The sequence below is a fragment of the Sus scrofa genome, chromosome 16 (assembly GCF_054392235.1).
Source record: "Sus scrofa isolate SSC_HxYL_T2T_F1_AM1 chromosome 16, Sscrofa_HxYL_maternal_Yorkshire_Landrace_v2.0, whole genome shotgun sequence".
Taxonomy (NCBI): domain Eukaryota; kingdom Metazoa; phylum Chordata; class Mammalia; order Artiodactyla; family Suidae; genus Sus; species Sus scrofa.
Window position 1 is genome coordinate 77,725,700 of NC_139398.1, and position 54,255 is coordinate 77,779,954.

Sequence of the window (54,255 nt, forward strand, 5' to 3'; positions counted from 1 at the left end):
AGCTGTGTCTTACCCACCCTCAGCCATAGTTCCAACATCTCTGTGCCTAGGAAATGCAGACTTAGTGCTGTGATCCACAGTCTTTGAGAACATTGGGTGAGACAGCACCACACGCTTGGCCTCCGCTCTTTGTCCACACCGTTTGCTTTGAAGACCTTAACACGGTGCTGAGAAATCAATAAGCAGGGATGCTGCCGACCCTGCGTGTGTCTCCTGATCCTCCTCTGGGAGGCTCGGCTCACTTCGGCGCACTGATAAGTTGTGAAAAGCCTAGCACCGTCTGCAAATTAAGGCCCTTGTAAGTAATCAAGGAATCCCAAGCTTAGCGTGCTGTGGCTTTTCCATCATGAGTGTCATTAGATGAAACGAAAGTACATATTACAGGTTTGCGTAATGAACAAGCCTCAAGTCAGGTTTGCCGTGATAGGGTTATCAGTCATTGCACAAATTAATTATTTAGGAAAGCACTTTTTACAGTGTGTTTTCATTTAAGTTTTGCCCCTTGATGTATGTGTGTAAAAATGACTAATCCATTGGACACTGCTATTGTACTTGTGCATCTATCACTATCGGGCCTTTTTTTTGTAATTGGTTTATTAATTATAGCATCTTAATGATCTGTTTAAAATAAATAAACCATTTGCACCATTTCAAAGGTATTTTGTGAGGCTCAGCTGATATTAAAATAGCACCAGCCTTATGTGCTTTTTCAGCAAGTGACCTAATTAGTTAATAAAGTAATTGAATATTAAAAAGGATGTTGCAAGTGATTAAAATTTAAGAGCCTTCAGAATGTTATTAAAGCTATAAATCATACATCACTGTTTTAATTTGCATAGCTACAGAATTACTAATGGTCCCACGTGCACGCAGGGCTTGGCAATTAGTCCTTTAACAAAATGTTGGTGATGTTGAGATACCAAATTCTTTCAGCCTCTTTTGATAGCTACATAGAAACCTGTTTTTGCCAGATTAAATATCTAACTGTTGAAAATGCTGCTTGCTACCTTTGGCAGTTATAGACATTCACTCACTCAACAAATAGTTATGAATAGTCTGTGTCCAAGAATTGTTAGGTGTTGAACGTAATGGTGAACAAAGCAGACATGGTCCATGGCATTTACGCTGCGGAGCTGGTTGGGCAGAGATACTAGTCACAGTCTTCCCTAAAATCATGTGTAATTACAAAGACGATAAGGAGCTATTAAGGAAAATTATAGGATATTCCAAGGGCATTTTGCTGGTGAAATGTGACCTCATCAGCTACATTATGGACCAGACATTTAATTCCAGGTGAAGGGGCTGGGACTTTACCCATCAGGCTGCGAGTTCTTGTTCAAGCAGGAAATTCCTGATGAACCTGCCAGTGGTGTGCAGGAAGGACTGGCTGAAATTGCTGGTTATTTACCCAACAGCCATTATTCTTCCTGGCTATTGGGATACCAGTTCTGTTTGGGTATAGGACTAGTGCTATACACAGGGAATATAGGCCGAGGCCCTGAGATATATGATGAGAAGTCTAAACCAATTATTATGATTGTATATGATTGTTTTAAGGTAGCTGTGTTCTGAGGAACTCTGAGAGGCTTTCTGGAAGAATTTTCCACTGTGGGAAAAGAGATACACAAGGTGAACTCTCCTTTCCTCCATGCTTTTGGATGTCATCATGAGTGGTGGTGCTACTTGGAGCCATAGCAGCCATATTGAGACAATGAGGGAGAAGACAAAACAAACAAAGCCCCTTCGCATACCTCCCCCCAAACACACACATTCCCTAAACCTGAGGCCTAATATTGTCTAGTTGCTGAACCAATGCTGGAAACGTTGGATGTCTGAATATATGAAAGAATACATTTAAGGTGAATATGCTGTTACTTGCTGCCTAAAGTGTCTTAACTGAACCACATGGGTCAACAATGAAGACACTGGAAGTTGAAAGACAAATTAAGAGGCTAATATAACTTTCAGATGAGCAGTGATAAAATGCTAAACATGCTGGGGTTGAACAACAGGAATGGAAAGTAAAGAACAGAGCTCAGGCATTTTGGACATAGAATCAACAGAATTTGTCAACTTACTAGTTATCCAAGGTGTCAAATAACAGTAACTGGCATTCACTGAATATTTCCTATGTTCCAGGTATTGTTCTGAGCATTTTTCATGCAATATCGCATGTGATCATTCCAACAGCTCTATAAAGGACTGTTAATGGCCACCATGGTTGAATCCTGTTTCAGTCATGCCTTGATTTTTCAAGTCAAATCCCAACAACTGCTGCTACCACCAGTGGGCAAAAGCAGATGACTTGCTTCAGACTCCCTGGCAGAGCTGCTAGCTAGACTGCTACTTCCAACATTTCTCACTTCACTCATAGAAAATTACAATATTTTAAAGTACATACTGGGGTAAATGTGAGGGGACTTGGGCATCTATAGTGGGCACAGCAAAAGCCTTCATTATTCTTTTTATTATATAAGAAAACAGACATCAAAATTTAGGTAATATATTACATGTGGAATTTGCATAAAATTTGTATAGAAGATTAACATAATCTTTAATTTTTTTTTTTTTTTTTTTTTTTTTTTTTTTTTTTTTTTTTGTCTTTTTGCTATTTCTTTGGGCCGCTCCCGCGGCATATGGAGGTTCCCAGGCTAGGGGTCGAATCAGAGCTGTAGCCACTGGCCTACGCCAGAGCCACAGCAACGCTGGATCCGAGCCGTGTCTGCAACCTACACCACAGCTCACGGCAACGCCGGATCGTTAACCCACTGAGCAAGGGCAGGGACCGAACCCGCAACCTCATGGTTCCTAGTCGGATTCGTTAACCACTGCGCCACGACGGGAACTCCCATAATCTTTAATTTTAAGAGCAATTTGTATTTGCTTTTTTGAATACAGTTTTTGATATCAGATTTTATGCTTGAAATAGCAACTCCTGATGAAGACTTTAATCCTATCAAGACTTTTAAATCAAATTCTTGATAGTCATCACTAACAATGACCTTTGTTCACACAAGTGATAAAAATGAAAGCAAAAAAATTTTTGAAACCATTCCAAATTTTGCAATATTTCAGTCATATATAAAGAAACTAATAGCTCTTCCTTTCCTACACTGTCAATTGCACTGGTGAAATTCCTTGAGATTATGTGAATGGATTTAAAATGTCAGAACTTTCTTAAAATGTTTCAAAAAAATGATAATTCTTTAATTTGTAGACCAGTCATGCATATTTAGAACAGTTACAACGCCCAGCCAGCTTTGGATACCACTGAAAGGGCATGTCAGTGTCCAACAGAAGGAAGAATCCAACATGCGTGAGGACAGATTCAGAACTGTTCCTGCCAAGAACCCCCAGCCCTCTTCCTGCCCCTGTTCCATGCAACTGGCTCCACTTTGGCCTGGTGCTGTGCTTCCTCCAGGGCCTGCTTCATGTGCAACCTGTGCCTCACATTTAGACGGACCCCGTGTGTGGCCGAATGCCGTCATCACCATCTTGAAATGAATTTTGAATAAGGGGCTCCACACTTTCATTTTTCACTGAGCCCTGAAAATTATGTAGCCAGTGCTGGCATCTGAAATACAAACTTTCGGTAGCTACCCTATGCCTTTGTCCACGATGGGTGGCAGTGAATGTTACCACTGGCTTTTGAGATGTGAAGCCATTTCTTAGGGGCTGAACTCAGCTCCCTGACACGGAGCATAACAATCAGGGTGTCATCAGGCTTGTCGGGTTTGATGTTCACTTATGTATGGTTCACACCTTTGAACCTTGTTCCACTCAGCCACCCTGATGAAGCCACTGATGCTTGTGTCTAAAGTGATGGGTTCACAGGTTCCAGGAACCGAGGATGCACCAATTATATAACTCAAGACACCACAGCTTATCATTTGGACAGTCTTGTGCAGAATATGTCTCCAGATATGTTACTTCTGTAAGCTCTCCAGGACCTGAGGCAGGTCTTGCTAATATTCTTTCAAAATATAGAGTATTGAATTTTGAATACTCACTCAGTGCCAGAAGAGCCTAGACATGAAGTATGGTCACTGAGGGTTATAATCCTCAAAGGACTGAAATGGAAGGTAGAGCTGGAAGGACATATTCAGAATCCTTCTGGGTACTTCCTGTGGCATGAGAGGATTTAAAACTGTTTCTCCCAAGCGTTTCGGAGTTGGAATTTCTATATGACTCTTGTTTTAATGCCATAATGTTGGTCTATTAAAATGACACGTATATTAATATATAAGGGTATGTAAATGTGACCATATACATTAATATTTCCCTCTGTGTACACACACACACACACACACACACACACACACACACACACACACACACACGCAAGCACACAATTCTGAGCCAGATGACTCCTAGCCTGAGGGAAGACAGCTTCTGCCAAAACTCGTTTCATGGAGCAACAGATATGCTCAGGGAAGAAAGGGATCAAGGAGAAATGAAGGACACACTGAGGCATGACAAGACCCCTCAAGGGTAGAGAAGAGGCCGTACATGGGCCTCAGATTCTTTGCACAGAATACCAAATGAATCATCTTCTGCCCTCAGAAGCAATGAGCACAAAGTATGCATCAGTCTTAGATCAAGGCTCTATCCACCGAATCCTAAGCAACCACTCTTAAGTAAATAGTACTTTTACACTATTATATAAGTACATATACAGCACTCTTGAATTACACAATCTTACGGATACAGCAAAAATCACGCAATGAGAACGTTATAGCTGTGAACGGCACAGAGTCCTATCCCTGCTCTTTCACGCACGTACACACACACAGGCACAAAGTAGTTCTCATGGTTAGTCATCACATTCATATGCAATGGAAAAAAAAGCTGCCAGAGCTGCGTTCCCACTTCTTAATATTTTGATTTTCTGATCTAAGTAAGTTTTCTAACACTTATAAAATGGTCTGCCCTTATTGTTACCAATTAATGGCTTTCCAGGGATGATGAGAAAGCTCTAAGAGTGGGATAACCCAAACAGCACTGAAATAACAGAAGTGGTTGCAGCAAGAATCCACAAGGTAAGGAAGACATGAGAAGCAAAGGAAAAGCTATTCACCCTCTGAGTGACCCATCTATGTCACAACTTCATGTCTCCACATTGCTAAAATATTATGCTCTGCCTTATGGTATGTTTGAACCCAGATCCCTATATAGACCAACTTTCCTTGCAGGACTCATCTCTAGACCTGGGGGCACGGAGAGGGGACCCTTTGGACTTCACATCACAAAGACTTTGCCTATAGACTGTGGCTCTACTTCCAAATGAGGCTATGCACCTACTCACAGGAACACAGAAAGGATTGGAAGCTGTCCATCATTCAACCTGAATTTTAATTTTAATTTTTTTTTGGTTTTTATGGCCACACTCACAGGATATGGAAGTTCCTGGGCTACGAGTCCAATCGGAGCTGTAGCTGCAGGCCTACAGCACAGCCACAGCAATGCCAGATCCGAGCCGCATCTGCAACCTATACTGTAGCTCACAGCAATGCCGGATCCTTGACCCACTGAGCACGCCAGGGATGGAATCTGCATCCAGGGATGGAATCAGGATACTAGTCAGGTTCATAACCCGGTGAGCCATGACAGGAGCTCCTCAACCAGAATTTTTAAAATATACCACATTTAAAACACATTTCTTCACTTTTTAAATGTATTGGGAGCCTCAAATAATGGAAGTGGCCAGGCTCTCTCTCGACCCTGAAGAGGCCCATGTATGCGTCTGTGTGTCTTTTTCTGTGTATTTGCTCACCAGTGCACATTTTCATAACTGGGTTGGATGTAACATGCTCAATTAATTAAGGAATACATTTTTATTACCAACACTACTATTGGTGATAGCTCAATCTCCAAAAGGAACTGGCCAACTGGGGAGATTAGTGTGTACTGGCTCATGACTGGAAGGGAACAAAGATGTTGTATCGTTGACACATCTGCTTGGCCTGTTTGTGCTTTGTTTACGATAAAATGGGTGATAATGATGTGTAAGAAGCACAGTGTTAATGATAGTGACAGTGTAGAGTGTGAACAAGAGCCATGACTTTTGAGCAAGAGCTGGATGTAAATTAAACCCCAGATTTGCTCAGACTTTAGGTTTTGTAGCTACACGTTTATGGCTATTAGAAAGAACTTTGGTGCTGAAATCCTTGCAAGAATAACTTCATCACTCCGAGTGTGAAACTCCCTAGTCACTGACTCCAATTTTTCCCACTGAAGCAAGTGCTTTATAATATTGTCTTTGCTGATGGGACCACTTTATTACAGAACAGTGTGTGTGTTACATAACACATGCGGCTCACATCCATGCATTTATTATTAACACACAAGAGCACACTGATCACTTGTGGCTCAGGAGGTGTTTGCATACAGCCTCAAGATAAACGTTTTAATTTCAATAGTTGCATATTTATTCGTATACGTACTTTCAATTTAAGGCAAATGTCCCTGTCGTGATTGATGGTAGTGATGCACGGCTTCCTTTTAAGTGTTAGCTAAAAAGCGAGTGAATGTAGAGAAAAATATCAAGTAAAAATGCAGTGGTCTGCTTTGGATAAGGCAAAAATCAGAGAGATGTTCTGCAAATGACCCAAGTCTTGGAGACCATGGGCTATGTGATAATAAGAAAGAAGATGTAGGCTTTGGGTTGAGTTTCTGATAGTGATGACGGCCACACGGTGTTTCTAGTGACCAGTGCCACACACATGTAAAGCTGCTGCCTGATGCCCCAGGAGCATGCTTTTCCACGACACTAATTGGCCCACACAGGAGGGAAACCATGACCCTTCCCTCATTAGCCACATGCTCAGACCAGCTGAGCTAGCTCGCTCTGGGTCACTGGGGTCCCGTGTAGGAAATTACCATTTCAGTGCCCTGTGGTCCTCCTGTAACCCCAACTAATGAACGTCCCATGGAGCCTAATGTCGTTCCTGGGGGAGCACACAGCTCTCCCAGCAGTGAAGAAGTTGATGCTATGCTGAAGTTTTAACCTACGGACAACCAAGTGAGGAGGCACAGAAAACCCAGGAAGCCTGGGAACCATTTCCCAGACATCTGTGTTCTAGAAAGAAAGGCTGACAACCACACTCGGCTTTGTGCGTTTGTTTGCCAGGCCTGGGCTCGGGACGTGAAATGCAAGCACTGGGAAGTGAAGAAAGCTGCTGAGCATCACGCAGCCAGCTCATCGTAGCATAAATGACAGTAAGTGCTTGCTGTTTGGGCTGAGCACTTTGTCACCACCCCTACGAAGTAGGTAGTGTCACTCCTATATGAGAGACTAGGAAACTGAGGCTCAAAAGTAACAAGTAAACTTCTAAGTTAGGAGCTCCTCTGAAGATGGCCGTATTGTGGAGATTATGCATCAGCAAGTTGAAGGAAAATTTTACAAGAGAGACAGCTTGTAAAAAACAGAGGTTTTTTTGTTTTGTTTTGTTTAAATAAGATGGATCTAAAGTCAAGGCCAAGAGAAAACACTCTCCCCAGGTGTTGGAGAACACTGGAAAGGAAGGGATAGCAGACTTGCCACATACATTCTGAAGGCCAGGGAAAGACCATTAGCAACTCCACCTGCTTTTTACCAACATTACTGGATCTATACCCCTTTGAGGGCCACACTAACTGGTGGGTGAAATACCAGGGGGCCACGGTCCTTCCTGGAAGCCGTGAAGTGCATGTCCACTTCCAGCCAGAGAACAGTGCAAACCAGAAGGGATCAGACTCTTGGCACAAACCAAGCCCTAGTTTAACTCGGCCCTCTGATTTCTGACTAGCCTAAGGGAATCACTCAGCTTGTCCTCAAAGCTTCGTACCTACTGCCTGAGAGATTTGATTTTTTTTCAAGGTGCAACTGGCTAACAATAAAATTAAGAGACAGAATCCCAAATTTGCTAGTTATTAGCAGAGAGACGTTGGCCAATTACTTAACCTCTGTTTCAGTTCCCTCACATACATATTGGGGATTAAAATCTTCCCTTCATTGTGGTTATATCTGAACAAGGTGTTACAATGTATCTGAACAAGGTATTACAATGTGTGTAATAGGCTTGGCCCAGGGCTATAAAGCTCACAAAAGACAGTACTGCTTACTGCAGGCTCTGTCCTCTGCCCCCTCACATAGTGTGATGGAGTGAAATGTGGTGCAAGTTGTCACGGTCCAAAAAGGAATGAAATAAAGCTCTTTATTATCATCTCATCTGAGGACTGGTGTCTAAGTATTTTACATACTGTATTCCTCACCTCGGGTGGCTGGGAAATGATTTCTTGATGCAGGGAGGGGAAGGCCTTTTGAAGGCGGTGATGTGAGGTGCTAGGAGATTACCAGCACTGCCCACCTACCCTCTCTGTCCCCAGTGCCCAGACTAAAACAACATATGTTTCTGTATCTATTAGAAATTGTTCTCTGATTCAGGAGTTCCCGTCGTGGTGCAGTGGTTAACAAATTCGACTAGGAACCATGAGGTTGCGGGTTCGATCCCTGCCCTTGCTCAGTGGGTTAACGATCCGGCATTGCCGTGAGCTGTGGTGTAGTTCACAGACGTACACCAGATCCTGCGTTGCTGTGGCTCTGGCACAGGCCAGTGGCTACAGCTCTGATTCCACCCCTAGCCTGGGAATCTCCATATGCCGTGGGAGCGGCCCAAGAAATGGCAAAAAGACAAAAAAAAAGAAATTGTTCTCTGATTCAAAAGCATGTTTGCTTGCAGCCTTGGGGGGGGGGCACAATTTGGGTTGTGGAATTGTTAGAGAACTGCAACCTCTCTCTTAAGTGGGCTCTCAGGCATCAGCGCTAGAGGAAAATGAATTGTTTCCAAAAGCAAGCAGTGGCTGAGAAATAAGAGCTTCCACACTCTTCCTGGGGTATCACGTCAGCAGCAGATGGGAAGAGGCCTGGTGGAGTTGACAGCATTCTAAGAAATGAGGGACCCCATGATGTGAGAATTGCAACAGACTCTCTAAAATAGTGGACACTGGGCCATCTTCCTCTTCATCACTCTTCCCCAGGCACATTCACTGGCTGACTGCCATCGGCCAGCCTTCTCTAAGCTTCACATCACATAAACGAAGTATTGCTAAGAAATGTTTATATTGCCACTTGGGCTGATTATAGTTTGCTTTTCCTTGATTATCTCAGTCCAGACTGGTGAGCATCTAACAATCAACTGTAGCAATGACTAGAGAACTGGAGACCTTTGGAGACTCCAGTTAAACCGTTCTCTTGAAGCTACTGCCACCTAGTGGTAACTGAGCAGACTGAACTACACTTCACTCAGATCCAAGAAGAGAATGGGGTTGGAGAAGGAACTTGTTTTTTTCCTTGCCATTCCTATCCAGGAAACACAGGGGAAGAGTGACAGAAGATTTCTCTCATTCCACTCCCTGCCAATATTTAACCATCCCTGTACATTTAAAATGTCAAACTGGAACACTCTTCTGGTCTTATTTTGATTAATGAGGACGTTTTCATTTAATCACAAACCTTTTGAGATATAAAAACAAAAAAAGCAAGGGCCAGAACTGGAACACGTGGGTCTTGCCTCCCTTTCTTCCACTGCAGTGGTTAGAAATTTTCCGTACGTCAGCTGAGCTCAACCTCATGTATTCCTTGACAGAGGGGGATTGAGTCTTGACAGTTAACTTGAAGTATCTCTAAGAACCAATGTCCTTTTTTGTTTGTCCACCTTACTCAGGTGACTCAGTGCTGGAAGCACACAGAGGAGACCAAGTAATCAACGTGGCAAATCTCCGGACAGATCAGCTTCCTGTACGTACACAGACGAAAGCTGCGGGCAAACTCAGCGTCCTGGAAGCATGTGACCATCAATTAGTCAGGTGTGGTAAAATCCTCCGAGGGGAGGAGAGTCAATGGTGATCTCAGCAGGTCGTGAAGAGAGCAGATTAATGCCCGTGAGCTATCAGGTGGGATCATTTCACAGGGCCATTACCACTGCTTGTGGCTTAAAAGGGGTAAGTCAGAACGTGGGTGGAGTTCCTTTTCTGAGGACGAACTTCAAAGCTGGAAGAACAAAGCAACCTCAAGGATAGTGATCTAGATGCGTGCACAAGGCTGCAACCATAAGAATGTAGAAGGTTCGAGGTGTTTTAACTTTCTAGATCAGTGTCTCCACTGGGTGGCAGACACCCCTGTGTCCTCCCCATCCTCCCCCCTCCCCAATCAGCAGAGACAAAGGAGACAGGTACAGTCATACAATCATATTTATTACAGTTTCCAGACTCCCATAGGACACATATCTAAAGCAGAACATTGAAAACTGATGTTACTAGCAGCAACCCTCCCTGAAGAGGAAGGGTTTGGATGAATTTAACAATCAGGAGTCATTTCAAGACAAGATTAAAGTCATGGTTTTTCTTTTAGCAGCTGGTATGTGAAGAGTGAAACTACAAATACATAGAGTCATCCTGGTTTAGCCTTGTCTAAAAAAACATTAATAAGTCACGGTGCAGAGGGGTATCCCCAGGGTTGTCAAACAGAAGGCTAATGCCTTTAGATGTCAGTATGGAATAAGCAAATCACTTGTCAAGACACTGCTTACTATCTGCTTTACTGTCAGGAAAACAGACCGAGAACTGGACAGCTGCCCTAAAACTTTGCTCGCACATAATTCAGCCAGAAAATCACTGTTTCAATAACACCCCTTAATTTTTTTAAACATTTTCTTCCCCACAGCTCTAAAAACATAACATCAGACATAACATCAGACATAACATCAGACGTTTGCTCCAAAGGACTAAAAATCAAAAGCAATTGCAATGTATTGGGAATAGCTTTTATAGGTTTCCTGAGGGAGAGTTCCTATCTCTTCAGAGAATGTTTTTAAAAAAGCACTAACTCTGGTAGCTTATCAAACTACTTTTTATTTGAAATAAATAAAAGACCAACTGAAGGTCTCAGGTATACTTATTTTTTTCTCCTAGATCTCCAAACCAATCAAAGACTTTTTTTTTTTTTTGGCAGAGAGCTTTCATTTTTATTAGAGGAGTGAAAGAGAACTTACAAACATTAGAAAAATACTCAAAACCCTGAGAGTAAAGGAGGCCCAACCCTTTCTCAGAGCCCAGGAAACTGTGACAGGAACCCCAAAGGCTTATCTTAAATCCATCAACTCAATTTGCTAGAAAGTAAAGACAGACCACCCAGCTTTGCAGCACAGGCCTAGATGCGATTTTCTTTCTTTACAATCACTAAGAAAAGCCTTTTGGGAGTTACTGCCTGGAAAAACACAGGCTAATGAACAGAAGCTACTGAAAAGGGGGTTGACTGCATTGTATAACTGGCACAGGCAAAGAAAAATTAAAACAGTTGCAAACCATTAAATTTATACCATGATACTCTTGGATGAATCTTGACCTTCCCATAGCAACCATTTAATTCATAAAAATTCCTAGAGGATTGGAAAGCTTTGGGGCAGCACCAGTGACAGCAAACTGTCTTTGAACAATTTTAATTTTTTCCTAAAGGCAAAATTAAGAGAAAATTTAAAGAAATAATTTATGGAACAGATTCTATTTCATGATTTTGCCCATGTCAGCTCTATGGAAATAGTACCGATGCATCAAGTTAGGTTTCTGTTTTTTAGCTCAAAGGGTAGAAGCAGTGTGCCTAGGTTTCTGTAAGCCTTCTGAGGACTAAGGGAAGCTCACAGCGCACAGTCTGACAATCTCTAAAGGTACTCCTGGACTATTTCACCATGACGATAGGTAAAACCTTTCTTGATTCATTAATGGCTCTAGCAAGGATTCCTCTGCACCTAGACTTTAATGCTGATGGTTTCTAGGCTTTCTGACTCGGCATGCACCATGCACAGACAGCAAGGAACCAACTGATCCAAGGCCACGTAACTTAGACACTGCTAATTCTAGCCAACCATCTCACAAACTGCCTACCTCCGTCACAAAGGGTCTCTGAAAGGAAGCAGAAAGAGGTCCCAAGACTAGCACAATCCGCTGGTGAGCAGTAGAACCACCTCTGTGTACAAAGAATGGTCCATGAAGACATTCTGGGGGTGAATCCACACCTGCCATGCCTTGATCCCTGTTACTACCTAACAAAGCTGACACTCCTGATAAGACCTCAACAAGTGTGCAGGTCTGCCTTGTGAACTGTTCCAAAAACACGCTCCCATGTCTCGTGGTTGATTACTTTGAAGAGCCCAAGTTCAATGTTCAAGATAAGTACTATTCCTACCTAATGTCTCAAGTCCCAGTCTCTGGGGAATATTAGAAACCCGTTTTGCTCTATTTCGTCTGCTTAGAGCCCCCTCACTGAGTTTTTTTGGAGGGCCTCCAGGAATCTACCACTTTGGCTATTACTTTCTCCTATTCTTTTCTTGCCTTCTTCTTAGGAAAACTTCAGTTATTTCTGTAACAACATATTAAATGTCCTAGACAACCAAATTTTTGAGCAGCATATACATTTGAGGACAAAATTTTCTTTCCTTGTGAAAAATTTCTCCAATAATAAAGAAAAGGCAATAATAAAAAAAAATACTTCTCTAAAAAAATGATGATCATACTTTGTATGAAAGAGCACATTTACTAGGTGGTAGTCATTCAGTGTCACTGCCCAAACCATCTAAATAAATGGGGGCATATGGACACGTAAGAATGATCACACACAGTTTTAAAATAATTTTCAAAGCCAGAAGTGTTAAAGGTGGGCAGAAAAGTAGTAAGTCAGTCCTTATATGGACATATGAAAATGATATGCAAAGAAGAAAACCAGATGTGTTTAAAAGAATCAGGCTAGATTTAATCAGGCAATACAATAAATGGAAATTGACTATATTCCTTTGGACTCCAAATTTCTACTTTATTAGGAAAATGCAGTAACCATTACGGCTTCTAGCTGAGGGACAAGAGGACAGACTGACAGGGACAATCACACTGGAAAGACTGGTAAAGAGGTAGAGGTGCTGATGATTAAATAAGAGAACCATTTACTGGGGAACTGAGATGTTAGACATACTATATAGAAGAGATTTAGACCGGCAGATTCCAAAGATAATTGTTCACTTGCATTTGTTATCTAGAATCTCTATAAATGTTTAGTGTGTCTAATCTGGCTCTAAAGAGTATAATTAAAATGCATTCTGAAACAAACACAAACAAACAAACAACTCCTACAGATTCCCCTTTGGGGAGGTGTGGTTTTTCCAACAGCATTCTTCCTTTGGTGCTATCACACAAACCCTTCAAAAAGTGCAGGGGAATTCCCCCTCATGATGACCAGAAAAGGGTGCTGGGATGTGGGGGGAGCAGCAAACAAACATTGCTCTTCTTTTACTGAAGACATCCTTCTGAGAATTTCCACTGTTGCTTAGGAGAAAGGGATGGAATATGAAAAATAGTTCCTGAAGATATCACTGCCTTCTGAAGACAAGATCCTAACTGTGGCACCTACAGAGATTACTTTCTTTTTATTACGTAGCACCTGCCTTGCTCATGAGACACAGAACTTTCACCAAGCTATGAAACAGAGTGAGTAAAAATTACTCATGGCACTTAAACATGTTTAAAGACTTTAAAATGCCTTCCCCAAATTCTTTTGCTCAGTGCCCCTGTGAGGTAGGTGTCTGATGGGGGAAAACTGAGGCACAGAGGGGTGGTCTGCTCTCTTCTCACTGTATGATGAGCCAGTGGCCCAGCTGGCAGAGGACCAGGAGTCCCAGCTCCCTCAGCTTTATTCATCTGCTTCTCAGAAGGCTTATTTCAGTTACACAACAAGTGCAGCAGAGGAAGGAAGTTTTTCTTTTCCAATGTTTTTAACAAGTTAGATATTTCTTATTCTCACTCTGAAAATAAATTATCTAAAATAAAACCAAATACAAAACTAACAAAACAAAAGGTCAATACTGCCTAACAGTCCATGTGACGATACAGCCTATTTTGCACTGGCGATTGAAAAAGCCTATGATTCAAGTAGCAGTAGTAGCAGGTGGTCTGGTGTTCCTGTTACTCAAGCCAGGCTGAGTAAAGTGCCCCTTGGAGACACCACCATTGTACTTTGTGGGAATTTCTTTGGCCTGACACAAGGGAATAAAATTCTACACCCCTGTTGCATGGAAAACCAGCCGAAAAGATACTCTAGACAGGGCCCGCCCTGCCTGGAAAGGATACTCTCAGCCACATTATGCACATGTATCATTCAGTTCATGCAGAACGCTCCGAAGCCAGGCAAGAAGGTCAAAGCTCACAGGACAGGTCTTACTATGTACAGAGAGGGAATACACAGGGTACATGCGCTAGCACCATGCCACAGAAGTGAAAGAGAAGGATAAGAGCATCTCACAGTCCCATCTGGTACACCATCTGCAGAAGCCACCTCTGGCAAGGGGAAGGCCAGTGAGGTTCTGTACCCCTTTCCACAATGAGGAGAGATAAAAACACAGCATTCACTGCTGGCTACTTTAAGCATACCACCCACCCAAATTTCACTTGTTATATATTGTTATCTTTTAATATGTATAAGGTCTACAAAAGCTAACAAATTACACTTCTTGATGAAGAGTGAATGGTGTAGGGCAAAATTCAAAGGTCAGTTACGAGATGTGCATGGAGGGCTCAGGGCAATTTATACTACTACTCTTAGAAACAAATTCATGAGTACTCAGGACCCTAGCTTTTAGAAATGAGATCATTCTTTTTGAGGTGTTTTTTTCCTTCACCATGCTACAGTCCTGTGGAGTGACTTCAATTCATACCACGTTCCCTAATTCAACTTCTTATACTTGAGTGTCTGAAGCAGACCATGATACAAAATCAGATGAACATACCTCTGAACAGCTTTTGCCTCGATATTAATGCAAATACGCACTCACCCGCCTGTCTTTCCTTCAGGAAGCTCACCTCCCAGAGGGCCTGAGCCTGGCTCTATGCTCTGCACATGCAGGACCAGAGGGAATCATTCCAACTCAGAGTTGCACTGGGATACCAGGATACAGCATAGCAGCGATTCATGCATTTATTTCTAAAAACCAAAGCTCAAGCGAGGCTGAACTGGTCACTGTGCAAGATGAACCAGCAGGACATTCTCCCCCCGAATGAAAATCTGATTTATGTGTCGAGTGAATACCTGCTGATAATCCACTTTTGGCTTTCGCTTTTTCTTACGGGGCTGGCCCCTAGAAAGGGTGGTGGCCCTGGAAAAGGTACCTCCTGCACTTGACCCTTCTGTCCGTGTAGTCCTCCCTGACAGCTCTGACCTGGACTCCTCCCTTGCAGATGCCTGCAGGGAAGAAGGGACGGAGCGGGAACGCTTGCGGGAGCCCCGGTCAGTGTCTTCTCTTCCCCACACGGAAGCCACCTTCCAAGTGGATGTCTGGGAGTATCTGGACAGAGTGGAGTCTTCAACTGCAGACCTGGAATCTGCTTCCTTCTTGGAGGAATCCTGTAGTTTTAGTCGATCAAATAGCTAAAGGGAAAGTAATGAAAAATATTAGCCTTCTCTTTAGCTTTCAGCAGTCCTCTTTCAACATATGAAAAAAAAAAAAAAAAAGATTCCTTAATCGTGCTCTGTGAACTCCTTGCTTTGCAATTTTTAACAAGTTAGTGACAAATTTTCAGTTTTTAGCTATAACTCAGATAAATCAGTAAGTATGTCAAAAGTAAAGGTACTTGCTTTTTCCATGGTATAAAACTGAAAGACTTCTAAGTCTTCTAAGAAGTAACGTGTTGCTCAAACTACATGCAGGTAAGAACCATGGACTCATTTTAGATTTGCTGGATGCAGGAGAAGAGAGACTAATGAAGACTTGGTCCAGGCACACCTGGTTGACAGCAGTAGGGCTTTCCTGCTCGAAATCTTTCCCTGGGCTCAGTGATCTTACTTAAGCTTCAAGGCATGCTGGGTTCTCAGAAAGTCAGGGGAAACTGCTTACCCTAGTGAGAGTCAATGAAGAATCCCGTTCATACGCTTTGCCTAGAACAGGTTTTCGGTAGGTCTCATCCACATCAGTAAGTGCCTACAGAAGAACAGCCCAAAGTGGGGGTGGGGGTGGGGAAGGCAGAATTTAAAATATCGTTCTTACAGCCTTTGTGAAAAAATTTAAAAGGCAGAAAAACATCTAATTGTAGCAGAATTAAACTTAACAGGTGACTCAGCTCTTGGGCAGAAAAAGATGGTAATACCTGTACCTCTGAGAAGAAATTTCAAGTGGCTATGACCAAATAAGGTGAGTTTCTCCTATGGGAAGGGGATTGACAAAGGCAGGGGAGGGGTTCTTAAGTTTCAGGGAGCATGACTATCTAGGTAGATTATTAAAATACGAATCCAAGTCTATTCTCCTGGAGATTCTGATTTAATAGGTCTGGTTAAAACTTTCTGTTTTAACCAGAAAACCTATGATTCTCATCAAGGACAGCCTCAGGCCACACTTCAAAAAATACTACTCTGATGCTTCTTTTCCTTTCTCACTCTCTACATCTCACAACAGTGACTGATAGAGATTAACTTGGTTAAAACACAAAAACGCTGGAGAATTCTTGTTACTCAGATATCAACCTCACAGGACAGGGGTTAGGATCAAATGAGAGATACTACCCTGAAAAGTGACAATCACCCTACAAATATAAGCTGAAAGTATTATTATTACTGTCATCAAATACATTCTCTTAAAACTTCAAAGGTGATGTTTTTTCCCCTACATTTTAGAGACAAAATAGGCTCAAGGAAATTACCATGGTTAGAATTACACAGCTATCAAGTGGTAAAACCAGGATTCAAAGCCAGGTTTTGAATTTGATTCAAATTTCTGTTGATTCCGTAACAGTTGAAAACATGGTCTTAGAAGGCAGAAGACCTGGAATAAAGTCAGGGTCATTCCATTTACTAACAGTATGATCTGGGGCCAATCTTCCAAAACTGCTTGCCTCAAGCCCTTCATTTGGGAAACGGAGCAGTGATAGAACTATAACTCATTTGCTGGAGTTCCCATCATGGCACAGTGGAAAGGAATCTGACTAGGAACCATGAGGTTGCAGGTTCCATCCCTGGCCTCACTCAGTGGGTTGAGGATTTGCTGTTGCCGTGAGCTGCAGTGTAGGTTGCAGACGTGGCTCAGATCCTGCGTTGCTGTGGCTATGATGTAGGCCAGCAGCTGAAGCTCTGATCTGACCCTAGCCTGGGAACCTCCATGTGCCACGGGTGCAGCCCTGAAAAAAAGCACAAAAAAACCCTGTAACATTTGTTGAGATATTATATGTAAAGCGCTTAGTATGGTATCTGGCACATAGCAAGTGCTTAGTAAGTATTAGCAACTGTTCCGCAACTGTTTTCATTATAAAGGTGAGTCACAGACGGAGATAAAGCTCAAGGAAAAGAAAAACTGGTGATGGAAGATCATATGAAAAAAATACCAGAAAGCCCTGGTGGCTCATATTTTAACTGCCTCACATTATGGCTGTACTATAATATATCCTTTCTCTTCTATAAATACTTTGTAAATATGCAGTAAAGCCTCTAGAAGGCTGGGGGCGCGTGGTACCCCTGTAAGTCCTTCATAAGGAAACACTGAGCAAACTGTCTTGCTCATTACTATGTCCGCTTCTCCTCTATCCTCACCCATCTTTCCAAAAACTGTAGAGTGAAAGTTACTTTCCGAAATTTCTGTCCCTAGCACTGTACCCTGCCGAAGTGGGAAGTCAAAAATATTTTTAAGTGAATGAAGAATAGCTGGCAGGAAATCAACACAAAATTACTGAAAGATGAAATAAGTCATCATTCCTTAAGCCTGGATTCCTCAACTCTGGCACTAATAACATTTTGGACTAGATCATTCCTTCTTGTTGGAAGACTGGTCTGTGTACTGTAGGACATGCAGCGGCAGCCTCCGCCTCCACCCACGAGATGCCAGTTGTACCCCATCCCACAGTCGTGACAATCAAAAAAATGTCCCCCTCAAAAATGTCCCTGGGAAGGAGGAATGGGAAAAATCCCCCCAGTTGAAAGCCACTGCCTTTAGGAAAAGCAATACAAACAACTTTCTTGTTGTTGCCCAGAAGTGCAAAGATTCCAGTTCGTCTGGGAAGTTATTCTGCAGGTTTTGCTGAATAAGGTCCTTTAGATACACACAAAGATTTAATCCATAGGAGGTTCTCCAACCCCTTGAGAAAGGCGTAATTACCATATTCCAGAACTTGTCAAATGCAACGAGGAAGCCTGTACAGACACCCCGAAGTCCCTTGAAAGTGCGGATGTGAACATTCACCTTCACCCCCTCCCGGATACAACGATGGAGTTCACCCAGAGGGCTGCCTTCGTGCACTGAAACAAGAACAGTCAGCACAGCATGAGCATCTGCTCTCATCCCCAGAGTTAACCACCAAGACCACCCAACCATCTCCCGCAACACAAGGCAACCTGGTGTTGTGGCAATCACACCACAGGAGCAGGAAGGCTCGGTGGGCAACATGTTCAGTGCAGGCAATGAACACTGCAACAAGACAAGAGCCCTGGAACATGCATAAACCAGCTGTATGGCTATCGTCCAAATGTTTCACTACGTCTATCTCCTATTTCTGTGGTGTCACTGATTCCAAGAGGCACCATCATTTAAAAACTTTTTTGGGCAAAAAAGGAAATATTACACATCAGCAGCTAGATCCTCTTCACTTCTAAACTTTGGTAAGACGACTTTTTTTAGGGTAAATCTCATGAACTGCCCATCCACCTCTGACATATAAGGGTGTATGTATGTACATATATCTGGGTATGTATTGTGGACAGTGTCAAATCAAGCACTGTCAACAACTCTTAGGTCATTATAACTAGTTGTGTGACCCTGGTGATCAACTTTTTCTCTACAAGTCCAAGTTTCCTCATTCATAAAATGAGGTTAGACTAGCTAATTCGAGATTCATGTAAGGAATAAGTCTCTATAATTCAATTTCTTAGAAACTCATCACAACGCCCGGATTACTCCCTTGGCCTATACACATTCACTGCCCCAAACACGAGCATGTTCAACAGAGTGGGAAGACCACTCTTTTTCTAACTTGGGAGAAAAACGGGGGTACTACTTCTCCCCACACCCCCCAAATCAGAGAGAAAGGACAAACATGGATCTTAACAACAGTCTCTGATTCTAATTAAACAAACGACAAACTCAGGTTTTCAACCCTCACATCTATACTTTTCTTTTGATTTTTTTTTTCTTCCAAAGATTTAATAAGGTATAATTCCAGGGAGTGTTTCCCTCCTTATGTGACCAAAAACACCACACTACTACCACCTATCAGAGAAAAATGCCGAGGCAAAAAAAGAAAAATGAGCTCCACATTGTGAGTGAGAAGGCACACTCTGAATCTCTTTCTGGCAGGGTCTGTGATAAGCTCCAAATGGATAGAAGCCAGGTCTCTGAAACTTAATGGGGACATACATCTTATCTTGAAGAAGTTATTCCTCCAAGTCCCTCTTCATTGCCATTACTCTTGGGCCACACCCTTCTAACTCCAGGTCATTTTAAAGTCATTTAAACCCACTGTTATTCTTCCCTGTTTGTAGCCGATACTAAGTTCAGACAACAGATTCTCAATAATGAAAACCTGCCCTTTTTTTTTCTTTTTACAGCCGCACCTGTGGGATATGGATGTTCCTGGGGTAGGGGTCGAATCAGAGCTGGAGCTGCAGCTGCAGGCCATAGCCATGGCAACACTGGGTCCAAGCCATAGGTTACAGCCACACCGATCCTTAACTCACTGAGAGAGGCCAGGGACTGAACCTGCAGCCTCACGGAGATGAAGTTGGGGTCCTTAACCCACTGAGCCGCAATGGGAACTCCCAATGTGCCCTTTTGTTTCTCTTTCCACAACCAGTAATACACTCCATAGCCTCATCAGATGACCGGTTCACTTCAAAAGTCTCCCAGTTCCTCTCACTCACATCAGGAGCATCGTCATCATTGTCAACCAACATTATCACTGACCACTAAGCCCTCAGTGTGGGCCAGGCGGCTGTGCTAACTTTATGTACATTATTTAATCCCCACAACTTGAACACATGAGTACAACTATTTTACCTCGTTGAATAAATGAGGAAAACGAGGCTCAGAAAGGTTTAAATAATTTGCTCAAAAATTACCTAGTAAACAGCTGAGCCAAGAATCAATACTGACAGGTTATATGTGTTCTGACCTAGGGCATTTAATTATGACAGCCTAAAATGGATAATAACTGCAACAACAATATACAATAGCAGGGATATTTAATATTCACTGAGAATTTCCCTACATGCTAGGGAACATTACTCTTGCTTCGAATATATTAACTAAGTTAAACTTCACAGCTAGACTCTATTACTGTCCTCACGTCACATAGGAGGAAACTGAGCCCTGAAGAGTTTAAGTAACTTGCCTAAAGTAAAACAGCTGGAAACTGGTGGCGCCAGGACTCAAATCTAATCGACCAAGCCCCTGAGCCCGTGCTCTACTCTACCTTCCACAGTACATTTTACTACTAGAAACTCAGCTATTAGAGCCATTTGCCCTACAAAGGTTTTCACTGAAGAATATACATGGTTCCCACCTTCTATCATAACAAAGTCAAAGAGAAACTCTTTGATGGGTCTCCAAAGCATTCTGGCAACCAATCCCTTTCTGGACCCAATTCAGTTCTCACTGCTTTGGACACAAACCACATATGCAGCACCCTCCACCACCAAAAAGAAGCAAGCAAGGAAACATCAGGACATACTCTTCCTCTCCTGAGACGAGCCTGAGAGTTGGAAAGCCAAGGATTAGCTGCAAAGTGACTGGTGATGTAATGCTGGGCAAGTAGTTGAGCTCAATGAGCCTCATCTATAAAGTAGTATCCAAGGGTGAAATGAGATATAATGCATCTAACGGGCCTAACACTGTGCATAGCACATACTGGCCCAATAATGGTAGCTATAACAAACACCGATGGCATTACCTACAAAGGGGCATGAGGAAACTTCTGGGGATGGATTTGTTCTGTATCTTGATTGTGCTGATTTCGCAACTACACACTTGTCAAAACTCACTTTAAAAGGCTGTATTTTGCTATGTGTGAATTACACCTCAAGAGTCTGATTGTTAAATTACTGTTATCCTCAAGCTTCAAGACCTGAGGCTGACCTCTTACATGAACTCTTTCTTGAATAACTCTAACCCTCACCCATGCTTCTGTACTTTTTTTGCTTTCTGAAGGCCATCAAGCTCTTTGTGATGCCTGCTCATCTCTACCAGGTACACCCCACTGTTTCCAGCGGTAGGATTAAAATTTCCAGTGCCGAGGGCACATTCCGAGATTCTATTCCAGGCAATATTTAATCGCAGGAAGTCGACAAAGCTGGCCGGGACACTCTGTCATACCAATAATAGAGCAAAGGGCTCCACAGGTAAAGCCCAACCACGCACCACACAGAAGTATTTCTTTTCTCTTGAAAATCTTAAAAGCGAAGCAATAATTGGCCAAATGGAAATATAAAAATGAGACTCAAAGTACACCTCGAAAATTTTCTAGTGGCAAAAAGTATGGGCAAAATAAGGTCTCCCAAACTGCTCTTAATTTAGGAACATGCATAATCTATCTGTGGGTCACTGTTGGGCCAGCGAGCTGGGGGAAACCCTAGCTTAGGCAGGGATGCTGTAAGCACAGTAAATCATTGGACAAAGGTGCCCCTAACAGCACTCAGCTTTTCAGGATGTTTTTCTTTTAATAAAAACATTTCTAGGGAGGAAACAAAAATACTCCTTTGCTTAGCAGAACTCTCCAAAGACAGTGATTTAATAACGCCACGATTTAGCTATCAAGATAGAGATGCTCTCAATGGCTAAGTAGGTCGTTGTGTCCATGGGGCAGATGTCAGGACTGCTTGCCAGATGACAGAAGATGTAACACCTGGGCTGTTTTTACTCCATTTATACAAGACCTAACTCACACGTGAGCAACCTCTGCCGTTTACAGCTTTACCCTAAGGATCTATTAGAAGGCTGCAAGAAACTCCCTTGTGCCTGCTACACCTTTAGAACCTAAAACTAGCCAGTGCATATAATAAAAGCCTGACAGACACAATCTTTCACTTGGCCTGGCAGAGGGGCTGTGAAACAGTGCCTGGGTTTTCGTGGCATTTTGTGCCTGCTGCATTCCAGCACTTGTAATTTGCTAATGTGAACATATATGTATCAAGACCCTTGCAGCAGGAAGAAGGAGCCGTCACTGAAGGTGCAGGGGTTATAAGATTATGTCCACTGTGCCATCTGAACAGATTTCTTCACACTCCATCCCGTCATCTCCAAATCTCACTGACCGAACACTTTTCCTCCCCAAATACTGGCTGTGCCCTCCCTCCCGCTGCGTGCGTGGTCCCAAGACCTCCTCGCTTCTGTAAACCCTCACTGTGACATCCCGTTTCTAGGCCCATCACCTCCGCAGACACCCCCCACCCCATCGCCCCTGCACATGCTTTCTGCAGGCCCCTCACCACCTCTATAGCCACTTCCGTGACCCCCAACCCCTTTTACAGACCGTCTACACTAATTATCCAGGCACACGCTCCCCCGGGCTATTTATTTCCCCTACAGCTTTACCACTTTCCCCCCACTGCTCCCGCAGACCCTTCCTTCCGCAAGAAGACCCTCCCCACGCCCCCACTGCCGGCATTCCTCAAGCAGAACCCGCCCGCGGCCGCTGATTATCTCCGTAGCCTTGAGCCGGACCCTGCCCCGGATTCGCGCCCCGCGCGGAGCCCCAAGCACCCGGCCGACGCCTCCCGGCCGCAACCTTCCGGACAGCGGCCCTGCCCGGCCCCCAGCCCCGCCCCGCCCGCCCCGCCCGCCGGACTCACAGGGCATTCTCGTGAGCACGTTGCGCGGCGCCTTCCTGGTCCGAGCCGGACCCCGCCGCCGCGCCCCGGCGGCCCCGTCCTCTTCCTCCTTGGCCACCATGAGGCGGCGGAGGCGCTGGATGCGCTCGGGGTCCGGGGCGGGGGCGTCCGGGCGGCGGCGGGTCCTGCCCGAGGGCCCGGCGGCGGCGGCGGCGGCGGGGCCCCCCGAGCCCGCGGCCGCACCCCGCGCCCGCCCGCGCCCGCCGCCCCGGCACCCGGTCTTGAGGAAGCTCTCGTACTCGGCCACGTTGTTGAAGCAGGGCGCGTTGGGGTAGGGGATGGGAGGCAGGCGCGGCGCGTACAGAGCCAGCAGCGGGTCGAAGCTGTCAGAGCTGACATCCAGCAGCGGGCTGGGCGGGCTGGCGGGGCTCCCGGCGCGAGCCGACCTCGCCCCCCGCTCCCGCTCCTCCATGTTTGAAAGGCCCGCAAGCCGAGGCCGATGGGAAGAAGGAGCGGGGCCGCCAGAGGGCGGCACTGCGCAGCCGCGGCGAGGGGTCGCACTGCCTCCGCGCGGCCGCGGGAGGGCAGCATCTGCCCGCGCTCTGCGCCGCCGGCGGCTTGGCGCGCATCAGTGCGCGGGGAGCAGGTTAATCTGCTTTAACGCACCGTTTCCCTATCTATATCATCATCACTTTGGGTGTTAGTAAGTCCAGATTCAGCAGAAGCGGAGGCCGGGACTGGCGTTTTAACAAGCTCCCCCGGTGTTTCTCTGCTTTCTGCAACTGCCAGTCTACCCCTAACGAGCTGTGGAGAAGCAGAGGGAGGAGGGCAAGGAGTACCCCAATTTGCTTTCGTTCTGAGTACCACTGGGGTTTAGCCTAGCTGAACTCAAACTATTTAGCTTCTCTGGGTCTTTACATTCTCATCTGAAATATGATAGAAATGGTTACCTATTTCATAGACTCGTCGGAAGAATGAAGAGATACTGCCTCTACAGCACATACCAAATGCTCTCTATGAATGTTAATATTTCTTAAGCGTACAATGAAACTTTAGAATGGAGGGGGGAGGTCCTAGTCTTGGATTTCCTACACCGTATGCAAAAAGAAATTTACACATACACCGGAAAGAAGCTAGTGTTAAAGAAAATTCACTATCACCAATCTTCCAAGCACTGCTAAGCACCTGGAGGAAATGAGGATCCTGCAATTGGAGGGTGGAATAATGGAGGACTTACAAAACCTGGTTGTACTTTAGAGACTCTGCTCAGCAAAACATTGTTTTTTGGTATGAAAATGACAGTCTACACCAAAAACCCAGATATCACCCTTCATCCAACAAAGCTGTTTTCATTCACCTACAGGCCACACCCAATCACCTTCCTAACTGCCATCACTCCCCCAAACTACTATCAACTGGTGTTTAGTCTATACTGGTAGCTTTTGTGTATATTTTTAAATTTCTTTACGATTTGGAAAGGAAACCTGAAAAAATACTATTCTCCTAGAGAGCAGAATGAGAATTAATATACAACTATGAAGTATGCTTTAGAATAAATACATGCTACAAAAACATGCTGAAAACCACCCAACAATACTTCTAACACTACATAATTCAATAGGTTTCATTATGGCATAAATATTAAACCCAGTAATATTTCTTTGCTCAAAACCCCCTGCCCCAACACAAACCTCAAACTTGCAAACTGCTGGCAATTTAATGAGTGCATGCGTGTCCCCTTATTTTATAACAAATTCAGGTGATAGACTTTGTAGTGTGACGTAGCACCCACAGAAAGCACAAAATTCCCTTGGGTGCTTCTCTTGAAAATCTGTACTAATACCTACTTAACTAATTGTTTGGATATAAAATGCTATAATTTACTGACCATTAAGTTACATTTGCCAAATAAGAGCTACATTCTCACGGCCTTTCTTAGCCTATCACAGTCCAGTATTAGCTTATTTGGACCTTGTCACTCAGAGTGGATTGATGATTATATGCATCAAAAACCTTGGGACCCCAAAATACTCATGTGGGGAGCTTGGAACTGGCATGTTAAGCAGGCATTTCAAATACATTTGAAGTCTGTTAACCACTGCTGTGATGAAGAAATGTGATCCTGGTTTATGTAAAGACATACACACACACAGATGGTAGACTCACATACTGCATCTGTACAAAAAAAATAAATGAAGAATTTAGGCCAAGGGAGTTGAAACCTTTATTTTCTCTCAAAAGATATTTTATCAATTACCAAACATAAGCCACATCTCCTATTCCTGTGAAGGATAACAGGAAGGGGAAAAAAAGGTGTAGACAGATGGGGTGTCAATTAGCGAGGGATGAGACCAGCCATTGCCCTTTCAAAAATACATTTTCTTGGCTGTAAATTCTACAGTGTAAGACCAGGCACTGGGATGTGGGCTGTCTCTTAATTAGTTCTTTATAGAGTCAAATTAATCTTATTCCTCTAAAATATGAAATGAGGACAAAAGGAAATATGCGTTCTCTCACCATGTACCCCCACTGCCTCCCCCTTCAGAGGCCAACATCCTGACAACATGCAATTCCGGCTGCTCCTCACCCAACTCCACTGGCCCAGCTGCAGGTGGAATGACTAGGACTCCTGTGCCACCCGTGACCTCAAGGGGAGTGTGGGCTCCTCTGCTCTCTAATTCAAATGTCATTATTCTGATTATACAGAGGCTACTAAGAATCTTTTTCAGTCGGTCCAACAGGGAGGTGACTTTTAGTTTTGTTTTTGGTTACGCCCGTGGAAGTTCCTGGGCCAGGGATTGAACCTGTGCTATGGCAACAACCTGAGCCGCCGCAGTGACAAGGCTGGATCCTTTAAACTGCCGTGGCTAAAAGAGAATATCAGGGAGGTGACTTTTCAAACTGAAGTATCTAGAGGACAGAGGGTAAATGTTTCCTCCTCCTCCATCTATTTTCACAAGTTTTTGCTCTCATAAAGACACATAATTTTCTTTCTTTTTAGAAAGAGGTAAATGGCCTTGGAATCATCGCGCTGGCAAGATGACGATGATCATGCCGACAACTCCACCAACTCAATCTGCAGAATGTTTACACAAGGACATCCAACTACAACTCTTGTTCAGCCCAAGGTGCCAACTTGGAGAAAGGCACAAAGCCCTGAGTTGGTCCTGGAGTTCCTGAATTCAGAGGCATCAGGCAGGCATCAATCCATATTCACTCCAGGTCGGCCAGAGATGAATCCAAGCAGATGATGCAAAAGGTGAGATTATCAAGGTCACTGGCATCTCCGTTTATGAACAGGTGAGTGAGAGTAAAGTCTGGGCTCATCTTCCATCAAGGTGAAAAGAGCATGACAGGTTTTTATGAGACTTATGCCATAATCTAAAAATGATTCATTCTGCAAGGCATAAAATAGTTCTTGCTTTATAAAAATAGTACCACGATTTTGTAAAAATGCATTTCAACCAAAGGAACCATGTTTCAACACTGCAAAAAAAGGTGTTCCACTTAAAGCAGAACACGATACACCACCCACATCCATCCTCCCGTTCCTTGCTCCCCTCCCAACCAGAGTCATGTCGCTTCCAAGGATGCAGAGATGCTAGGGGCACCTAAGACCAGGAGGCTTGGAGGGCTCTGCATGGTCAAGCATGCCAGGATTGAAAGGCAAAGGGTCAGCTGTCTTCATCCAGGATCTCTGGATGTTCCTTCCAGAAAGCATCCCCGATGATATCGCAGTGTAAGGGTACTGGCTTAGTTCTGGTCCGAGTCACCACCATTTTCATCCCTTCCATTTCTGCTGGCAGCTTAACTTCTTTTGTTGTGACTTCATCCACCTACCGGTAAAGGGAAAATATCGACACTGTTAACTAGAGAGTGGGTTGAGGAGAGGAGAGGCAGATGGAAAGAAAATTTACTTTTTTACTTTATATACTTTTGACTTGTGTATGTTTCAGGCACACACACACACCCCCCTCACCATATTGAATTTCTTTACAAATAAAAATACTTTTTAAAAATGTTACTGTATTCTGAAGGGAGATCTTAGGAACAAAGGATTTCCTATTGCTTGTTAGCAATAATCATTGACTTAAAGATATTTCTGCTCTCCTACCTGCATTAAGAAGTATCCATATCTGTGTCAAAGAACAAATATGTTTTAAAAATACAAACAAAAGAGCCCAAGTTGCCAGTGGTTTACCTAGCTCTCAGGGTACCCCTTGATACTTTAAAACATTCATTTCAGAAAAAAACCCACTACTTTAGATAGAAGGAAATCAATTTCTTTTTCTCTTTCTCTCTCTCTTCTCTTTTCTTTTCAGGGCTGCACCTGCGGTATATGGGAGTTCCCAGGCTAGGGGTTGAATCAGAGTTGCAGCCACCAGTCTATGCCACAGCCACAGCAATGCCAGATCCCAGCTGTGACCTACACACAGCTCACAGCAACGCCGGATCCTTAACCCACTGAATGAGGCCAGGAATCAAACCTGCTTCCTCATGGTTACTAGTCAGGTTCTTAACCCGCTGAGCCACAGTGGGTACTCCAGGAAGTCAGTTTAAAGACATTATTACGTCTGAGAGCTGGTACAGAGAGAAAATATTGGTAGAATTAAGGACTTAGGTGAATGCACAGCCTCATTACCAAATATTAAGTATGAAGGTCTGGGGAATCTCTCGAACACTCTGCAAGGGACAGAACGCTCACATACAACATCAGCATCTCAGATTACAGTTCTCATGGGATAGATGGGCCAGTTAACCGAATTCTCCAGTGTGGAAGAAAGTAGTTTTTAAATATTCTCTAAATGCAAAAAGTCCTCATATCTGCACTATACCCATTTAAAGGGATCTGATTTCGGGAGAGCTTATGACATGGAAAAATAAGTGTACTAAGTTCTGGATTCTACTTACAGAAGGGGAGAGTCCAGATCACAAAGTGTACTAACAAAGAAACTGACAAAGAGAGCATCCAAAATGAAAATCTACAGCATCTTGTTTTGGAAAGTGACTTGAGTCACATCAGCCAACAGGCAGCAGGCAAGGCAAAGCCTGGGATGGGCACAGGCTCTCTCTGTGACCTCCACCTCTCCTTGGACATAACAGCATTACCTTCTGCCATATCAACACAGTCCCCTTCCTGAACATCATTGGCTCATTGTTATAGTTGATGTTGAATTCAGAAAATAAAATCTCATTCTTGTCTGCTGCAAGAGTTCCCTGAAAATAAAAAGAGAGAGAAAAAGCTTTGTAGGTCTTCTCTCTCCCCAGCCACCTTCCCCAGTCCATTCCACTCTCTAAACGTCCACAAACAAATAAGATGCTGAAATGTTTTATCAAACATTGTAGATGTTAATAAAGTTTCATTTTAAGCACAGTTCAGATCTGATTTAAATGACAAAATTCATACAATTGTCTTCTGTAGCAAATAACTGGCTTCACAAGTCACTACTGTGACAGAGTGAGAGGATGAATTAGTACGAGTGCCAGTTCTATGCCAGCTACTTTATGTCTGTTTTCTTATTTGACCCGCATAACCACCTCCACTTTCAAGATGAGAATTCTGAAGCTTAGAAAGAGTATATAAATTGTCCAAGGCTGAAGGACAATTTGATTCTTATAAGAATCAAAATCTAAACTCAAAACTCAATGCTTCCAGACTCAGGCTAGATCGACTCGTCCTAATACTGATACACATGTATCATCATTATCATTACTAATGACAACCATATACTGAGTCATTATAATGTCCTAGGCATTGTCTTAGGAGCTATTACACCACATCACCTCATTTCAGAGTTAGTTTTCCTTTAAGCAGCATGGTCATCTAACAATAATTGCCAGTTTGTATTAAGTACTTACAGCATACTTTGTACTAGCCCATGTGTTTTACATGCATCATGCCATTTAGTTCTCACCATAAACCCATGAGATAGGAACTATTATTTTCTAACTTTTACCTATTAAAAACAAACAAACAAACAAACAAAAAACCTCTAAGGCAGAGAGGATAACATTGAACAGAAGCAACTGAGCACAATTATTTGACCTGCTAAACTCTTAATGATACACAGGAGCCATAAACCCAAGAAACTCCAGGCCTCTGGCAGAGAATGGCAATAATGAAGAAGCCAGGTGGGGCTGACAAGAAGAAGAGCACGTGCCCTGTATAAAGAGGGCAGCCAATACACAGCTCCAGCCACGCATTACCAAGTGGGAGTGTAGCGCCAGGGTCATTAACTCCATTTTCCATCTGAGGACACTGAGGCTCAGGGAGAAGTAGTAACTGACCCACAGTCACAAGGCAAGCAAGCAGCACTTTGTATAAGCCCTATGTCCTTTCAAAACAAAGCTTAAACAGAAAGAAAAGTGTCTTGAGTGAGGGTAGAGGAGAATGTCCCTCCCTAGTTGGTATTAAGCAATAAAATCTTTATACCTGTAGTCTCGCTTGAGCTTGTACTGGTGTTAATCCAGACTGCTGTACAAGTGCCCAGAAAACTGTATTATAAAGATTGTTGATGTGACCTGAAAGGAAAGCAGAGTGGCACTGTGTATACACATAAAATCTTTATTCAATATTCACCTTTCAAACAATTCTGGAACTCCACATCTCTCCTCTTTAAAGTAAAGAGACCTCAGAGACATTACTTTCCCAAAGCCACACATACAGAACATGCGGGGGGGAGGGGGGGGGAAATAGTGAAGCAGAAAAAATCTACTTCCTAAGGTATTTATCCTGTCATTTCAGTTGTGCTTTACACAAATCTGTTAATTTGTGCATTAAGCCAAGGAATACTTTCAAAGTTATTTGATTTATATCATTCCCACCTCTTTTCCAGTTCTTCTGGCAAAATCAAGGCATACTAAATGAGCAGAAATTTCACAAACATTTCACTGTAGTAATTTTTTTTTTTTTTTTGGTCTTTTCGGGGCCACACTCATAACATATGGAAGTTCCCAGGCTAGGGGTTGAATTGGCACTACAGTTGCTGGCCTACGCCACAGCTCATGGCAATGCCAGATCCTTAACCCACTAAGCATGGCCAGGGATCGAACCTGCAGCCTCAAGGATACTAGTCGGGTTTGTTACTGCTGAGCCACAACAGGAACTTCTCCTCACACTGTAGTAATGTAATGCAGGGGTCACAATTCACTCAAATACCCACTGAGGCCAGAAGGAACCTAAGTGTGTAGAGCAGCGTAGGTAATCCCAGAAGAACAACAAGGAATGGTAGTGACTGAGGTACACTGGCTCGTGTGTGTGTGTGTGTGTGTGTGTGTGTGTGTGCTTGTGTGTGTGGGGGGGGGAGGGTAAAGGCAAGCAGTCACTGCACAGGTTCTATCCAATACTAAGTGGGAATACAGTCCTAGTATTGCCAGATCTTCTAATCCTCCCCCACCCTAAAAGAGCTGGAAATAAGGAGTATTTGCATAAAATCTCCCGATTTCTCAAGCATTTGCAACTAATTTAAAAAGCCTCTGAAATACTGTATTCTAAACAAAATATGCATCAGCCAAAACTGTATCAGATCACCACCTCTAATATATGGAATTAGTGGCTTAACTACATCTGTTAGTTTTGTTTCACTTACAGTCTGCTTGCCGCCAGCTCAGGTAGTCCTTTAAGGTCTGGTTGCTAGGATACACCACGACTCTTCCATCAAAGCCTGGGGGATACAGAAGAGGCTGGTCTTCAAAGTAACTCCGCCAATAAAACACAAAGCTGGAGGCGAACTGGGAGACCACGTGAGTCATGAACTTACTTGCAAAAGGCACATTGGGTGAACAAGAAAAGAGAAAATACATGACATTAATTCAACACCATTACAGGGTCTGTGGGTGTAACAGAGAGATAACACAAACTGTCCAACAAGCTGAGAGATAAGATAGGTTGGGCCATGAAAAACTATTTTATCATTTATATATCTGAAATGCAGGGATGGGAGTGGGGTGGACTGGGAGTTTGGGGTTAGTAGATGTAAACTATTACATTGAGAATGGATAAGCAATGAGGTCCTACTGTACAGATAGGGAACTATATCCAATCTCTTGAAATAGAACACGATGAAAGATAATTTGAGAAAAAGAATATACGTATGACTGGCTCACTTTGTTCTACAGCAGAAATCGGCACAGCACTGTAAATCAACTATACTTTAATAAAAAAATTTAAAAAGAGAGAATGATTTAAAAAAATGCAGCCTGCCTCTCCTTCTAGTCCTATAAGTAACTTACTAATACCAAATTTTTCTCCATAGGCAATAATGTTAATTTATGGTTCAAGAGGATTTTTTTAAGTCTTAGAAGGAAGGGGATCATTGTTTTAAAAACCTACCAATTCATTATATGATCTATTTCCTGTGAGAGTTTCAACATACTGCCAAATCAAATATCAGACTTGTCTGTTTTGTACTCCATAATTAAAAGTTTAGTCTGTTTCTGGTCTTAATGTTCAATGCCAGATCAGTCTAGAAGCTAAGGTGATGGGGAACGGAGAGAAAAGAATCAGATACAGAGGTATACAGATGCCCAGCTATAGGTGAAGTACAACAGTCTAAGCTGCCATCTCTAAGTCTGTGATTATAATAAACAGAAACCAGTGCTGGGAGGAAATATTCTGAAGGAGCTAGGCCACAGAATTACCTGGCTCTTCTCTTAAACCAATTGCTCTTCCGCTTGAACACAAAGCTGTACTCATCACTCTGTCCATATGCAATCACAATATCCTCTAGTTCTTCCATTACTGTCTGGGCACATTTGGTCATTAAGTGGAGAGCACGGCTGTCGTTAGGTTTTGCAAAGTGGTGCTTCTCAGCAAACCTTCATAGGGTAGAGAGAACAGGGAAAAGGGTATGGGTCGAAGAGAGCTTGTCATTAACACCACGGATCAAAAAGGCCGTTCAAAGAGGAAGATACTGTACTAGTGCGGTAAAACCAAACATTTCACTAGCCACACACTGATCCATTTCGTTAAGAACTCTAGTTTTTTCTTACTCTGACCAATTGAGAAAAAAGGATATAAATACTAAGCCTCTCTTTCCTTTTCTGTGAAATGGGGATAAAGTTACTTCATAGACTTGTCCTTAAGATTAGACGGAGATTAATATAAAATATAACTATGCTTGGGTCCTTGGAAGTACTCAATAAATCTTAAAGGAGCACTTCTTAAGACTTACATTCCCACCTGTTACACTTCTTTTTTCCTGAGAAAGTTCCATTCTGAGGCCAGTCCATGACTTTTAATGAAATAAGAACATACTCTACAGTGTTGCCCACAGCAAAGCCTCAACAGGCCGCTGAAGAGTCAGGCCGCAGATACCTAGCCAACAAGATAGCTCGGCAAAGGTTGAAGAGCTGAAATAATGCACCCGAGGGTGCCTCTTCCCACTAGGGCCGTGCTAACGGTTACGCCAGCCCAGCTCCTCACAAGGGGAGTACCCTGTCTCATTTAACTACAACGATCCCCTCACGTTCAAGCAAATTGCAACAGGCACGTAGGTTGATGCTCAATGCCATGCGCTCATTGGCTGCTGCGTTACTCTGGTAACCATGAGCTGGAGCTGAGACAGAGGTGTTGGACTCCCCGGAAGCGCTGGCGAACCATGCAGCTCCGAGCCGAACTCGCTTACCGATGGAAATTCCTGCCGTCCAGCCGCACCACCACCCAGCAGTGGGCCAGGCATGTGTCGTCAGCCTCGAAATCTCGCACATACTCGAACTTGCTCTTTGCCATGATCGCCCCCAATTTCAAGTACCGTCTCAGAGTGACGGAAGCGGCAGCCAAGCAATCGCCAACCTTAACGTTGCTAGCGGCCCACATTTCCCCACGGAAGGGAAAGGATCCGAGAGCCCCGCCCCGGAAGTTCCTGTGACTTTTCGTGGCCGCTCTAGCTACAGTGGAGGCCAGCCCTCCTCTCGCCTCTCCTTGTAGTTCTTAATCGATTTCCTGGCTGGGAAGGAGGGTTCTTTTCTTCCCTTTAGTACTACGCGCGTGGTTGCTCACCTATCTCTTCCCGGTCCTGCAACAAATCATTCTCATGAAGTGTTAAAAAATTCATTTCTAGCCAAGTCTGAAGGTTTAGTTGTGATTTTTTTCTTTCTAAATGTCATTTATTAATTTGTTGTAGAAAATGTGGAATATATCAAAAAACACAGTTACGAAAATCAACACCATATGTCCCCTCTCCCGGTTAAAGCATTGTGGATGGGTCCTTCCAGTCCTTTTTTTGTATATGTGTTTTCATACAAAATTGGAATCAGAAGCCTACACAATTTTTATATTTATTCTATTCACCTTGAGCATTTTCCAACGTCATTAAATATTCCAAAGTATGGCTTAAACAAAACAAAACAAAACAAAACAAAACAAAACGTCTCAATTCCGACATAGGTAGTCCCAAATTAACTCATTCAACTTTTTCACAAAGACCCGATGTTTGATTTCTTGTTGCTGGTAAATACTAGTAACAATAAGACTTTAACATTTGTACTTTTTGAAAACATTACCTACTTACATTTTTTTTTTTTTTGCCTCAGGAAAATATCATTCAAATAATATAAAAGGATATATGTTGAAAAGTAAATCTCTCACTGACTCCTAATTAAGCAATTACTGTCACTAGTTTCTCATCTTATACATTCATCCAGAAAGAAATATAGAGATAGAGATGTATTTTGTTTCAGGGCAAATTATGCTTAGAGACTGAGACTGTCTTTGCCAGTATTTTATTTACTACAAGTTTACTGTGGGAATTATATTTCTACAAGCCAATAGCAAACAGGACATGCCTCTTAATAACCTACAAAGAAATAACATACTCCAAATTGTAGATTGATTACACCACTGTTCCAGGCAAGGGGAGATAAGAGAAATAAAGTCCAAATTCAGTTGAAATATATCTTTCCTATGAAATTCTTTCTCAGGAGAGTAGACCTAGCCAACCATGGGCTCATGTGTGGCTCCCAGCTAAATGAAAGTGACAAGTCCCCTCTTACTGGAGCATGTTACTAGGGAATGAGGCCCAGAATTGAGGGGCAAGATGATCTTTGCAGTATCCCTGCACAGCTTATGCCACTGCCTATAAAAGGATCACCTTTATCCAAGCAGGAGCTAATGCCCCAAGGGTCTTCAGAGAGCTGTTTAGGTCAACAAAGAGACAACTTGCCCAGACCAAAACCGTCCTATAGTCCTCAAAAACTCTGGGTACTTACAGTCTAAGTCTCCTCACCATAGCTGCTTCTTAGGTTTTTTTGATAAGCTCCCAGTGGGGCCCCTCAGCACCTGAGCTACTGAGTGCTTATCAATGACTATAGATGAGATGACGACATCCTGACACAACTTCCTTCATTCTTATAGCAAAACAACTTTACTTAAAAACTTCTTTTTTTGGTCTTTGCCCTAAAGAAGTAGATTAAAACAACTTCACTTAAGTCACAAACAAGTGGTTTTGAAATCATAGCAAACCACTTTGAGGTTTCTGGAGGAGCCTAGGCCAGTAGATGAGAAGGAGCAGTGATGTGGTGTACCTGAGGAAAAGGTGAGGTAACTCACTGCGATCCTCCTCAGCCGTTGGGGCCTGGAAAAGGTCACCATCGTTATCAGTCCCATAAGAATGATCTCAGAGGTTGCGGGGGAGGGGGGGTGTAGAGTTGGGAGATGCCTCTGAGGTCATTGGGAAAATAAAGTCACCCCTCCTAGAGAGGATCTGGAGACAGAGCTAGAAGGGCCAAAGGGAGCCCTATTCTCCTCTTCAAGGGGTCCTTAGAGGATCAGGCTGGTGCTAAAAATGCCCCCAGGCACCATGCCAACCCAGGAAGAGAGGACTTCCCATCACCAGGCCAATTACACAGAAGGCCCTTGACATGCCTACACCCCAGCCCAGGCCTCAATGGAAATGAAGCTTTGAAGGGTAGAGTGACGCGGAGCATCTCAGAACCAGACTGTGCCTCCTACTTCCATTTCAGGTTGCTGGAGTGGGAGCAGAGTGAAAGAGCAAACCCTGGGCGTCCCGTTCAAGTAAGAGGCCTGGCATGCACTGGGGCTTCGGGGGAGGGACACTTTCACAAAAAGGCAAATACAGTGTGATTCTGGAACCTCAGTGAGATCCTTAGAGAAGTCAAATTCATGAAGACAGAAAGTAGAGTGGTGGTTGGCAAGAGCTGGAGACAGTGGGGGAAGGGGAATTGTTGTTTAATGGGTATGGAATTTCAATTTTCTAGGATGAAAAGTTCTGGAGATTGAGTACACAACAATGTGAATTACTTAACACTACTGAACTGTACAGTTAAAATGGCAAATTTTATGTATATTTTACCAAAAGTAAAAGTAAAAAAAATAAATAAATCTGGACACAAAAAAGAGATTTATTATCTAACTAGACACTGACCTCTATTTTTTTAAAAATTCAAAAAGATCATTAACTAGTGTTCCCGTTGTGGCTCTGTAGTAACAAACCTGACTAGTATCTATGGGTTCAATCCCTGGCCTTACTCAATGGCTTAAGGATATAGCATTGCCATGAGCTGTGGTGTAGGCCACAGATATGGCTCAGATCCTGAGTTGCTGTGGCCAGGGTGTAGGCCAGCAGCTGTAGCTCCAATGTGACCCCTAGCCTGAGAACTTCCATATGCCACCACTGAGGCTGCCCTAAAAAGACAAAAAAAAAAAAAAAAAAAGAAGAAAGATTGCTTACTTACTGAGACTGACAGGAAGAAAAGTTGCCTTTGGTATGGAAGTCATATTTCACTTTGGCTTCCCTGATGCTGACTCATTTCATTTGTACTAAGAGCTGCATTATGTAAATGAAATTCAGGGCGGAGGCAGGCAAGAAGAAGGAATAATTTGTCTCTAAAATCTCCTTCCCTGCTCTGAACCACTCTAATCAAATTTCTCACTGGGAGTAAGGTATATGCTTCCAGGAATGAACTGCCTGAAATGAACCATAATGGTTTAGGGGCAGGTAGAAGCAGTAGGACATACTATGACATACATGGGCATAACATTTAGAACTATTATTCTAGAATAAATTAATGATTACAGATCTTGCAATGGCTATAATACAGTTGTTCTGCATTTTTGAGACAAAACTTGCCTAGGTCAGAGTGAATAGATTTTGTTTCTGAATAGTCATTGATTGTATCCTTAAAGGAACCTATTTAGTCAAATACCCATTCTTTCTCTACTTAGCAGAGGTTCCACAAGTCATGAGGTCTTGAGAAAAAACATTAGGAGAACAGAAAGGGGAAATTAGATGTATGTTTCCTAATCCATTTTGATTTTGGAGAGATAGCAGTGGGTGACAGCTTGAATCGATTTTTTTTTTTTTTTTTTTTTTTTGCTTTTTAGGGCCACACTCATGGCACATGGAGTTTCCCAGGCTAAGGGTTGAATTGGAACTACAGCTGCCAGCCTGTGCCACAGCCACAGCAATGTCAGATCCGAACCACATCTGCAAACTACACCATAGCTCATGGCAACGCCAGATCCTTAACTCACCAAGCAAGGCCAGGGATCGAACCCACAACCTCATGGTTCCTAGTCAGATTCTTTTCTGCTGCGACAGGACAGGAACTCCTAAAGTGAGGTCTTAATTCTCTGCTCAGGAACTGAACCTGGACAGCCTGGATGAAAACCAAGGCTAAAAGCAGAATTGGTCTGATTCTTGCTCACTGTTGAAAGCAAGAATGTTTCAAGGAGGAAAGGAGTGAAAAAACAGGTAAAAACTTTAGTGTTAGAAACATAGTACAACATGTGGAAGAGCACAGAAATATAGAGAATTATTCTATTTATCTAAGGCAAAGGCAAAAAAGTATTACACACCCAAGTGAGTGAGGGTGTGGGCATCCCCTGAATGAGAAGCATGCCAGAAAGGTGATTTAAATGACTTATATAGGACATTTCTGGGTCTTTGTCTTCCTTTGGCCAATTATCTTCCTTTATTTTTTACACCCAGGGCCTCCCCCATCTGTGTGAGCATCTTTTGGCCAAGATGGATTCCTAAGCAAAGCATGGTGGGAAGGTTATCTAGACTTATTACGGTCTGGTACCTTCTCACTTCCTGACCCAGAGGGGTCTTTCTGTGCATGTGTAGTTGGGGTCTGCCTGATCCTGAGGACAGACCTGATCCTCTTGGTCTTTTGACCAGGCTGGGCTCTGCCCCTTTTTTGATCCTGTCATTACCACTGCTTAACAAGTTCACAGAAGACAAAAAACAAAAAAGCAAAACAACAACAACAACAAAAAAGTTATTTGCTTTGTGCCTGTTGTTACTTCTATAGTGAAGTATAGATAGGTGGCTGTTTGTAAATGTTTATCCCAGAGCCCACCTATCTCCTGCCTCAGGAAGTGTAAATAAGAGGCAAGCTGTAAATGTCTATCCTGGAGCCCATCTATCTCCTGCCTCACTATGACCTTGTTCCGCTTAATTCCATGAATTTACCCATCGACTGAACAATACAGCCATGGTGCCTGCACAATGGCGTTCATGGCTAGTTGAGGGAAAAAGACATTAAAAGAAGAATTTCACAAGTGTCTGCTGAACTAGAATTGTGTTAAGTGTTGTTAAACAGGTTGAATGCCCTACCCTAATTGGGAGACAGGAGACAAACCATAAAGTTTTCCCTGAGGAAGTGGTATTTAAATTGAGACATGTACAGCAAAGGAAACCCTAAATGAAATAAAAAGACAACCCACAGAATGGGAGAACATCTCTGCAAATGAATTGACTGATAAGGGATTAATCTCCAAAATTTATAAACACCTTCTGCAGCTCCATACCAAAAAAAAAAAAAAAAAAAAAAACCATCAAAAAATGGGCAGAAGATCTAAACAGACAGTTCTCCAAAGAAGACATATGGATGGCCAAAAAAACACATGAAAAGATGTTCAACATCACTCATTATTAGAGAAATGCAAATCAAAACCACGATGAGGTACCACCTTACACCAGCCAGAATGGCCATCATTAAAAAGTCTTAAACAATAGATGCTGGAGAGGGTGTGGAGAAAAAGGAACCCTGTTACACTGTTGGTGGGATTGTAAATTGGTGCAACCACTGTGGAAAACAGTAGGGAGATTCCTCAGAAAACTAAAAATAGAACTACCATTTGATCCTGCAATCCTACTCCTGGGCATCTATCCAGAGAAAACTATGACTCGCAAAGACACATGTACTCCAATGTTCATTGCAGCACTATTTTAAATATCCAAGACATGGAAACCACCTAAATGTCCCTCGACAGAGGAGTGAATCAAGAAGATGTGGTACATATACACAATGGAATAATACTCAGCCATTAAAAAGAACGAAATACCAGCATTTTTAGCAACATGGATGGACCTAGAAATTATCATACTAAGTGAAGTCAGCCAAACTATGAGACACCAACATCAAATGTTTTCACTGATATGTGGAATCCGAAAAAAGGACAGAATGAACTTCTTTTCAGAACAGATACTGACTTACAGACTTTGAAAAACTTATTGTCTCCAAAGGAGACATATTGGGGGTTGGGAGGATGCCCTGGAGTTGTGGGGTGGAAATCACATAAAATTGTATTGTGATGATCATTGTACAACCAGAAATGTAATAAATTCACGAGTAATAAAAAAGTAAATAAATAAATAAATAAATAAATTGAGACCTGAGGATTTCCCTGAGTGCAGCTGGTTAAAGACTTGGCATTGTCACTGCTGTGGCTTGGGCAGCTGCTGTGGCATGCGTTTGATCCCTAGCCCAGGAAACCTGCATATGCCACAGACATGGCCATAGATAGATAGATGGATAGGGGTCTGAATGATGAGATCGAAAGACAGCTTGCTTAGTATGTTTGTAGAGTTGTTTAATTTTAATGTTTAATGAATATTTCACCAAGACATTTTGCTTATATAAGGTTTTGGAAAATTACCTGAAGCGATATGAGTTTCCATACCATGTATCATGTATCAGCCAATTAATAAATAGCAAATGGGAACCTTTAATGTGTAAGGGCACTGGGCAAGGTACTGACTGAGAAAATATAATAAATAGTATCTTCCAGGTGTAAGAAACTTAGAATTTATAAGCCATTTTCTCATATATTATCTCATTTTTCCCTTTTAATGGGTCTGTGGGGGAGGCAGTACAATAATTCTCTCCATTTTATAAGAAAGGAAACAAACTCTGTGGGAGCTGGTTAAGTGATCTGCCCAATATCCCATGGCTTCCACAACTAGGATTAGGACCCAGTCCTTTCTCTCTCTCTCTCTCTCTTTTTTTTTTTTTTTTTTTTTTTTTGTCTTTTTGCCTTTTCTAGGGCTGCTCCCACGGCATATGGAGGTTCCCAGGCTAGGGGTCGAATCAGAGCTGTAGCCACTGCCTACACCACAGCCACAGCAATGTGGGATCTGAGCCGCATCTGCGACCTACACCACAGCTCATGGCAACGCCGGATCCTTAACCCACTGAGCAAGGCCAGAGATCGAACCCGCAACCTCATGGTTCCTAGTTGGATTCGTTAACCACCGCACCACGATGGGAACTCCTTCTCTCTCTTTTTTTAATTGTTATTTCCCCAATACAATTTTTCTACTGTGATGACCCAGTCACACATACATGTACAGATTCTATTTTCTCACGTTATCATGCTCCATCATAAGTGACTAGACATAGTTCCCAGTGCTATACAGCAGGATCTCATTGCTAATCCAGTCCAAAGGCAATAGTTTGTATCTATTAACCTTAAGCTCCCCAACCACCCCACTCCCTCCCCTTCCCCCTTGGCAACCACAACTCTATTCTCCAAGTCCATGATTTTCTTTTCTGTGGAAAGGTTCCTTTGTGCCTTATGTTAGATTCCAGATATAAGTGATATCATATGGTATTTGTCTTTCTCTTTCTGACTTACTTCACTCAGGATGAGAGTCTCTAGTTCCATCCATGTTGCTGCAAATGGCATTATTTCATTCTTTTTTATGGCTGAGTAGTATTCCATTGTGTGTGTATATACCACATCCTCCTAATGCAATCATCTGTCGATGGACATGTGGGTTGTTTCCATGTCTTGGCTATTGTGAATGGTGCTGCAATGAACATGTGGGTGCATGTGTCTTTTTTAAGGAACGTTTTGTCCGGAGATATGCCCAAGAGTGGGATTGCTGGGGCATACGGTAGTTCTATGTATAGATTGCCAAGGTACCTCCATACTGTTCTCCACAGTGGTTGTACCAGCTTACATTCCCACCAACAGTGCAGGAGGATTCCCTTTCTCCACACCCCCTCCAGCATTTGTTATTTGTGGACTTATTAATGATGGCCATTCTTTAACAAAAAAATGAAGGCCATTCTGACTAGTGTGAGGTGGTATCTCATGGTAGTTTTGATTTGCATTTCTCTCATAATCAGGGATGTGGAGCATTTTTTCATGTGCTTGTTGGCCATCTGTACATCTTCCTTGGAAAAATATCTATTCAGGTCTTTTGCCCATTATTCAATGGGGTTGTTAGCTTTTTTGCTGTTGAGTTGTAGAAGTTGCTTGTATATTCTAGAGATTAAGCCCTTGTCCGTTGCATCATTTGAAACTATTTTCTCCCATTCTGTAAGTTGTCTTTTTGTTTTCTTTTTGGTTTCCTTTGCTGTGCAAAAAGTTTGTCAGTTTGATTAGGTCCCATTGGTTTATTTTTCCTTTTCTTTCTGTTGCTTTGGGAGACCGACCTGAGAAAATATTTGTAAGGTTGATGTTGGAGAATGTTTTGCCTCTGTTCTCTTCTGGGAGTTTGATGGTGTCTTGTCTTATATTTAAGTCTTTAAGCCATTTTGAGTTTATTTTTGTGCATGGTGTGAGGGTGTGTTCCAGTTTCATTGATTTGCATGCAGCTGTCCAGGTTTCCCAGCAATACTTGCTGAAAAAACTGTCTTTTTTCCATTTTATGTTCTTGCCTCCTTTGTAAAAGATTAATTGACCATAGGTGTCTGGGTTTATTTCTGAGTTCTCTATTCTCTTCCATTGGTCTGTATGTCTGTTTTGATACCAATGCCACACTGTCTTGATGACTGTGGCTTTGTAATATTGCCCAAAGTTGGAGCCAGTCCTTTTGATGCCAAGTCCAAGTCTTGTCCACTCTACCACCCTACCTTTGTATATTTTAAAGGAATTAAGTGGATAGCTGTTGTTTTTGCCTGCTCAGCATTCCTTTTACTCCCTTTTGCAAAGGCACCCCAGCTGTCCTTTTCCCATATTTATTCTATTTGGTTTCTGTTGAGATAACCCCATCCCACCTTTGCTCCAGAGTAAGCACCTAACCAAAATCACTGTAATGTTGCAGTGTGAATTAGAAAAATGTACCCTTCTCCAGCAGATTAGCCATGCACCAGGCAAAAGCTTGGTAAGTATGCCCTGCACTGTACTTCAGTGCCTACTGAAGCGTATAACCTGCACAAACACTTATAGTGGCCTTGCTAATATCCATGATCTGGCAAATCAGGTTCAGAGATATGCACTTGGCCCAAACCAGGTCAATGAGACAGTCTGGCACTGTGCTAGGATGACTGGGAAAACTAGATTCTCTTTCTATTAGAGTTCTACACTAGTGGTCCTTTTGCTTCAAGAGGGAAGAGCACTTCCTCCAAATTAATCCTACACAAAGTGAAAAAAATCTGAGAGATGGAGAAAAAAATTTCTGATGACATTTAGCACCTTGCCCAGAGAGTCAGTGGTACTCCTAGACTTTTATAAGTTCCAGGAGAGCAGGGACCTTGTTTAATAGTGTTCAAAACTGTATCCCCCTTGCCTAGAACAGTGCCTAGCACATGGGAAGCAATCAATATTTGTTGAGAGATTAAGCAAATAACTTCCTTTTTAATTTATGAAATTGGGTTTTTAGAAGTCTCAATTCAGTGGGGTATAAATAAATACTAACTTAATTTTTTTGAGTAACTGCTCTCTTATGTTCTCCATAGTTGCTGGTTAGCAATTCCCTTAAACAATCTTGGCCAGAACCATTCCTTCCCAGTTAGTAAAATGTATAACTGTTGGTAATCAAATGTTGGTCAAGAGTACAGTGGTTCTCCAATGCAGGCCTCTCTCCCTCTCAGTCCTATTATATCAACTTGGGAGTGGGCAGGGAGGTCATCGATACAGAAGATCTGGCTTGCATTAATCAATTCGCAGGCATTAAACCATCATTATACGCCTCCGATAAATCCCACTTGATCATGGTTTATGATCCTTTTAATGTATTGTTAAATTAAGCTTGCTAAGATTTTGCTGAGGATTTTTGCATAATTGTTCATCAGTGATAATGGCCTTTAATTTTCTCTTTTTGTGATTATATCTTTTTCTGATTTTGGTATCAGGAGGATGTTGACCTCATAGAATAAGTTTTGAAGCATTTCTTCTTCCATTTCTTGAAATCATTTAAGAAGGATCGGTGTTAACTCTTCATTCAAGGTTTGGTAGAATTCATTTCTGAGGGGTCTGGTCCTGGATTTTTGTTTGTTGGGAGTTTTTAAAAATAAATGATTAAATATAATTACTGGCAATAGGTATATTCATATTTTGTATTTCTTCCTGATTCAGTCTTGGGAGACTGTATGTTTCTAGGAATGTACCTATTTCTTCTAGACTGCCCATTTTATTGGCACATGCTTATTTGTAATAGAGTGATCCTTTGTATTTCTGTTGTGTTGACTGCAACTTTACTTTCATTTCTGATTTTGTTTGAGCTCTCTTTTTTTCTTGATGAGTCTAGCTAGCTAAATGGTTATCAATCAGCTCTTAGTTTCATTGATGCTATCTCTTTCTTTCTTTCTTGATTTCCCCTTTTTATTTCTACAGTGACAAATTGGTTGTTTAGTAGCATACTGTTTAGCCTCTATGTGTTTGTACTTTTTTTTTTCCTTGTAGTTGATTTCTAGTTTCATAACATTGTGGTTAAAAAAGATACTTGATATGATATCAATCTTCTTAAACTAACTGAGACTTGTTTCGTGGTTTAGCATGTGAACTATCCTGGAGGCTGTTCCATGTGCCCTTGAAAATAATGTGTATTCTGCTACTTTGGATGGAATGTTCTATATATACATATATTGATCCAATCTAGTTTAATGTATCATTTAAGGCCAGTATTTCCTTACTGATTTTCTGTTTGAATGATTTACCCATTGATATAAGTGGGGTGTTAAAATAATCTGCTGTGATTGTGTTGCTGTCAATTTCTCCCTTTATGTTTGTTCAAATTTGCTTTATATTTATAGGTGTTCCTATGTTAGATGCATATATATTTACAGTTATATCTTCTTGTTGGTTTAATCCTTTTCTCATTATGTAATGTACTTCTTTATCTATTCCTACGGTCTTTGTTTTGAAGTCTATTTTGTCTGATATAAGAATTGCCATACCAGCTTTCTTTTTGTTCCCACTTGCATGGGATACTTTTTTCCATCTGCTCACTTTCAGTCTATGTATGCCTTTAGATATGAAGTGAGTCTCTTATAGGCAGCATATACATGAGTCTTATTGTTGTTGTTGTCTTTCTTTATTCATTCACCACTATGATTTTTGATTGGAACACTTAGTACATTAATATTTAAAGTAATTATTGATAGGTACTTATGGCCAGTTTGTTCATTGTTTCAGGGTTGTTTTTGTAGTTCTTTTTTGTTCTTTTTTTCTTCTTTTGCTCTCTTTCCTTGTGATTTGATGACTGCCTTTATTTTTATGTTTGGGTTTTCTTCCCTGCTATATATGTAGCTGTTTTAGATTTTTGGTTTGTGGTTTTTGTGAAGTTCATAATAATAATATATACATGTGTGTATGTGTGTATGTATATACATATAAAATTGATGTCTCTTAAGTTTGGATGTGTTCCAAAAATTCTGCATCTTTACTTCCCCTTAACACAATTGTTTTCTGTTCATTTTTTAAAGTTTTGTTAAGGTATAGTGGATTATAGTGCTATGGTAATTTCTGTTGCACAACAAAGTGATTCAGTTGTACATGTACACACATCCATTCTACCTAGTTAATGTTTTTGACATCATATTTTACATTTTTTGTTTGGTACCTCCCTTAAATACTTATAGTGGATGTAGACGACTTTACTATTTTTGTCTTTTAACCTGCCTAGTAATTTTATAACTTTATAAATGGCTGTTCTACTACCTTTACTATATGGTTTCCTTTACCAATGAGATTTTTCCTTTCATAATTTTCATATTTCTAGTAGTGGTCTTTTCTCTGCCATTCAGAGAAGTCCCTTTAATATTGGTGGTACTGACTTCTTTTAGGTTTGCTTGTCAGTAAACTCTTTATCTCTACTTTGAATCTGAAGCAGATCTTCTTTGCTGAGTATGGTATTCTTGGTTGTAAGTTTTTTCCTTTCATCACTTTGAATGTATGTTGTCATTCCTTTCTGGCTTGTAAAGTTTCTCACAAAACATCTGTTGAAAGTCTTATGAGAGTTCTCTTGTATGTAACTAGTTGCTTTCCTTTGCTGCTTTTAAGATTCTCTCTTTATTTTTTGCTGAAATTATAATTTGTCTTGGTTTAGACTTCTTTGGTGTCATCCTGTTTGGGACTCTATTTTCCTGGGCCTGGATATCTGCTTCTTTTCCTATGTTAGGAAGGTTTTCAGCTATAATTTCTTCAAATAAGTTCTCTGCCCATTTGTCACTCTCTTCTCCTCTGGGACCCAATGTTAGTAGACTTGATGTTAGTACACTTGATGTTGTCCTGAAAGTCTCAAACTATCCTCATTTTTAAAAATTCTTTTCTCTGCTCAGCATGGGTGATTTCCATTACTCTTTCTTCCAGTTTGCTGATTCATTCCTCTGTACCGTTTAATCTACTATTTTTATTCTTTCTGGTACATTTTTAAAAATTTCAGTTATCATATTCTTTAGCTTTATTTGGTTCCCCTTTATATTCTCTAATTCTTTGTTAAACTTCTCATTGTTTTCATATATTCTTCTCCCCAACTTGTTGAGCATCTGTATAAAAATTTACCTTGAGCTCTTTATAAGGTAGATTGCTTTTCTTGACTTAGTCCTTCTGGGGTTTCATCTTATTCCTTTGTTTGGAACATATTCCTCTGTATCCTCATTTTGCCCAATTTTCTGTGTTTATTCCTATGTATTAGGTAAGTTTGTCATGTTCCCTGATCTTGGAGAAGAAACCTTATGTGGGAGATGTCCCAAGGGGCCCAATAACACACTCTTCTCTCACCACCAGAACTATATGCTCTAGGAGTGTCCCTATATGGGCCGCATGGGCCCTTTTTGTGGTGGGGGACCTTCTGGTTGGCCACCAGGCCCTGCCTCATGAAGGAGCTGCTGGCTACTTTGTGGCCTTGCCTTGCCCACCAGTGGCTGTGGGATTCTAGGGCCCAGAGCTGGTGCTGACTGGCTGTTGGGCAGGTAAGACCCGGTGCTAATAGGCTAGAATGAGGACTCCAAAGTGTAGCTTTGAGTATCAGGGTATTTGTGGCAGAGTAAGTTCCTAAAAATGGTTACCACTGGTGACTATGTTCTCAGGGGGAGTCTTAATTGCCTCCTGCCCCTTGAGGAGGTTCTCAAACATCAGCAAGTGGGTATGACCTAGGTTCCTTTCAAACTACTGCCCCTGCACTGGAATTCAGAGCATGTGAAAATTTGCAGGCACTGTTCAAGAGAGGAGTATCTGTTTCCTACAGCCATTTGGCTCTCCTGTATGCAAGCCCTGCTGGCCTTCAAAGCCAGATACGCTGGGGACTCATCTTCCTGGTTAAAAAAAAAAAAAAAAAAACCTCTGGGCTACAGAGACTGATGTGGGTCTCAGCCCCCTTGCTCCTTGGGGAGAACTTCTGTAATTATTATTTCCTCCCATTTGTGGGCCACCTATACTGGGAGTGTGTGTCTTCAATATACCCCTCTGACTCATTGTGCTTTCTTCTTTTTAGGTTTAGTTGTAGAAAACATTTTCTGTTAGTCTTCAGGTCATTCTCAAAGATATTGACTCTGTAAATAGTTGTAACTTTGGTGTGCTTGTGGGAGGAGGTGAGCTCAGTGTCCTCCTACTTTGCCATCTTAGCCACACCTCCCCCATTCTTAACTTTTATTACTGCTTCTGACTAGTTGGAGAACAAAAGTGGTTAAATACTAACACACAGAATTTACCCTCTAAATATTTCTAGCATAGTTTTCCTCTGTTTCTGTGAAGAAATATCAACTTGAGAAAAGAATTCAGGGGATTTCAGTCTCTGAACCACATCACATCACATCACTGGCACTGCATGAATTTACACCATTTAAGGAAATCTTTTCTCTCTGTAATATTTTGTTTCTGAAGATCACTACTTGAGAACACATTTTTAGGCAGAATCTCAGCAGCTACTATTTCCTTGATTTGACTCATCATAGAAGCAATCTGGAAGTTAACCTCATCTTTAAATTACTATATTTAAAAGTAAAATTCTGTGATTATAGAATTTCAGGATGAGCAACCACAATCTAAATCAGAACCTGAGCCGAGTAACTATATCCAAAATATCTTTATTCTCTGACTATATTTAGGCTTTGTTTTACACATGTCTGAATATGAACAGCTTCTTTTCCATTTCAACACTGAATTTTGGCCCAAACTATCTTCATTTTTCCAGTTAACCAGGTTTGAAAATTTGGAAACACTCTTGGTACTTACCTAGTCTTCTCTAATAATGGCTAACATGTTCACTGTTTATTAGTTGTGGAACTCTGTACTAACTCCTTTATATAAAATATTGAATGTCTTACCAACAGTTCTTTTAGGTATATACTATTATTATACCCATTTTATAACTGAGGAAACAGCCTTATAGAGTGACTTGCCTATGGTCATATAGCTAGTAAGAGGTATATCCAGGATAGGAAACCGGAAATGTAATGCCCGAGCTTATATTCTTAGTCATTTTTCTACACTGCCTTCTAATAACATAATCACATTGATTTACAGATTTATCCATTCCTTTATTATTTACTTATTGCACAAACACTCCTTAATCAATCATCGTAAGTCAGAAACTATAGAAGGTGCTAGGATTTTATTAAGACAAGGTCCTTACCCTAACAATTTAGGGAGAAAAATGTATTAACAAAAAATTAAAGCATATAAAGTGTTAAATGTTATTTTTGTTTACTTTTCTATCAATTTAGATGATTTTGGCTGAAAATAATTGGGAACAAGACTAAAGAAACTTAAATAATATGGGAAATTTACTTACATCACACAGAAAAGTTTGGAGTTTGGAAGTTCTAGGGCCCAACCAGTAGCTCAATGATGCCATCAAGGTTTGGAACACTTAATTCTTCTGCTTCATTATCCAAACCATATCAGAGAAATCTCACCTCATGCTCACAAATGGCTGCCTTGGTATCAGACATAACGTCCTCACACTATAATATCTAAAGCAGAAAGGAAAGAAATGAACACCAAAGAGCTTTTCTTTTATCTGCTCTTCTTTCAGGGAAAAAATTCTCCCTCAGAAGCATCCAACATACTGCTTATTACTTCTCACTGGATAGAATTTAGATTACATGCTCACCTCTATACCAATCTCGGACTAAGAGGAATAGTACTTGGCACACTGCCTTCTAAACCAAAGCGGGGTTCTATCAGTAAGGGAAAAGATGGAGGGTGGGCAGCCAATAATATTGGCCATATACCTCTTTCAATATGAGTGCCAAAACAGAGGTATGTAGAAAGTGCTGTTGAAGCATTTATTAGATAAAAAGATGTTTCACCTTGGTCAGAACTAATGGATTTTTCTTTTTTTAACTGAAGTACAGTTTTGTATAATATTATATAAGTTACAGGTGTACAACATAGCGACTCAAAATTTTTAAAGATTATACTCCATTTATAGTTATTATAAAATACTGGCTATATTCCCCATGTTGTAAAATACATCCTTGTAGCTTGTTTTATACATAATAGTTGGTACATCTTAAACCCCTACCCCTGTATTGCTCCCCCTGCCACAAGTAGCAACTAGTTTGTATCTGTGAGTCTATTTCTGTTTTGTTGTATTCATTAGTTTAGATTCCACATATAAGTAATGTTATACAGTATTTGGCTTTCTCAGTCTGACTAATTTCATCTATCATAATGCCCCCCAACTCCACCTATGTTTTGCAAATGGCAAAATTTCATTCTTTTTTATGGCCAAATAGTATTCCATTGTGTGTGATACATACATACATACATACATACATATATCTATATATCTCTATCTATATATAAAACATCTTCCTTATCCATTCATATGTTGATGGACACTTAGGTTGTATCCATATCTTGGCAATTGTAAATAATTTTGCTATGAACAGTGGCTGAGCATGTATCTTTTCAAATTAGTTTTTTTGATATTTTTCAGATATGTAACCAGGAATGGAATTTTTTGATCATATGGTAGTTCTATTTTCAGTTTTTTGATAAACTTCCATACTGTTTTCCACAGTGGCTACACCAATTTATATTCCCACCAATATTATATAGCCACACTTGTGGCATATGAAGGTTCCTGGGCTAGGGGTCAAATAGGAGCTGCAGCTGCAGGCCTGTGCCACAGCCATAGCAATGCAAGATCTGAGTTGCATCTGTGACCTACATTGCAGTTTGCACTAATGCCAGATCCTTAACTCACTGAGCGAGGCCAAGGACTGAACCTGCATCCTCATGGACACTATGTCAGTTCTTAACCTGCTGAGCCACAATGGGAAATCCCAAGTGTTCTCCCTTTTCTCTACATCCTCACCAACATTTGTTATTTGTGTATGTGCATGTTCTTTTTGATGAGAGCCATTCTGATATGTGTGAGGTGATATCTCATCGTGGTTGTCGTTTGCAATTCCCTGGTTAGTGATATTGAACACCTTTTCATATACCTTTTGGCTATCTTCATTTCCTCTCTGGAAAAATGTCTATTCAATTCTTCCATTCACTTTTGAATTGAACTGTTTGTTTTGTTGATGCTGAGTTGCATTAGCTGTTTATACAAATGTTGGATATTAATTCCTTATCTGTTATATCATTTGCAAATATTTTTGCCCATTCAGTAAATTGTCTTTTTGTTTTGTCAAGTTTCCTTTGCTATACAAAAGCTTTTAAGTTTAAATAGGCCCCACTTGTTTATTTTTGCTTTTATTTCCTTTGCTTTAGAAGATATATCCAAAAAAATAGCTATTATTTATGTCAAAGAGTGTTCTGCCTATGTTTTCCTCTCGGAGTTTTATGGTATCTGCTCTTACACTTAGGTCTTTAATCCATTTTGAGTTTGTGTATGGTATTAGAGAATATTCTAATTTCATTCTTTTCCGTGTAGCTGTCCAGTTTTCCCAGCACCACTTACTGAAGAAACTATCTTTTCTCCACTGTATATTTTTGCCTCCTTTATTATAGATTAATTTAGCATAAGTACATGGGTTTATTTCTAGGTTTCTATTCTATTCCTTTGATCCATGTGTTTGTTTTTGTGCCAGTATCATACTGTTTTGATGGCTGTAGCTTTGTAGTAGAGTCTGAAGTCCCTAGGAAGCCTGATTCTTCCATTTTGTTCTTCTGAAGATTGTTTTGGCTTTTCAGGGTCTTTTATGTTTCTGTATAAATTTTAAAATTACTTATTCTAATTTTGTGAAAAATCTATTTTGATAGGGAATCCCTATCAAATCCCCTTTTTAATAGGGATCACACTGACTCTGTAGATTGCCTTGGGTACTATGGTAATTTTCACAATATTAATTCTTCAATCCAAGAACATGGAATATTTTTTTTATCTGTTTGCACATCTTTAACGTCTTTCATCAGTATCTTATAGGTACTGAATAGAGGTCTCTTTATCTCCTTAGGTAGGTTTATTCCTGGATTTTTTTTTTTGATGCAATGGTAAATGGGATTGTTTTCTTAATTTCTCTTCCTGATCCCTAAATGTTAATGTGTAGAAATGCAATATATTTTGCATATTAATTTTCTATCCTGCAATTTTACGAAATTCATTGATGAGCTGTAGTAGTTTTCTGGTGGCATCTTTAGGTTTTCCTATATATAGTGTTGTCATCCAAAAACAGTGACAGTTTACATATTCCTTTCCTATTTGGATTCCTTTTATTTCTTTTTCTTCTCTGATTACTATGGCCAGGACTTCCAAAACTATATTGAATAAAAATGGCCAGAATGGAGTACCTTGTCTTGTTCCTGATATTAAATGAAATGCCTTCAGCTTTTTACCACTGGGTTTGTCATAAGTGACTTTTATCAAGTTGAGGTATTTAGAACTAATGAATTTTTAAGGAATGGTACATTTAAATTGAGTCTTGAAGAGTAGGTAGGAGTTTACCAGGCAAAGGACAAATATCTGAGAATATTAAGGATAACGGGCCTTAAAGAATATTTAGTACAAACTCCATTCAATGCATACAACTCCTTCACAGTATATTCCAAATCTGCTTCACTCCTTCTATGATCTATGCCTCCAGCCAAGACAAAACCAACAGTGCTTTGGTCTCCTCACTTTGGCCAAAAGTGATTATATATGGTAGGAAGCCCAAGATAATATAAATGCAACAACCACATTTTCCCCAGATGACTAAATGTTCTTTTGATCAAAATAAAATACAGGACATAGTAGGTATACTGTAAGGGCCCTTAAATATTTTCCCTTTCCCTGCACCTTTTCTCTCTTTTCTCATTTTTCCCATTTATTAATTATCTTACATTCTTATTTTTAGGGAATTCCAGAATTAAAAAGCTAGAACTTACATTCATTCTTTTGAAAGCAATTAAATAGAAACTGCGGGACATTTTATGATAGAAACCAAAGTGCTCCATTTGCTCTTTAATCAGTATTAAAACTCTATTAGTTATCCTTTGCTGTGTTACAAATTATCCCCTAACTTAGTGGTTTAAAATAACAATAAAAATTATCTCACACAGTTTCTGTAGGTCAGGAATTCAGCAGATTACCTTTGTTCTTTTGGCTCAGGGTCTTTCATGAGGTCGTAATTAAGATGTCAGATGGGTATATAGTCATCTGAAGGCTTGAATGGGGCTAGAGGATCTAATTCAAACATGATTCACTTGCATGGCAGTTGGCAAGAAGCCTTAGCCCTCTCCATGTGATCTCTGCATAGGGCTACTGGATACACAGAAGCAAGGCAAAGTAGCAGAGAAGACACTGATCATTAGATGGTGTTAGAATAACTAGATGACTATATAGAATTAACTTGGATCCCTATTTTATATTACATATAAATTCCATATAGTTTAAAGGTCTAAATAAAAAGGTAAAATTATAGAACCAATGTAAGAAAATATAAGGGAATTTCTTTGAGAAATGTAGAGTGGAAAAGTATTCTTGTTTTTTTTTTAAATTTTTTGGTTGCACGTATAGTATATGGAAGTTTGCAGACCAGGAATCAAATCCCAGTTGCATCTATGACCTACACCACAGCTGCAGCAATGCTGTATCCTTAACCCACGTGCCAGACCAGGGATAAAACCTGTGCCACCACAGAGGCAATGCCAGTTTCTTAACTCACTGCACCACAACAGGAACTCTAAATATTTCTTAAACAAGACTCTAAAAAAAACAAAATATAAGGTGAAAAAATGGTGGCTACAACTTCATTAAATTGAGGACTTCTGTTCAACAGAGGATGTCAGAGACAAATGAACAGATGAGTCACAGATAAAAGGATATACGCAATGTTTGAATGTTGGTAATAAACAAGGGACTCCTGCAGATCAACATGGAAAAAGTAGAAACATGATAAAGGGATAAATTATTTGAATATACATATCGCTGATGGGGAAAGCTGAAAGGCTAATGAGTTTGCGAAGAAATGTTCAACCTATCTAAACATCAGAGAAGTACAAATTAAAACAACAATCAGATAGTTCCATACACTGATGAAATGTGCAAGATTTATTAAATAAAACCAAGTGTTGGTAAGGAAGCTGGAAAAAGGAAATCTTAATGTACCACTGTTAGGAGTTTAAAGTTGAATAGTCACCTGGAAGAGCAATCTGTTAGTTTGTGAAGCATTGTATGTGCATACCTTGGACACAGCAATCCCACTCCTGGGCATTTCTGCAGGAAGCTGTTGTACAGTTTTATGGGGGCATGTCCACATCAATGCTGCTTGCAGTAGGAGCTCACTGGAGGCACACTAGGAGTTCGTCATTAGAGGAATGGAGAAGAAAAAGTGTTTGATGCACAGAATGCATAATTCAGGAGCTCAGAACCCAATGTACCTATATGACAAGGGTAGATCTTTTAAAAATTGTGCTTCATAAAGGCATAGTAGATCAGCGGTTTCCAAAGCCTGGAGAATGGGAGAATGGGGAATAACTACTAATGGGTTTGAAGTTTCCTTTTGGGATGATGAAAATATTCTGGAATCAAATAGTGGTAATTGTTGCACAATGTTGTGAACATACTAAAACCCACTAAATCTCACACTTAAAAACACTAAAAAAAAAAAATCAGTGAACATATCCATTGTAGAAAATACAGATAAGCAAAAATAAATTTTTAAAAAGTATGCTGGAGTTCCCATCATGGTGCAGCAGAAATGAATCTGACTAGGAACCATGAGGTTGTGGGTTCAATCCTTGGCCTTGCTCAGTGGGTTAAGGACCTGGCATTGCTGTGAGCTGTGGTGAAGGTCGCAGATGCGGCTCAGATCTGGAGTTGCTGTGGCTCTGGCGTACGCTGGCATCAACAGCTCCGATTCAATCCCTAGCCTGGGAACCTCTATATGCCGCTGTTGCGGCCCTAAAAGAACAAAAGACAAAAATAATAACAATAATAATAGTAAGTATGCTAAGTGAGAAAAGAGACTAATTGAATCTATGTCTAAGATGATATATGTAAATTAAAAAACAAATACATGTATCCTCAAAACACTCTATCACTAAATGATACATACATAACAAGGGTCCATTAAATACTTTAAAGTGAATGCCTGGGGGACGGAGGTGAGGGAGACCAGAATTGGAATGGGAATGGGGAATGGTGAATGAAGGAGAAGTGTCATAAAAAATAAAATGACATGATATAACATGACATAATCTAACATAATATAAAACAGGAATGGGGATTGCAGTAGGCAGAATAACAGCCCTTCCAAAAATATCCATGTACTAGTCCTTGGAACAAGCGAATGTGTTTTACCTTATGTAACAAAAAGGATTTTGTAGATGCTAAGGATTTTTAAATAGGAAGACTATCTTAGATTATCTGGGTGGGCCCAATGAAATCACAAGGTTATGTAAAAGATGGAAAGAGAGACAAATGAGACAGAGAAGATAAGGCAATGATGGAAGCAGGGGTCAGAGGGATGCAAACTGTTAGCACTGAAGATGAAAGAGATCCATGAGCCAAGAAACGGGGGTAGCCTCTAGAAAGAGGAGGTCAAGGAATGGATTCTTTCCTAGGGCCTCCAGAAGGAACTCAGACTTGTGACATCTAGATTTTATCCCACATGACCCATTTTGAAGGTCTAATCTACAGAAGTATACGGTAATACATTTGTGTTGTTTTAAGCCACTATGTTTGGGGTGATTTATAACAAAAGCAATAGGGGCTTGCATAGGCCAAAGATAACACACTGATGGATCTGTGGAAAACAATTAACTCAATTCTCTGTACTGAAAGCCCCCTTTCAAAGAAAGTCTATCTTTCCCCATGAACAATTAGCATTTGGTTCATTCTGTGTTTCTTCCAAGAATTAACACGCAGGGTCACCTATAACCTAAAATTTCTAAAATATAAATTTAATCAAATTCACTTCATAATTTTTAAAGGATAAAAAGCATCCCTTTCCTACTAATTACAATGGATATTTGGTTTCTATTGGTATAAATCTATTAGGTACCATAGCAAAATACAACAGGCTAGGTGGCTTAAATAACGGATATTTATTTTCCCACTATTATGGAATCTGGAAGTCCCAGATCGATGTCTAGTAGAGTTGGTTCCTACTGGCAGCTCTCTTCTGACTTGTAGATAATCATCTTCTCACTATTTCCCCATGTTGCCTTTCCTCAGTATGTTCTTGCGGTGAGTGTGGGATGGAGAGAGCTCTCAGGTATCTATTCTCATAAAGACACTAATCCTATCAGTTCAAGACCCCACTCTTATGACTTTATTTAACCTTAATTACTTTCTTAGAGACCCCATCTCTAAACATAGGCACACTGGGAGGTAGGGCTTCAGCATGGAAATCTGAGAAGCCTCAAACATTCAGGCCATAACATTGTTTTTTTGGATTCATTTTAAGTAACCTTCTTTTGGGGCACTGTTGTGACCTTGGACAGTTTCAGTTTGGATTTAAAATTTCTTTTAAGAAAGTGAATTAAAAAAAATAATAAAAAAAAAAGAAAGTGAATTATGTAAGGGAAGAAGAATCTTTTGTCTTATTCCTTGTTATATTCCTACTGCCCAGCACAGAGC

The 54,255-nt window shown here is 41.2% G+C and overlaps 2 protein-coding genes across 4 annotated transcripts; both read right to left on the reverse strand.

The window, feature by feature from the left end:
- Nucleotides 1-10,212: 10,212 nt before the first annotated feature.
- On the reverse strand, nt 10,213-23,422 carry LSM11 (LSM11, U7 small nuclear RNA associated). 2 transcript variants are annotated; one of them, XM_085001882.1, is made up of 4 exons: nt 23,116-23,422; nt 18,156-18,295; nt 15,912-15,995; nt 10,213-15,445 (listed from the first exon to the last, which is right to left on the reverse strand). In XM_085001882.1, the coding sequence occupies exons 1-4, from the start codon at nt 23,405-23,407 to the stop codon at nt 15,035-15,037; spliced, it is 927 nt and encodes a 308-aa protein (XP_084858008.1). In that variant the 5' UTR covers nt 23,408-23,422; the 3' UTR covers nt 10,213-15,034. The 2 variants fall into 2 exon arrangements, with proteins under 2 accessions (XP_084858008.1, XP_020932554.2); XM_021076895.2 differs by having other exon boundaries at nt 22,838-23,317.
- Nucleotides 23,423-25,016: 1,594 nt separating this feature from the next.
- THG1L (tRNA-histidine guanylyltransferase 1 like) lies at nt 25,017-32,660 on the reverse strand. Of its 2 annotated transcripts, none has more exons than XM_085001883.1 (6): nt 32,443-32,660; nt 31,457-31,633; nt 30,406-30,571; nt 29,250-29,338; nt 27,926-28,033; nt 25,017-26,652 (listed from the first exon to the last, which is right to left on the reverse strand). In XM_085001883.1, exons 3-6 carry the CDS (start codon nt 30,566-30,568, stop codon nt 26,491-26,493), a joined length of 522 nt encoding a protein of 173 aa, XP_084858009.1. In that variant the 5' UTR covers nt 30,569-30,571; nt 31,457-31,633; nt 32,443-32,660; the 3' UTR covers nt 25,017-26,490. The 2 variants fall into 2 exon arrangements, with proteins under 2 accessions (XP_084858009.1, XP_003134152.3); XM_003134104.5 differs by having other exon boundaries at nt 30,406-30,575.
- Between the last annotated feature and the right edge of the window lie 21,595 nt (nt 32,661-54,255).

Excerpts from the sequence above, each read along its gene's own strand:
- LSM11 (XM_021076895.2), bottom strand. The coding sequence starts at position 23,288 with ATGGAGGAGCGGGAGCGGGGGGCGAGGTCGGCTCGCGCCGGGAGCCCC. Across the intron at positions 18,296-22,837 it reads CGTGCTCACGAGAATGCCCT|TGCACGAAGGCAGCCCTCTG; the intron begins GTGAGTCCGGCG and ends TTCTTGTTTCAG. Across the intron at positions 15,446-15,911 it reads CTTCATTGACTCTCACTAGG|CTATTTGATCGACTAAAACT; the intron begins GTAAGCAGTTTC and ends CTTTCCCTTTAG.
- THG1L (XM_003134104.5), bottom strand. The coding sequence starts at position 32,633 with ATGTGGGCCGCTAGCAACGTTAAGGTTGGCGATTGCTTGGCTGCCGCT. Across the intron at positions 30,576-31,456 it reads TGGTTTAAGAGAAGAGCCAG|TAAGTTCATGACTCACGTGG; the intron begins GTAATTCTGTGG and ends GCCTTTTGCAAG. Across the intron at positions 29,339-30,405 it reads GAGCTGGCGGCAAGCAGACT|GTCACATCAACAATCTTTAT; the intron begins GTAAGTGAAACA and ends CTTTCCTTTCAG.